General features: G+C 38.5%; 6 protein-coding genes and 3 non-coding genes across 9 annotated transcripts; 8 read left to right on the top strand and 1 right to left on the bottom strand.

Moving 5' to 3' along the window:
• Positions 1 to 18,368: 18,368 nt before the first annotated feature.
• mrps17 (mitochondrial ribosomal protein S17) lies at positions 18,369 to 20,364 on the top strand. Its single transcript, XM_041801687.1, has 3 exons — positions 18,369 to 18,460; positions 18,779 to 18,897; positions 19,395 to 20,364. The coding sequence occupies exons 2-3, from the start codon at positions 18,790 to 18,792 to the stop codon at positions 19,728 to 19,730; spliced, it is 444 nt and encodes a 147-aa protein (XP_041657621.1). The 5' UTR covers positions 18,369 to 18,460; positions 18,779 to 18,789; the 3' UTR covers positions 19,731 to 20,364.
• A 175-nt stretch (positions 20,365 to 20,539) lies between these two features.
• LOC121518967 (protein NipSnap homolog 2-like) lies at positions 20,540 to 29,782 on the top strand. Its single transcript, XM_041801685.1, has 10 exons — positions 20,540 to 20,693; positions 21,851 to 21,978; positions 22,121 to 22,166; positions 22,270 to 22,364; positions 23,523 to 23,593; positions 25,188 to 25,328; positions 25,441 to 25,472; positions 26,062 to 26,156; positions 27,114 to 27,197; positions 28,311 to 29,782. The coding sequence occupies exons 1-10, from the start codon at positions 20,602 to 20,604 to the stop codon at positions 28,373 to 28,375; spliced, it is 849 nt and encodes a 282-aa protein (XP_041657619.1). The 5' UTR covers positions 20,540 to 20,601; the 3' UTR covers positions 28,376 to 29,782.
• A 1,180-nt stretch (positions 29,783 to 30,962) lies between these two features.
• On the top strand, positions 30,963 to 39,943 carry cct6a (chaperonin containing TCP1, subunit 6A (zeta 1)). Its single transcript, XM_041802174.1, has 13 exons — positions 30,963 to 31,198; positions 31,770 to 31,833; positions 33,180 to 33,314; positions 33,478 to 33,651; positions 33,890 to 33,993; positions 34,131 to 34,401; positions 34,669 to 34,751; positions 37,405 to 37,501; positions 37,600 to 37,747; positions 38,403 to 38,536; positions 38,892 to 38,994; positions 39,427 to 39,499; positions 39,588 to 39,943. The coding sequence occupies exons 1-13, from the start codon at positions 31,062 to 31,064 to the stop codon at positions 39,658 to 39,660; spliced, it is 1,596 nt and encodes a 531-aa protein (XP_041658108.1). The 5' UTR covers positions 30,963 to 31,061; the 3' UTR covers positions 39,661 to 39,943.
• On the top strand, positions 34,450 to 34,586 carry LOC121519363. The gene has a single exon (XR_005992704.1). It is a non-coding gene; the product is annotated as a small nucleolar RNA SNORA22 (small nucleolar RNA).
• LOC121519371 lies at positions 35,529 to 35,663 on the top strand. The gene has a single exon (XR_005992711.1). It is a non-coding gene; the product is annotated as a small nucleolar RNA SNORA22 (small nucleolar RNA).
• On the top strand, positions 38,151 to 38,287 carry LOC121519364. Its single transcript, XR_005992705.1, has one exon. It is a non-coding gene; the product is annotated as a small nucleolar RNA SNORA22 (small nucleolar RNA).
• A 3,801-nt stretch (positions 39,944 to 43,744) lies between the features above and the next one.
• sumf2 (sulfatase modifying factor 2) lies at positions 43,745 to 48,507 on the top strand. The gene is made up of 9 exons (XM_041800702.1): positions 43,745 to 43,908; positions 43,991 to 44,141; positions 44,233 to 44,347; positions 45,172 to 45,216; positions 45,316 to 45,466; positions 45,711 to 45,766; positions 46,791 to 46,875; positions 47,069 to 47,210; positions 47,319 to 48,507. Exons 1-9 carry the CDS (start codon positions 43,854 to 43,856, stop codon positions 47,419 to 47,421), a joined length of 903 nt encoding a protein of 300 aa, XP_041656636.1. The 5' UTR covers positions 43,745 to 43,853; the 3' UTR covers positions 47,422 to 48,507.
• Positions 48,508 to 50,434: 1,927 nt separating this feature from the next.
• On the top strand, positions 50,435 to 57,529 carry bicdl2l (bicaudal-D-related protein 2-like). Its single transcript, XM_041801833.1, has 6 exons — positions 50,435 to 51,936; positions 52,522 to 52,641; positions 52,725 to 52,883; positions 53,701 to 53,777; positions 53,904 to 54,024; positions 56,709 to 57,529. Exons 1-6 carry the CDS (start codon positions 51,406 to 51,408, stop codon positions 57,051 to 57,053), a joined length of 1,353 nt encoding a protein of 450 aa, XP_041657767.1. The 5' UTR covers positions 50,435 to 51,405; the 3' UTR covers positions 57,054 to 57,529.
• A 1,069-nt stretch (positions 57,530 to 58,598) lies between these two features.
• On the bottom strand, positions 58,599 to 70,081 carry abhd11 (abhydrolase domain containing 11). The gene is made up of 6 exons (XM_041802184.1): positions 68,565 to 70,081; positions 67,731 to 67,866; positions 65,910 to 66,083; positions 63,199 to 63,369; positions 62,614 to 62,795; positions 58,599 to 60,568 (listed from the first exon to the last, which is right to left on the bottom strand). Exons 1-6 carry the CDS (start codon positions 68,687 to 68,689, stop codon positions 60,433 to 60,435), a joined length of 924 nt encoding a protein of 307 aa, XP_041658118.1. The 5' UTR covers positions 68,690 to 70,081; the 3' UTR covers positions 58,599 to 60,432.
• Between the last annotated feature and the right edge of the window lie 104 nt (positions 70,082 to 70,185).

The raw sequence follows: 70,185 nt of genomic DNA, 5'->3' as shown, positions 1-70,185 counted from the left end.
CAAGGAGGAGACGGATGGAATATCAAGAAGAGGTCAGAGAAGTTCATCATGCTAGAAGGTTAGCAGCCAGCTTTACAGAGAGGAGGTTCAGTTGTGCTGATTATTGGACAATAATGACACAAAATGTGCATAAAAACAGGAAAGTGTTAACCTTGCAAAGCAGATGGACATGCACGTTTCCTTGTTTTTCACTGGCGAATCCATCTTGCAAAGCTCCCATCTGAACCGTTTAGGCCCGGTTGGAAAGTGACAGGACCAATCAGCAATGAGGGGCAGTACTTTTAGGCGCAGCAGAGTCGTGACATAAACAAGCAGCAGTAAGAGCTGGTGCCGTTATGGAGGAAGAGATTAGCGTGGATGCTGCTAAAGCGCCAGTTTTATCAGAACTTGACGACATTTCTTCGTTAAAAGAAGAACAAAGAACAGCAGTGAGTTGTTTTTTTTTTTCAAAAACGACAAAAGTCGTGTACTGACATGTCTAAAGTCGCCATGTTTTGCGTTATTCCTCAGTAGCTGTGCACACACAGCTTGCTAACGGCTACGTCACATGCTTTGTTGCTCTGATTGGCCCATAGAGATGTGACAGAACGTTCACCCAATCATACTCTGAGTTTTTTCAAAGCCTCTGCCTTTTCTCAAACATTTCCTATTGAAGCTTTCCCAGATGGATGTGTGAAACACATCTGGCGTGTCAGGTTAGGAAAGTGTTGGTTCCCTCTATAAAAAGAGAAGTTAAAACAGTACAGTTAAAACAGTCAAGCTCTACAGGTCAAAACACTTGTGTGTCGCACAGCAGCCAAGGTCAAGCTTGACAGCATCTCTTTTGTCCAGGCCTTTTCACTCCTAGCAATACGCCCTGAGACTGCCCGCAGTTTTCAGGCCTTTGGGACATCCACAGTACAACTAGGAGCTTGTGGTAACCCTCTACCTGCCCAGACAGTGCCCTAGGCCATGCTTACTTGCCACATCCACCCCTTACTATGCCCTAATGGTGTGGACCAAGGTCAACAGTTTCAGATTTCGTTAGTTTTTATTTTTATTTCATTTTCACTTGTTGTGTTCAATTTCAGCTTTCTTTTAATAGGTTTTTACTGCTAGTGTTTTTTTTTTTTATTTAGTTTTAGTCAACTGATTTTCGAATTGTAGTTTTAGTTATTTAGTTACTTTTTGTTAACTAAAATAACCTTGATGTAGACTGTCTTCTTTTTTTTCACTGTTTATTTTCCCATGTAATATGCAAAGAAATCCAGACCATGACCATGGTTGTGTTGCTCCTTCTTCCTCGGGTAGCTTATTCACCACTGGACAAATGAGATGCTGTCGAGCTTGATCTCGACTGCTGGATATAATATAAATGTATATTTTCTTACAAACTAAAAAAAGGAAGAATGAGGCCTACATTTAACAGGAGAAGATGCACCACAATAATGAACAGAAGGCAGTTATTAAAAGAGTGTTTAATCTTTAGTGAGCGTTTCTTCAAACATCAGAATTAACAGACATTTAAGGTATAGCACAAAGGGGGATTGATACTAATCAATTCTGGAAGGTGTCAGTCATTAAAAACAAAACAAAATGTAGCTCAAATAAAATCCATTAGGAATAAAGGTACAACTTTCCCACAACACAATATGATAGGAATAGTGACAAAAAAGCTTTTTTACCCCAGTTTTTCTAGAATGAAGTCACTCTGAAATTAAACTTTAGCCTTTCGGATTTAAAATGTCGTCACATATTCATTTTATCCCTATAGATATTCGTCATAACAAGCATATGAATTCTTTAGTTGTGGACAAAACATTTTTTGTGAGATCAGTTTGACCTTTGACCAACACATTCTTATCAGTTCATCCTTGAGTCAGTATGGCTGTTAATGAAAAATGTAATCTCAGTCCCTCTAGGCGTAGAGTTGACAGATGCAGCATAAAGCAGTGCATACACACAGCCTTGACCCATTCTCTGAATCAATGAGGGTTAGTGTGGCATTTACACAATGAACAAATAAATTATTTCTGTTTTTAACTTTTGAAACTATTCAGCATGAAGAGATCTAAGACTGAACCCACATTTATTGTATAAATAAACTGAAATAGTGGTATCTGAGCAGCAGCACTCATTGTCTGCACATGTATCTGTATTTTAGTTGAGTGCTTACCTCAAGTATTTCTTACAGTTTTTAGAGCCAGAGATATTCTTCATTCTTACGTATAACTGTCTGTTTCTTGTAATGGCTGTCACCATGACAGATCTGACAAGACAGCTATGACATGTTTATCTGCTGGATATCAGTCAAAGACTACCGCATCAGTAAGGGGGAGCTGCAGCAGGAAGTTGGTGTTGTGTATCTCACTCATGTTTTGTTTTGCTTACTTGTGATGGACCATGGTTATTCTCTGCCATCAGCTACAATGTAAGCCTGGATGAGTTACTTTAAAAATTTGAGGAAACCGGTTGACCTAAAAAATTTAAGTAATGTGTAATGAAAGCTTGAGTGAATTTAACTTAAGTTTTTAAGTACAACAAACTAAATGCCAAGTTGATTTAACTTTAAATCTCTTGCAAAGTCAATTGCTCCCAGTTGTTTTGGCTATCTATTCTTCTGTAATAACAAATCAACTCTATGTCAGTGGTAATTCAACTCCCATAGTGTTAAATTTAACACCGAAGCTGAGTTTATATAGTTTTCCAATAGTGATACACTGTAGCATGTAAGTGTTTCTTTTCCAAACATTAAGGTGTATTATAATACCATTTTAATTGCTTAAGTGTATTACTCAGGCAATTTAACAAGAAGGCTATTACATAATGGAGACTTACGGTAAGCCATAGACACTTTGCTCACTCATGCAGTCCCTGTTTCTGTGTAAATAGACTAGACTTTGTTGCCACAGACAGGAAGTCACTTACTCAGTGAACAATTTCACTCATGGTGGAAAGTTTAAAAACTTAAAAATCTTCAACAATCCACCAGAAACATGAGCGCAGGACTCCAAGCAATGATTACTGTACAACAGGCATCATCTAAACATAACCAGACACAATTCAAAACATCTCAAACACATATAAACACTCTGCATGAGGGCATCATGGGAAAACTATTCAAATTTTGAAACAAGGGTGAGCAGGGCTTAAATCAATTGACTCTCTGCAGAGTTGATGTGATCAACACTGTCAAACAGCTCCAACACTGAAGACCACAATGCAAAGGAGATGAAGAGGCGTGGTTATGGATAAAACTTAGTATTTTAAGGGCATTTAACTTAAATTTATTCACACATTCAACTATGTCAACAAATTACTAGAATATACTTAGCATTTTATAGTAATGCAATCAAACTTAAATAATTTATGTACATTGTAATTAAATCATTTAATTAGATATAAAGTCCGGGTTTACCGTGTATGTGTTCTGTTGCTCAAGTCCCCCCTGTTACTCCATGCTCCGATCCCCAAAGAGGTGCTGTTCAGCTCTGCCTGTCTCTGCTGCTCACACTGATTTGTCCCATCAAATTAAAGGCAAGAGCCTAAAACATAATCTAAACAGGTAAACATTTTTTAAACTTGTGCATCACCGTCTCCTTGACTTTGAACAGTAACTTGACCCATACTTACCCCTACATGCACTCGTTGTACTAAGGTCGGTGTATCAGGTCCTCTGACTGTAACTGCTGACTCTACAGACTCGGACACTAACCAAGTGGCCTCTAACTGTCAGCTTCTTATCAGCATGATTAATTTCACCTAAATGCCACAGCTATGGTGGACAGGTGGCAGGGCCTTTGGGTTTGTCATATGTGATGTAACACAGTCGCACAGTGTCTCACTGCGTTATATCCACTGAGCTGAGATTAATGCATCACTCATGTACAGCACATGCTTCATTTTGTTTATGCACAACAATCCACTTGGGTTGAGACATTTTAGTTGGCACTGAAACATATGGTTCCAGTGCTATTGCCTTTACTACTGTGAGAAAGATTAATCAGACTTTACTTTAGATATAAACACAATAACAACAGAGCCTTACGTAAATGAGTCAAATGTGAGAACTGTTGCACTAAAGCAGCATTTCTACCAAAAGATCTGGTTCAGTTTGGTATGGCCCACTATTTGTGTTCAACTGACAAAAGTCAGGGAAGTTACCAAAATAACTTAATGATCTGTAGTCCATACTGTACTCTCTTGGACACCTTTCTATTGGAGTACAAAAGGTAACTGTCTGACCCTAAAGAGTGGAGCTAGACTCACTACAATTTGCTTATTGATTAAGGCAATCTTTTTGATAGGGGGACAGGGTTTCTTGTTGTGTGAATGCTTGTATACAATGACTGCTAGTAGGGTGATTAGCTTGAAATTAGCCACAGCAGCACTTTTGTCTGAACTGGACAATGTGTCTTTATTTAAACAAGGGCAGAGAGCAACACTGAAAACTTTCTGTGACAGAAGAGATGTTTTCGCTCTACTTCCAGTCTGTTTTGGCATGGAGTTGCAATCATTACGATGGGCTTGTCTGGTATATCCAGGGCCTGCTGCCACGTGGCTGTTAGCCTGGATGTCGCTGTAACAAATGCGGCAGTTTACTCAGAACCTTTCTTGTTAAAACCAGAGCAGAGAGCCACACTAAAAGCTTGTCTTGGCAGAGAAGATGTTTTTGCGCATCTCCTGCAGTAATGTGTGCCCTCTCCGCATAAAAGAACAGCATAAAGGGAGGATATTTTCTCCTCATCGCTCTGCATAAGGGCTGTGTTTGACTGGATGTATGTCTGTGTGTACGACTTTTAATCCCAGTTCCTCTAGGCGTAAATTGTTTTGTTTTCTTTTGTAGGTGATAAAAAGACATCATTATTAACTGCAGTTTGTTTGTTAAGAAAAAAACTCTTTACATGAGCTTTAACCAAGTATGGTAATTCAGTACAGTCTCAGGCAAATAATTAAAAAAGTGCAGAGTACAAGTAAATCGCAATCAAATCTTTCTCCTGGACATAAACAGACAATCAGGTGACGAATACAGAGAAAATTTTGGCTTATTGTTTTGATATTTGTCAGGAGTTAAGAAAGTCTGTCTTTTATACAGAGCGCCAATGCCCTGAGTTAGCCATTAGAATGATGATGTCATTAAACAAACTGGGTTAAATCTGTGATCACCCGATCAGCTTCGCAGCTTGTCCGATGACATAATGCAGCAATTACATTTATCTCCTTTCAGTCTGATAGTCAGAGTGTAGGACTACATGAGATTGAAAGCATAAACAAAAAACTCAGCTGTCCTTTAAACATGAATGTCTGTACTTTGCAGGACTGTGTTTGTGTGTGTGTGTGTGTGTGTGTGTGCTGCCAGTGCATGCCACAGCTATGACCGCCAAACGTCTGATGTTTGAATCACGTCCAAGATGCAACAGGAGAATTAAATCACTCTGCAGAGAAAGAGAAGGAAAGCTCAAGAGATTGAAGGAGAAAGACATGAGACAGTTTAACTGAGCCGTCATTCAGGCGTTTGGCAGCAGAGTTTTTGAGTTTTGCTTGTGGCACATTCCTACAATACGTCCTCTCCTCCTGACCATACATAGAATAAAGCACAATCAGGCAGCCATGATGTAAATGCTGAGCAGAGACATTCTGGCAGCTGAAACTGTGACCTAAATGCTTTAACTATGAGCCACACTGATGGGTGTTTCTTCGAGGCAAGAGAGAGTGTATAATGAAGTTACTGTAATCTTTTTATAGACTATCTAAGTGGTCTGGTGGGCTTTGCCATTAATCACTGATGCTGACAGACGGCTGGAAACCTTAGTTTGATCCACACTGTTACATATAAATCCTGAGTGTTTGATTCTGATGGGCAACAGTGGTCATGGAGATGCTTTGCTGTTATTGCTTTCATTGCTTGGTTCCCTGGAGACACTTTAGTATTTTTTGACATGGATGGATGGATGGTTTTAAAAACGGGCTCAAATGATCTGCTTGGGTTTTGGAGGGCTCATTTGTAATGAGGTGGATAACAAAAGTCACATTTGCAATCAGCAATAGTCACGGTTTACACAATCTTAGAATTTGGCCAAACTAAAACATCTAAACGATCTAGCTTTTAGCATGTGTTTCCTTTCATACAGGAAAAAAGAGACCATCAGTTGCCAGAATATTTAGTAGGCTAATTGAGGATTATTACATTGGAATTCAAACCAGCTATAAATCCCTCATGAGGGCTTGTTTTTAGTTAGAACTGTTTGTGTTTCAAAATGATGTTAATCTAACTATATTGTCATTTTTGAGGCCTTTTGAAGAGTGATGCATATGAGTCAAACAGAGCAAACAGCTGCCTTGTCTGCAATCCAGTCACTGTGCAGCAGAAAAAATAAACTGTATGAATCAGTGTCGTTAATATATTATATCTAATAAAATATGAATGTAGGATATAATATAGAGCTCAGTAATCTGTATATATCCACTAGACAAAGGCTACGTATACTTCAATTGGTGGTACAGACGAAAAACAGAGCAAAAAGGAGGGTGAATATTGCATCTTTTGATCATTCGACCACAAACAAATGCCTAAAGCTTATAATGTGCCATAGATAATTCAGAGTAAGGCTGCTGGAATGAATTTCAGAGTTTGAATATAAATTGAATATTTAAAAACTTAATATTTGAATGCTGAAGTTTCTATTTGAGCTTGTATTTTTAATATTTTTGCTGTTTATAATCATTCTCAAGTCTCTCCCCTCTCTCCTTGGCCTCTGCTTCACCCATATGTAAGTGTAGGAACCAAATGTTTTGTTACATGACACGTGACATGATGAACAATAAAGTTTTCACACCAAAACACAGAGGCGCCACAATGGCCGCCATTGGAGATGTTTGAGGATGCCAAGGTAGTGCACACACTGGTGGTGATTTGGCAAGTGAGGCTTTGCTACATCAAGAGATGCTGATTTACGGGAGTAAAACTGCAATGCCTACTGATAGTAGCCCACTGTCGGGGTGGAAAAAGGTTCCGGTCCAGGTATCCTCTCCTGTCCCAGCTGGCATGCCATTTCCTGTGCATCCCGGGCACCTCTGTCAAGGTGGACAGGGTTTTCTCCACGGCTGGGATGATGGTGAACAAAAAAACTCTCTTTTCTTGATTCAGAAAACGTGAATCGCCTTGTGTTTTTAGGTAAAAACATGCAGGGACTAGATAGTACCAACATTTTTAAAAAATGTTTTGTTCATTATAAACATGATGTCATCACCGCCGTAAGCGGCGCAATTTAGTTTATTTTTGTTTGACATTTAATTTCTAACCCATTTGTTTGTTTAAAAGTTGACCATCAGTACCAAAATACCTGTTAAAGACCTCTAAAGGGTGCAGGTGGCTGTGTTTGCACTAAAAAAGTACATAAAAATTAACATTAACTACTTTTGCTTTTAGCTCATTATTTTTTCAGTGCAATCTGTAATGTAATATTGGGGGGTCTTCTGGTGGACAAATGTGTAACTACATGGTGATTAAAGCTATTGAACATTATACATCTTTAAAATGTGCATAAATATTTGAACATAATTCAAAATCTGTAAAAAATAATAAATGAAATTCGAATGGGACTGTAGATAAATTTTGACAGCCCTAATTCAGAGTATATTTATCCTACCATAAAGTGTCCAAAACAGAAGCTGTTTGAATTAAAATAAATCAACTCATGGGATGTTAACAGTGCATACAACATACAGTGCATTCAGGAAGTATTATGACCCCTTCACTTTTTTTTTTGCAATTTTGTTATGTTGCGGCCTGATGCTACACCCGAAAAACATTTTTATTGTCATTAATCTACACTCAGTACCCCATCATGACAAAGTAAAGACAGAATTTCAGAAAATGTATAAAAAATCTAAAACTGAAATATTATATTTCAGTAATTATTCTGACCCTTTGCAAAACACTTGAAATTTAGCTCAGGGACCTCCCGTGTCTCTTGATCTTTTCTGAGATGTTTCTACATCTTGATTGGACTCTACCTGTGGTAAATCAAATTGATTGGACATGATTTGGAAAGGCACACACCTCTCTGCAGCAGGCCTCTCAGCTGCCAATGCATATAGAGCAAAAACCAAGTGATGCAGATTTCAGAGACCGGATTGTTGCAAGACACAGATCTGAGGAAGGCTACATAAAAGTTCTGCTGCACTGAAGGGCCCCAAAAGCACAGCAGCCTCCATAATTCTCCAATGGAAGAAGTTTGGCACAACCAGGATTCTTCCAGCCAAACTGAGCAATCGGGGGAGAGGGGTTTTAGCAAGAGAGGTGACCAAGATCACGATGGTCACTGTGACTGAGCTCCAGAGATCCTGTGTGGAGATGGGACAGAGTTCTTGAAGGACAACCATCACTGCAGCCCTCCACTGATCTGGGCTTATGGCAGAGTGGCTGCAGTTGTATATCCCCTGTGCAAAACACATTAAAGCCTGCTTGGAATTTTCAAAAAACTTCATGGGAAAGCCAAGGCCCATAGCAGGGTCTGGTAGGGCCTTAGTTTGGCCAGAGGTGGTCCTGTCTCCCAGTATGCACATGATCTACCGGGTCTCTTTATAATCCTTTGGCACAAACACTGACAGGCAAAAAGATATCCTAAGTAGTTCTTGTTTTTCACATTATAAAATGGTTATATGTAATTTTCTGTTTCATTTTGTCATTTCAGTGTCTTGTTCCTGCATTTTTTTAAATCTATCTTTATTGTCAGATTCTCAGTTTGGACATCCTCTTTCTTTAAAACCAAGACGTGGCAGATACATCATGTAGAAGGTTGCACTATTACACATTTGTAGGTTGAAAAATAATATGGGAGCAATGGCGAGGATGCACCCAAAAGTCATTCAAAACCAAAAACTTTTTGATCATACTGGAATGCTTTCCACCTCTGATGATTCAACAGAATTACTGAGGTTATGATCAAGCACAAGATCAGATATATTTAAGTATTTTATGAATAATTATCTTATAATTTCAATAACAAACACCAGGGACTGATGATGTAAAACCCAATAGTGTGACACTGTACCAGAAAGAGACTTAGTATCTCAGCTGTTTGTGGGCCATTTTTCATGAGGTCTACATTCTGATTTAATACTTTGTCCATATTTTTTCAGGTATCACACTGTTTTTATTACTCATATGGCTATGTGTCCTAGATTGAAAAGAAAAGACAACACACAAAACCAATCAATTGCTCACTCATGAGTTACACATTGTATATATAAACCATATTGCCAGCATGACATCTTATCTTGGGAGATTTGTGATAACATGCCTGCTTCACACACTCTGCCCTCAGCACAAGTCTGACACAGTTTCAGCTGCAGCTATTGACAAGGATATCGCCTTTGTCAAACCACACAGTCTCATTACCAAGCCTGCAGAGAGCCAACTATTTGACACTCCATTTAGAGTGAGTGCGCACTTACAACATGTGCTGTGAAAGGTCAGGGGCCTGGCAGCTAAGACAGGAAAAGATGATGTCACAGCTCGGGGGATATCTCTGAATCCCTCCTGACTTGGATGTTTAATTTACAGCACATTAACCAAAGTATTACCAGACCACTGCCTTTGACCTTATTCAATGTTGGATATATATTTGTGGCTGAACATGTGGTGCTGAGCATGACTCTTGTGCTGATACATACAGGATGATACAACAGATACCGCAGTCACATCTTCCATAAAATGATTCCTCTGCATTTTTGACACTTTCCATCCTAGAGCTATATTCAATGAGTATGTACTGTGGATATAAACCTGCCACTGTTGGCCTGTTTCAGATGTCATTCTCCTCACCTACATGTCACATTTACCCATTCACACATTCATACACAGTGCCTTTAAACCATATCCCTTGAATGTGTTAAAAAATTTGGCATTTTTACATAAAATAAATATAAAAACACCTTTTTAATGTCAAACTGGAAACCAATTTCTACCAAGTAATGTCAGTTAAGTAAAAATATGTAACATAAAGTGACTGCATAGATATTCACACTATACACTGCAATTCTATTCCATTTTGTTGACAAAACTTCTCAAGCTCTGTCAGGTTGTGCAGAGAGTTCAGGGATGAACAGTCTTTTTCAAGTCCAGCCACAAACTCTCTATTGGACTGAGGTCTGGGCTTTAACTCAGCCACTCCAGAATATTCACCATGCCATCTTTAAACCATTTGTGTAGCTTTTGTTGTATGCTTTGGGTCATTGTTTTGCTGGAAAATAAATCTTCTCTCAAGCTGTAGTTCTCTTGCTGACCGAATAAGATTGTCCTCCAGGATTTACCTGTATGTTGCCTCACTTATTTTATCTTCGACCTTTACAAGCCTTCCTGGACCAGCTGCTGAGAAGCATCCCCACAGCATGATGCTGCCACCACCATGCTTCACATTGAGGATAGTGTGTTTGTGGTGATGTGCGGTGTTTGGTGTCCGCCGAACATAGCATTTCATCTGATGGCAGAGAAAACACCATTTCGGTCTCATTCATGCAAAATCTAGTCAACATTTAATCTGAGTTTTCGTCAACAGTGGCTTTCTCTTTACCACTCTCCCATTAAGCTGGGCAACAGAGTCTCTCCCATCTCAGCTGCTGAAGCTTGGATCACCTTCAGAGTAGCCATACCTGTCTTGGTGGCCTCTCTCACTTGTCTCCTTCTTTCACAGTCACTCAGTTTGTGAGGACAGCCTGATCTTGGCAGATTTACACTCATCATATTCCTTCCATTTCGTTTAAGTTTGGAGCCTTGGAAAAAATGTTCTATCCTTCCCCCGACTTATACTTTTCATTTAGTAAACCTTTTCTTTGAATTGCTTTGAGTGTTCTTTTGTTTTCATGGTGTAATGGTAGCCAGGAATATTGATTAACAAGTGACTTGTTAAAAGCCAAATTATACTCACCACGATTGAAACCACCAACTGCCCAAATGAAAACTTAATGAACAGGCATTATGAGTTCATCTTTTCTCATTTTGGAGATATTTTAGCAAACAATTGAAAGAGAGGCAGATGGGATATCTCTTTTCTCAGTATTAGTTCTTTAATAGCTTAATATTCTTCTGCCAAATACCAGATGATTTATAACCCTTCCCCTGAGGACCCAGATCTCCAACAGCTTCACCTCTGTCAGGACACGGACAGAGGCCCATTGCATGACAGCATAAACACAGCAAAGCAAAACCATTTCACATTCAATCAAATGCAAAATATGGAATAAGTCATTACACCAAATGTTATTGGAGGCTGGAGAGCGAGAATGTACAACCACACATTGTAATGCTCAGTATCAAGGTAGTGAAGTGCGGAGGCCAAGAAAAAGACAGGATGTCATGTGTTGTGACAGTGTCACACTCTTAAGGAATGGGACACTCCCACCTCTGACTCACACCCTAACTTGTTTAAAGCAAGTTTATTTATGAATCATACTTTCAGAGCCTTCATCACACCATGCCCATGTATGCTGGATATTTGTATGACAATATTTTCAAATAAAAATCGTATATACTGTTTTTAGAAAAAAGACATACAAAAAGGGAGCATGCAGGGGTTATAATCTGTATCTGGGAATCAGATTCTTATACGTTCTAAAATTAAAAATGCTCTCAAAACTAGATGTGTTTTCAGAGTGCATTGCACTTTCAAGCAGTCAGCAGTGGGCACCGGCCAGGAAGCTAGGCTATACAGCGCTACAGATTGGTACAGTTGCTCCATGAAATTGAGCAAGTTTTAGGTAAACGTGGGCCAAAAAAACCAATACTGGCTCAAATGTATTCTACTTTGAACATTTTTAAGCATTTCATTTTTCACATAGCAAGCCTTTGTTTGGCACTATTTTGCAATGCAAGCTACAGATACATGTTCTTCCGCCTCATATTGCCATCTCCAGGTCAGATGCGTGGACATACACACTTCCTCAGAAACAATAAAAACAAATTAAGCTAAAACAAAACTAAAATTTAGACTACACAGAAGTACAACCTCTGCAGATGGAGACTCAGTGGGCTGAAAGAGAGAGGGGAAAAACTTTAACTGAAACTGGTGCGCAAGTGAGATCCCAAGTTACCTGGTGGTGTAGGTGTGCAAACTGTTAGCCCATGCACACAAACCCAAAGAGCTACTGTTGTCACGAGTTGGACTTCTTCAACACTTCTTCAAGGCTTTCCTAATCAGAGTATAGCAGCTCAAAGATGCCAACAGCCTGCATCACTCCCCAGCCAGAGTTCTCTGTCTTACTGAATGCTGTTTTTTTTACTGACCCTCTTCAACTTTTGGGCAATCATTTGGAGAAACCAACCCCGACCAGAAGAACTGAATAAAAATTTGTCTTCCAGGTAAGTTTACAGCTGTCACTTTCTTCTCCGATGTCTGTCAAATAGCTAAGCCACAGTCAGAGTAATGTGTTTACTTTATGAAAACAATGTGTCAACTGTTGAACTGAAACAACTAGTTTGAGTTTAGTCTGTCATTGTTGTCTCTTGCAAGGTAGACATATCCAAACAGCTGATCGGATTGCTAGTAATGCCGAGGCGGGAGAAAACGTAGCCAAAGCTTACTTTGCAAAGTAGTACCAAACACAGAGGCCTTCTGGGTGAAAAATGCACATCAACATTTTGATATAGCATACAATTGAACCAGTATTGTTTTAGGGACCATTTTCGAGTTAAACTCTCTAAATTATATGAAGTAACTTTATCCGTCTGTAGTTCTCAACAGCCTAGCTTTCTTGCTGGTGCCCACAGTGCGATCTCCTTAAAGGAGCAATACACTGAAATTACTGGAGGCTAATGCCACCACTGTTGCCAAGTATCTCATACAACTCAACTCCAAAAATACTAAAATATCCCTTTAACTTTTAACACAATCATTTATTTATGTGTAAGAAACACAACATTCACTGTCTGGGCCATAGATATTTGATGCCTCTGAAGTTTTGTGAAAAATAAGTCATATTGGTGGACATGCAACTGATTACAGCCAGTGTGCTTTATTTTGTACAAAGTCCAGAATGTGCTGAAATATTTAAGTGAAATGAAAAGCACATGCTAAGCATACATCTCTCTTAAGATGAGTATTTTTGACGTTTCTTTATAGACTAAATGACCAATTTGCAACATGCCACCGCCTGTTGTCAAGACAGATGATGGGTGAATGGGGTTAGATCAACTCTGAGAGAGAAAAAGAAATAAAGAGAACAACGACAAGAGAAAGTTTTTAGAAAGTCAGAGACAGATGGGGCCTTGAGGTTACTCATCTCTGTCTAATCATCACCAGCTCTAAGTTTTGGCTGAAGCCCAGAAGGAGAAGACTTCCATTAACCCTCTGTTCAATCCACCTTGAAAACAAACACATTAGCCAGCCGTTGTATGATTCACTGCACTTGTTGAGGCTGTCGAGGTTTTCCTGTCCATGCCTTGCCCTTCCTCAGTTCATGCTGCCACCTCTTTGCTATCGCACATTAAACTTTTCACCCTCTGTGATGGAAGCAGAGTGAGGCAGACTGCCTGACCTAATTATCTTCACAGCCTGAGTCCCGACATTCAGACTAGTAAAACGTGTTTTTAACAAATTGTTTTGTATAAGCGCATGTCCATGCTCACTATAAATACAAAGCTGCAGATTTTTATAAAAAACCTGTCTACTTTTTAGGACCTTAAGCTTTTCTGCAACAAAAAGAAGAAAAATAGGATCTACAATTGGTCTTAGTGGAAATGGTATAATTCAGAGCTCAGCAATATCTAAATTTGAATGTCAAACCTAATCAAACCATGTTGATGAGCATTCAGGGTCATGTTCCAGGGATTGTATTGTATAAAGTTAGATGTTCAATACATGGCTTATTTCAGATGTTTATACTAGCCAACAAGACTTGGCCCCTGCAGATATTGGAGGACATTAAAAAGTGCTTCTGATTTGAATGTATTAACCACATCTTTAAGTTTCTGTTCTATACTTTGGTGTATAATCAATGCTCTATCATAAGTTTTTAGCGTACTAAACTTTATCACTAGAAAACAAAACCACATGGTATTCTCTGAACATAATCAAACCTACCCAACATTTCCACAGTGTGATCAAATTTTCTTTAAATGACCCAATGCACAGGGCCAGTTCGACTTCAGTGATAGACTTGGTCAAAGTCAAACACAAACACCCTAGCATGATAGTCTAATCTTTAAAACAATGCAATATCTGCAGACTAATAACTCACATAATAAGAACTAGGTCAACACTTTTCTAGCATGTTAATCTGAAAATATAAAATTGGCTGATTAGCAGGTCACTGTGTTATCATAGAAAACATACATGTGTAATCACACAGTCTTTGTGCTATCAGGCCTCTGTCTTATGTCGGGTTTGCCATGGTCTCACATGATACAGGGCTGATAACCCGCAATGTGAGCTTTCTCACGTATGAAAACATTAGCTGCATTTGCAATTATCTCTGGATAAATATTGTAATATGTGCCTTTGATACCATGTGGTCTGCACTTGTAGGCTTACCCAAAGATTTGACAAGAGGTCGCCCTTATAATGAAGCTGTTCCTGTGGTTTTTGACAAAGAGCATTTACATTCTGTAGTCTATGTGTCTTCTGACGGTTGCTTTAGTGACAGCCAAGGTTTCACTACCTCTGTTTTCTATTTAGAGCTGCATAAAGTCAGTTTAGTCTGTTATTATTGTCATACAATCGGTACAACAGGGAAAACATTCAGTACAACGCAATGTGTTTTAGTACTCTTTTTTAAAGGAGACTAAAGTTGGCTAATTCTGTATTTCTGGCTGAGATACTTCAATGGTACACTGCCTTAAATGGGAATCAGAGACCCAGACCTGTGCTTTACTACAACATGGCTCTGATTAGGACCAGATTGGTCTGACTGCAGTTGGTTTGGAGCCATGGCCAAGTGGGACAAGACTGTTAATCTCTTCATATGAGCACTTTTATATGAATCTTCCTCTCTTTTGGTTTCTGACATGTGACTCTGTAGAGATCTCCAAGAGTGCCTATGTTTTGGTCATTTAAGAAGAGTCTGGCATTATGAAACCAATGTTAAGGTAAAGGCACAAAAATTAGTAAATGATTAATAATGCCCTTTCACAAAGTTCTTTAAAGAGGGAGTTTTGAATTTGTAACATTTCATCTGAAGGCCTAACCTTGCAAAGCAGATGGATTTGCCCGTTTCCGTGTTTATCATTGGCAAATCCATCTTGCAAAGCTCACATTTGAACTGTTTGGGCCCGGTTAGAAAGTGACAGGACCAATCAGCATCAAGGGGCAGTACTTTCAGAGTCGTGACATATGCAAGCAGCAAGAAAAGGCTGGTGCAATTATGGCGGAAGACATTAGCATGGATGCTGCTAAAGCGTAGGTTTAATCAGAACTTGACGACATTTCTTTGTTAAAAAAAGACCTGAGAACAACATTGAGTGGTTTTTGGTTACAAAACCACAAAAGTTGTGTACTGACATGTCTACAGTAGCTATGGTTCACATTATGTAGTTCTTTATGGAGTTTAGCCTAGTCAGTAGGGGCGCAGGCACAGCTTGTTAGCGGCTATGTCACGTGTTTTAAAGATGTAAAGATGTGACAGACAGAATGTTCATCCAGTCACCCTCCAAGTTCTTTTTCAAAGGCTCTGCCCTTTCCCAAACGCTGTATATTCAAGGTTTTCCAGATGGATGTGTGAAACACATCCATCTGGTGTGTCAGGTTACTGAAGGCCATGACCTTTCTTAAAGATTATTGGCTGTGTGAAAGAGAACCTAATGTAAAGGTGATAGAAAATAATTATGTAAAATTACATCCATTGATGAGCAGATGTTACTAAAGTGGAGAGTTACAAAAATGAAAATAGTGATAGTGGCAAAGCAAGTATTTAGTATTAAATACATGAACAATTATTTGATGAACTCATAAAGTGATTAATGGTGAATTAATTTGGTGCACATAATCATGTAACTGGAGGATGTACTGAGACTTTTATGATGCCCTTAATTTGCAGCTGACACCATCATTAGATCAAATTTCAGTTCACTTCTTTGTTTTGTATCTAAAACTCACAGCTCTAAGAATAACATGATGAATGCCAGCTGATTATAAATGTAGTGAATAATTATACTCCCCAAACATGAGCATATATATGTCATTGCAATAATAATATCATGCTAACATTAGCATTTCACTCAAAGCACTCCTGTGCTAATATTCCAGTCTCAAAGGTAAAGTACTGATCAATACCGAGATAAAGTGGGGATTTGATTTATTGTGATTTTACTAACAGAAGTGAAAAAATGACTGACAAGAGCCACTGCAAATGTATCAGGATGATATAAGGGGATTCTATGGCAGAAAAAATATACTTTCCCTCAAATTGAATAAATTAGGCCTTTATCGTCCTTAAGGGTATTGTCTCGCACCAAGAGCATAAAAACATAAATGACAAAAGACATCCACATTTATACAGGACAGCAAATAATAACTTTAAACTAAATCTATAAGATACATTACTAAAATGCAAAATTAAATTATATGTGAGGAATGTGAAGCAGCAAGTTCATGTTAAAGTGTTGAGTCCTACATTATCAGAGCTTGTTGAGCAGCTGAATGCTCCTTGCTACAATGTGGTGCCTCTTTTTGTCCTCATTCTTGACACTCAGTGCACTGTGATCGGAGTTCATACTCAGACCAGAGGGGATGCTGTGGGTCTGCTATTATCTTGTTAGATAGATTAAGTCCGTACCTGTCAGTCAGGTATTTAGTGCTACACATGGAGTGCAAGCAGAACTTGACCCTCATTTTCTGACTATGCATATGGAGTTGGCCGTACTTAAACATAAGGTTGTTATGAGCTGAGAGTATTAATTGATAGAATATATATTTCTGATTTGACAGTAGTTATTGAAAAAGCAGAACACCAGCATCCTTTGCAGAAATCTATTTTACTCATATTCTTGCCCTCAGAACAGCGTAATTCAACAACATTTGAATAAGTATTCCTTCTCTTTAATAGCCCACTGACCTTACAAATGTATTGACAGTATAATAAGTTTGGGGTTCTCATGTTAACAATCACCACCTGAAATAATTCTAAGACTTGGTGTCATTTGGAATTAGAAAAAGAACCCAGTGGTGGATGAAGTAAGCAACTTCATTTGAGTACATCCCTCTGGTCAAATATTACTCCAATACAAACAAAAGTTTCTCAGTCAGATTATTTTGTTAATTAAAGTGCTTGAGTAATTTCTTTTAAAGATACATAAGTATTTCAAATACTTTTAAAAATGCATATAAAAAATTTGATACTATGGCAACACATTTTTTTTGTTTATCACTAAAGGCAAACTCCTGCACACTGTCAAACTGCATAGAGATGGTGGCAACAAAAACTGGGTTGAACTGGTGAGGTAAGTCCTCTTCCACTCACTTTTACAAATTTTGCCACTGAACTTGTTAAATTAAGAGGATGCTCTGTTTCTTGGTCAAAAATAGGACTGATTATCATTGGCCTAAATTCCAGTGCTTTTGATACCATAGATCATTAAAATTGTTAGATCTTTTTCAAATTTTAAGAATATATTAAAAAATATGTTGCCAATGATCTCATGCAATAACAACCGCATTTAGGAGTCTGTAATTTTTTTGATAATTAATAGTAAAACCAGCCCAATGTTGGGGCTCTAGAACTTAGAAATGTAGTGGAGTGAAAAGTATGTTTGTCTATCAAATATAGTGAAGTAAACATGATATTTTCCTCCAAAAATAATACTAAAAGAAAGTAAAGATTGCCTACTCAGAAAATGTACTAGACTGTTCAAGTACATTTATTTTGTTCGTGTTCTCCATTGGAAGAAAAACAGGCAGCTTATTGTAAGTAGACTATCACTGAGGCTTTAATAAACAACTCATCACACATGTTATGCTGGATATTTGTCTGTATCTTAACCTTGTGCTTTTCTTCTCATGTGTTGTACAGGCTGACCCCTCAGGTTTATAAGTGATGTTTTCTACTGCCACCTGGTGCCCAGAGTGATTATTTTCTTTTCTTTGACGAGGTGGGAAAGGAAACTAACATGGTTCTGAAAACACAATTCAGCAAGTGAATTGCAGAATACATTAGCCTTGATACATACAAGATGATGCTACTTTCAATAAAAGCTCAGTAAAAGACAGCTAATATGGCTACGACATACACTTAGTTTTATGACTACACAATGACTATTAATGTATATTTAAACATATATATTCTTAAATATTATAAATTTTACACACTCCCGTCCCCCTCAAAAAAATAAAAAATAAAAATGATCACAACAAAATTCCGCTACGTTTCGTACGTTTTGTCCCTCGTTTATACCCGTAGTTTACGTCATCAACGTCAGCCAAGAAGCATGGGAAAGCCCTCGGTCTGAACATTTTTGACCTTCCCTAGTTATTAAGTTCAATCTGTTTTGGTGAGTTAATTTATTTCTACATGACATAAGTGTTAATCTGCGTTAATGTTTAATATAGGCCACATAGCTGTATTCAATGTACGTTTAAATGAACGCTGCTATGAAGCTAAAGCCAACGTTGCCTGTACAGAGGCTAACTATCTAACGCTGATCTCTTCATTCTCTCTTTTAGAAACTTATTATCCATGAATAATATAAAGAGAATTGTCCTGACAACTTTTATCGTAATTTTTCATTTGCAAAATAGCATAAGACTCTGAAAATCTTGTGTCTGTTAATTTACCCCTTTTTCTTGAATCTTCTGTGCTAACTTCACAGGACTGTTCAGGATGTCGGTCCATGCGAAATGGATCATTGGCAGAGTAATAGGGACCAAGATGCAAAAAACAGCTAAAGTAAGAGTCACGAGGCTGGTCCTGGACCCCTACCTGCTCAAGGTGAACATTTAAAAATGTTCCTAAGGGCTCTAAGAGCTCGCAGATGCCCCGGGTTTTTACTCAGAAATCATCTTCAGAGTGATTTGTTATCATGTCTATTAAATTTCCGAATGGAAACACAGGAATTATCGACTGAATTTCATGGCTTTATAAAAAGTGAGATTGTTAACTCTGGTACTTTGATGATACTTGATTTTTTAAAATCTTGATGACACTAAATATTTGTGAAGTGATTTTAAATCATATGTTGCCGGTAGTATTTCAAAAAAAGAGAAGGAATGCTGTGATTGTTTTTACACATAATATCTGTTTGTATGTGGTAACTTGTGGTGTTAATTTGATGTTCATTTTTATAACAATTTAGATAAGTTGTTAAATGACAATTCACCCTTTTGTTCGTAGTCAGTCATAATTGTAAATTGCTGAGATTCAGTTTAATATAACCAAAAGATTTGAAATCAGCTTCTGTTTAAACTCACATTTATTTTTCTCTGCAGTACTACAACAAGAGGAAAACCTACTTTGTCCATGATGCTTTGCAACAATGCACTGTTGGGGATATAGTCCTTCTCAAGGCTCTACTGGAGGCCAGGTCCAAACACGTGAAGCATGAACTGGTAGAAATTGTGCATAAGGTTGGTCAGGTGGTTGACCCCCTGACGGGAAAGAGGGTTGCAGGAACTGAGTTTGTGGAGCAGCTGACTGACCTACCGCTGAACCTGGAGGAAGACGCTACATTGCTAGAGAAAATACAAGAGCTAAACATTTCTGCTGTGCCAAGTGGTGCTGATACACCACCAGCACAAACTTCATCTACTTCATCAACTTCATGATGGAAAACAATATTTTTGTATATTGAGTAATGTTGGCTGAAAAGTTTCTTTGCAGTTATGTCTTTACTGTTGCTCCATGTGTTTGTATAAATATGATTATAGAGAGCAACTGATTATTATACGGTTTTATTTGAACAACCATAAACAATATGTGATCTCGTTGTTTTGATGCAAAGGCATATTTCTAAAGTATTAACATTAAAGAGTAAATTAGAAACATGCATCTGTGTGCCTGTTTACTTTTGACCCAAGATTTGATTGAAAAAAATAAAAATTGTAACATTAAAAACTACTCATAAACAAGTATGTTCATACAAATGAATTTTCAAAAACAAATCTGTGTTTCGCATTGCTCTGCTGAATATGTTAAGTAGTTTGCTATAACTAAAACTAAACTTTAAACTTGAAATGATTTTTGTATTTTTTTTTTTTTACTTTGCTTTTATTGTTTGTTAAACATTGAGTAGAACAAGGGCCGTTTTTGGGCAGTCTTCAATTTTGACGCCAAGTAACTTAAATCAAGAAGTGATATGTTGCTTTTAAAGAAAAATAATATAAACTGTGTAGCCCCTCTAAAATCAGTGGTGTTGTTTTAAGACTAAATTGAATAATAAATTAAGATGTCAGCTCCTCATTCTACAGCAGGTTAAAAGTTAATGTTGCCGAATAATCTTTCTGTAAATTTGAATTGCTGTATCTGGATAGTCGGTTTCTGAGGTGTAAAATAATTAACATAATACGGTGGTTCTGGTGCATAAGGTTAACACGGGGTTACGTTAGAGTAAGTAACGTCAGCTCCACCGGGAACACCTCGGTCTGCTACACCATCCGTGTTTAACAACCTCCTACTGACAGCAGCGTTCAGGGAAAGATGGCGACCATAGTCCTTCACCGAGTGGGTATAGGCCTGAAACACATGAGAAATGGGCTTAATGCGAACGGACAGATCACACTAGTAGTAAGGTAAGGGTTTCATGAGTTCAACATGCTTGTGTGGATATAGATGTGCTGCTTCAGTGAATGGTCAGCTCATGCGTAGTTACCGGCAATGACAAAGTCCGCCGGTATGCTATGTGGCTAAGCTAAAGTTAACGCTAACGTGAGGACGTTATGTGCGTACAGACGGTACAGACATCCGTGCAACGTAGCTAGCATTAGCACCCCAACTCTAAACTTGCTAACTTTTTGCTAATGCTAAATACCAACCTCACCTAATGGGAGGTTGTGTTGAGACTTCTGTTACACTTACTCTTGTGCAGTGCATAGTTTTGCGCATACAATAGTAGTTTTACCGTGCATAACTATCTACAAAAAGAAAATAAGTTTCTCTAACTTGTAAACTGAATTCAACTTCAAGGTCAAAATGCAGTATTTCTCTGAATGCAGGGCTCGTTGTGATCAGTGAAGGACCCAGTTTCTTACTGCAGCAGGTGTCTGTCCTACAGAAAGTTATGGTTCCACTGAGGGACTGTGATTTAGGTATCATGGAAATAAACTGACATCTCAGAAAAGAGTCAATCTTGTGTTTTAATCAGCTGATAAACAGATACTGATTCTTGATAAGACAGCAATACAGCTGCTTAGAGAAGATAGTTTGTTGACACTTTTAATGAAGTTTAAACGGGAAAACAAAATACTTCTCATGCAGAAAGGCTGCTTTCAAGTTCATGTGAACTAATCCTCTGGTTATGTGCAGTATGTACAGCAGCTTATAGGATTCACTGCTGCTGGACTGTCTGTGCATTGCATGAGCTGGTTTGTCTTAAGGATTTGTACAAAGTTGCTTGTTAAACTCAGTTCCTAATAGCACAGGTATATTAGCTGAACCACGAGTTTTAACAAGTAGAGCTAACAAGATATACATTTGTAACTTTCACCTGTGCCCCAACATTGTCACGTTGTATTACGGAGAAGTCTGACAAAATCCAAACAAATTTTTTTGTAAAATATTAATAATTGTGTTAAAAACTTTTACCAGAGCAGATACAGTGACATGTTGGGGTACTGCACTGGGAGAGACATGATTTGAGACTTGTAGATCAAGGGGACATGATGGTCCAATTTTGTATCCGTGTTGCAGTAAAAGCTTGTATCTAACATTTTGCTTTGTTTCATGGCAGGAGCCTCTCAGGCTTCCGTGAAGACAGCTGGTTCAAATCTCTCTTTGTTCGAAAGGTTGACCCCAGAAAAGACGCTCACTCTCATCTGCTCGCCAAAAAAGAAGACAACAATCTCTACAAAATACAGTGTATATACTGTTTGCATCTTTCTGTGAAAGTTATGGTGGATCCTTGCCACATATTATCAAGATTGCATGTGCTTTGTACATCTTTATGACATTTTTTAAAAACTTTTTTGGTTTGAAATGTCTATGTTTTGTTTCTTTGCAGTTCACAATGTCAAGCCTGAGTGCCTTGATGATTACAATGCACTCTGGTAAGTAATCTTGGTTGTCTAAATGACTGGTTTTGTATATATTTCAAATATCAATCCACTTTTTTGCAGTTCTCTTAGACTGTATGCATGTGTGTTCCCTCAGTGAGGATGTGTTGCCTTCTATTCACACTGACCCTGAATACCCCTGTGAGCTTGTGGGAACCTGGAACACCTGGTATGGAGAGCAGGATCAGGCAGGTGTGGGAATCTGTTATGCTTTGTTTCATAAGTGTTTCTGTACAAATGTGTATGTGACAATTCATACATCACTAGCAGCATTTGACAAAAGGATCTGTAGGATTGTACTGAATATATCATGGCTATGAACTGTACAGTATTTACTCTAAACATTTGTCTGTTTTGTCTGGCATTTTACACAGTCAAATCAATCAGTAGGTTAAAACAACAACCAGCTGATGAGTTTATTATCATTTGTAAAAAAAAGTTTATTTATGCCTTGCAAGATAGTTTAGGCAAAAGAAGGGATCTGACTCTGATTAGCTTTGCTCTCAATGTACAGGAATTAAATATTAAATATGAAACACATGAAAAATTATTTAAAAAATCAAATATGCACAAACTCTAAGTAGGCAATATTATTTAGACAATATATTTAGAAGTCTGTGTGTGTTAATGGTACAGTTGCAAAGAGTGCATGGGTGCTGAATAAACATGATCTAAAAGTATAAGATTTGTTACGATGTAGCAGTTTAACATGAGGCAGAAAAGATAGTTTTCATTAAATATGTTCAGTGTGCATATGAGGTGAGGCATTGTACCACGGTGAGTTTTCCTACAGTATTTAAGTTAAAGGATAGTCTAGGGTATTTTTTTTTTTTTGCCTTGACTATATTCAGCTTCTATTATTGCAGGGCAGTGAAACTGGCAACTTAAGGGTTGCATACTCTGAGCAAATTAGTTTTCATTTCATTGTGTTAAGCCCAGAAAAGAAGGGGTTTTCATAATTCACAAAAGATTATTTTTGATGATTCTTCAGGTTTAATGCCTGTCACAGTAATCTGATAATTCTTTATGAGAAATAGCAGAATGAATTTTTTCTCCTGATTGGCAGAGCCTTTCAATGGTTTTAGCTCTAAATGAAATATCAGTGTTGTGCAGCAGCCAAAGTTTTAATTAAGCATAAATCATTTGGAGTCTGACATTTTATAAGATGCTGTTTTACTAATAAGATCATATAATTTCAGAAAATGACAAGAGATTCATAGCTCAAAGCCTGAATACTTACTTGTCAGCTCATGTCACAGATGATCCAGAAAGATGCATCATAAAACAGACAAAGAACACCTGACAGAAGCATCTGCATAAATATGGGCTCTTCTGCTTCTTCTATTCTAGTTCATCTGTGGAGATATCGTGGAGGATACCCAGCTCTCACTGAAGTCATGAACAAGCTCAGACAGAATAAGGTAAGTGATGCTTAAGTAAGTTCCATTTCATGTCACATAGTAAGAACTGAGTAAGCAGTGGTCCCTTAAAGGTGCAGTGTGTAAAACTGGGACTATCAATATCTAGCAGTCAATTCTGGAGTGTGATGCTCATTTCTCTGGTGATAACTGTGGGAACCAATGAAGTTTAAAAATCAATGCATGCTTAACTGTTATTTGGTTCCTTCTATGGTGCCATAGAAACAGGCAAAATGCAAAAATCCAAGATGGCAGCGTCCTTGGAGGGGACCCTCCCTAAGTATGAATAAAAGGCTTATTCTAAGTTAATTTAAAACATAAATTTAAAAAATATGTTATCAGATGTCAACACTAATTTAGATCAATCTACTTATAAATGTTACCTTTCATTTTAACCAAGTTTTTTGCTAAATGCTGCTAGGCTAAATATTACACACTGCACCTTTAAAAATTGATATAGTTAGCATTTTTTCATGTAAATGTTTCACCACAATTAACTTTGATTTTTTGTTTTTTTGATGGAAATGTAACTTTGGTGCATTTCATGCTCGATACTCTTGTGCTTAAACAGCCTGACCAGATTAGGGCTGCAACGATTCGTCGACATAATCGTTTGCGTCGACTATAAAAATTTGTCGATGCGGAAATTCAAGTGTCGACGCGTCGTATTATTGTTTTTTGTATTGGTAAAATCTAGTACCGGCCGGTAAGGACTCATCTGTACTTGCAGTTCACTACAGGAAGTGGTGGGGGCAGTATCGCTCCCACTGTTTACATTATTCACAGAAACTAAGAAGAAGAAATTAAGCATGGCGGAAAGCACGGAGAACATACTAAAAGCCGACCCAAAGCTTCGAAAGTTTGGGAACATTTTACAGAAAACAAATTGGCGAAACAAGTCAACTGCAAACTGTCTCAAGTCAAACTCTCGTACCATGGCAGCACTACGGCAAGGCACGAACACCTGAAAACGTAAACACACTGTAGCTGCTGCGCCTTCAAATACCGCGAGTGGGCAAGTTTGCAAGTTGCATGAGTATCTTTTAGATCTTTTACATTTAGTTACTGAGCCCTTTGTGCTTCAGGCACGAGGATTAATTCCAGTATCCTACTTATAACGTTGGTGCCGTGCGTTAATCAGTCGGAAAACCACCTTTAATATTTGTTAGGCTAACGTTTTTTTCAGTAACGCTATTTTGTGTGCAGTTTACTTTAGTTATCAGTTCAATGCTTTTATATTAGAGGAAAAACAAACCTTGAAGATGTAGCAACTTGACATATGTCAATTTGCTAAACCGTTAAGTTTTCACAGGTGTGCATGCATAAGGAGGCAAGGTAAACCGGGAATCCAAAATAGTATGCCAAATAGCCACGATTAGTCGACGAACCGTAAAAATAATCACCTGATTAGTCGACATAAAAAATAATCATTTGTTGCAGCCCTAGACCAGATCGGATCCTGATCTGTGTAGCAGATATAGCTGACTTTACTTTCTTATACTAGCCTGGCAACAGACAAGATATGTAGTGTTTTTCCAAATTTAATAGGAGTGTCTTGTACTGAGAAATGTCTTGCTCTTCTTTGTCATTGGTGCAGACGTTTATGGACTACAGGAATGAGAGGGGAAAGATGCTGCTTTCTCGCAGGAACCAGCTGCTGCTGGAGTTCAGTTTCTGGAATGAACCCGTCCCTCGTCCAGGACCCAACATCTATGAGCTTCGATCATACCAACTTAGGGTAACTCAGTCGATTACAACTTGAATAGCTTGCTCTTTTTATGCATGAATATGTTTCTCTCTGTTGCTGTGGTTTTACTCATCGTCTCCCCTTCCTCATATTCGGATTTCAGCCAGGGACAATGATCGAGTGGGGAAATTACTGGTAAGCATGAATTTCTAACCCAGCTCCCTTTCTGTCTTAATTTATTTTTAAATGTAGTATTAGACAGTCATCTTATTGGATCCATTTGAGTAAGATGCTTATAAGCTGTCTTCATATTTTGTGATAACACCAAAGTTATTATAATGCACCGTTAATAATTTCTTCACCTCTATTTTACTCTGTTGGTTTGCAGACTGTAGCAGGTGAATATGATTTAACGGTACTTTTTGGCTATATTAATCTTTGCATGACTCTAAAGCATGACGAGATTTATTAAATACAATTTATCAATCTCAAGGCTGACTCTAATTGCCCTTTTAAATGCTATGAATGTACCCATCTAATGAAACAGAAAGGCACCAATGTTTAAAAATAAACATAGATGATACAATACTATGACTGTGTTTAATTTTCAACATCAATATTTTCTGTTTTAAATTTAGAGAAATTATGGGGGTATCAGTTCCAATTTAATTTGAACTTTAAAACCTACAGATTTATGTTGGTGGTTATGGTTCAAACCTATGATAAAAAGCTTTTATTTATTTATTTATTCATTTTGGGTAACATATTTCTTTATGTTTTGCAGGGCGCGTGCTATTGAAATCCGCCAGCAGAACCAGGAGGCAGTGGGAGGCTTTTTCTCACAGATTGGAAGTCTGTACACAGTTCACCATTTATGGGGTAAGCAGTGTTTCTGGGGTTTGACAACTTTGAAGCATTAATGTATTATAGAGTAGCATACATTGGGTTGGGCAGTATCCAATTTTCTATCCTGTTAAACATTTCCACAATTTCCTGCAGTATATGGTGTTACTGCCAGGTGTTAAAAAACACAACACTTCACAAGAAGCAGGACAGAACCACCACTTGCTGGCGTACATGTGCACATCAGGACAGTGGATCAGATAAAGTTTTGTCCCTTCCCTTTCTCTTTTTCTCTCTGCATAAAAGCCCACATATGCTCTCTTTTCTCCCCTTGTTAATATGAAAAATAACCCCCAACCATTTTTAGACTGGATCTAGGAATGTGATGCAATGTTTTCTATGGTTTTAAACAGATAAAGATCAGCTGTAAATATTACTAATTTTTGCAGCAACACATAGAGCAAAGGCATAGGAAAGGGAATATGTACCTGAGTCCTGGTTTGTTGTTTGACACAGTAGCCTAACATAACCAGCAGGAGTTCTGTTATCACTTTCAAAGCATCTTGCCACACTGGGAGCTTGATCCCTCGACCAGTGTGAGTTTGGAGCCTCTGTATATGGATGCCTGCTCTACTAACAAGTCTTAAATCTGCATCTGAAACAAACACACACTAAAGACATTTATTGTAAACCTTTGCTCATTCCACAGCACGGTCTTAAACAGTACCACCCCTGTTATTAAATACCGTGGGATATATGATATTACTGTATTACTGCCCATTTCTAATGTTACAAACAATAGTAAAATTGCTGTAGATTTATGTATGTGGGACATTAGCAGTAAATATCTGTTCTACAAATATTTACAATATTTATTTGTCAGAATTCAATGCTTTTCTTAGAAGACGGTGTGTGGCTAAATTTATTTTGATACGAACAGAACACAGCCAACAGTTTAACCAAAAATATATAATTGTATGTCTTTGATTTCAGCTTATAAAGATCTTCAGTCCAGAGAAAACATCAGAAATGCGGCGTGGCAGCGTGAAGGCTGGGACGAGGTTGTTTATTATACTGGTAAGCATCTCCCCTCCTCTTACTATTTTTATAGTGCTGGACAATTATATCAAACATCCACTCTTAGTAGTTTAATGGTTATTATTTGACCTGAAAAAGTCAGGATGTAACCTGCTTTTGGAGTTTAAAGCTTTTTCTTGCTTCAGTTGAGAGGAAGTGATTTAAGAAGACTGCATCTCCTATTAATGTTACTATTTCTGACACAGTACATGATTAAGTTGGAAGCTCTCCATTTTGTAACCCATCCAACAAGAATAATGTCTCTTTAGAGTGACAGAACACTGTATGGGCTTCTGGTGCAGCCTATGTTTATTAAAAAAAAAAAAAAGGACATTCAGTTGAGATTTTTTTCCTCATTGTTAAGTCTATTGTTTCCTGATTGTCCTAGGAGGTCTGACTTGAAACTGGTTAAATGAGGATGGAATTGGATTCTAATGATGACATCCAAGAGCAGATTGTTACCTGCCTTTGGACACATATGTTTGTTTATTGTGGTAAATTAAAGCTAAATTGGCACCAAGTGACCACAGATGGGATCCAGGATTGTATTATAGCTGTGACCTCATATCTCTGTAGCCTTTCATCATTTACTGCATACAGCTACAGCCATCTGAAACAGAGAGCTTCAGCAAAAACTAAAAATATTTTTACTTGTTTACAAGTTCTGTCATATTACATATTACCCAACACTTCTTATTTAACTTGACTTTTACCCATTGTGACTCTGATTTCCTATGTTCATTTTCCTTTGTTTTAGTACTGCAGAAATCATGTTCTAGTCAGGATTTAGGACACAACTTGAACAACTTTGAACTTACATGTAGCTTTAACAGTAAACAGAGGAATAATTTATGCCCGTTTTTTCTAGAAGATAAATGAAAAGGGGTTTCATGTTTGAGTTCAATACTTAAAATCCATAAAATAAACATGAATGAATCGATTAAATATGGATCACTTTAGGTTATATGTTTAGGATTAAAATTATTCTAAGGATGGAAACGGACATGGATTGTTGGTCAAACTAGCTTCCATACATGTTTCAGTGCTTTCATGTCTTTTCCTATGAAACTGAATCCTCACAGTAACCTGACTTGTTTCCTCTCTGTCCTACAGTCCCTCTCATTCAGCACATGGAATCTAGAGTAATGATTCCCATGAAGACTTCACCCTTGAAGTAACCAGTGACAAACAGCAGGGGGAACCTCTCAGCAACCCTTGCAAACATCACTGATCTGCAGAGAGCATAACCAGCCGTTGGAGTGTGCACTACCGGGGTTATCTGCGTAACATCGGCACGTTTCAGTTTTTTTCCTTTCTTTTTTTCTTTACTTCCGTTTTCTGTGTGGGGTTAGAATGTCTTACTTCAGCAGATAATCATCAAACTGTATCTGTTACTGCAGTTACTGTGTTACTGATCCATTAATGCGACTTATGTAGACAAAATATAACTGGACATGCTCCTCCCTGTCTCTGTCATGTGAAAGATCTGATTTTAAATGGCTTGCCTTTTTTTTTAAAGATGATATTAAACTGTCATCAGTTTTTGTTCAGATGTGAGAAGAGATGCAACTCTAACATTTGGCAGCTGTAGTGCTGGTCACAGGGGCTGAAAATGTCGTCATAAAATATGCTGCAGAAGAAAACTGACAAAAGCCCTGAAAAAAAAACAAAACAAAAGCCCTCTTTGCACTATCATTAATAAGAAGTCAACAAATGCATCTCCCTTCAGTTTCTCACAACAAAAAAATATGATTACAGAGCAGTTAGCCTTTATTATGAGTTTGATTTGAGTTAGCAGGTGTTTGTTTGTTTTAGAAAGAGGAGCATGCAGTTTACAAATCAGTGTTGTTTTTTAAGTGACAGATATATGGGGACTGTTTTGCAGGTCTAAATTCGGACCTTAGCTTTGTGTCTGGTAAAGGTCACCGGGTATTCACTCCTCCAGAAAATGTCATTTTACGATTGTATGGCTCTAATCACAGCCAACTGATAACGATGTGTAACCCCTGGCTTTATCAAGGGGAGGAATAAAATTATTTTAAACAATAATGTATTGAAGAGGCACAAAAATGTAGGTTAACAACCAGTGAAATGTTAGAACCTACTTAATTGTTGATGAATAGAATATTATTCTGAAGTTGAACTTGCGCTAATTATCCTTGTTTGTGTCTCCTTTTTAAATGTACCATACCTCCAGATTTCTTCTAACTTCAGCATCCTGGGTACACTGTGATGGAAATTATTTTGACTTCAGCACAACTAATCAGTATCTGCGTACTACTGTATGCAGACTAGTGTGGCCTATCTCTTTTTCAAGTAATCAGTTGCAACCGGTGATTGTGCTGCTTGACATTAATGGGTTTTTAAAGGTCAGATTGTAGATATACACAGTAGGCTTACTTACCAAACAAAAAAAATGTGGTGGTCAGTCCTATATCTGTAAAGTAAGTGTGGTATCCTAACCTGTATTGGTCAACAAATTGACAGGAGAGGATTAATATCACAATGTGGTAAATGCAAATTGCAGTGCTTTGATAAAATTAGTTGTACATATTGAATTAAACTTCTGATGTAAATGAAAAAAAGTCTTGAATTTCTTTCATTTTGTGTCTTCTTGGAACGATAACATTTCATGGACCGACGGAGTTCCTGGTGCTGCTTCTACACTGCTCATTTTTCCATCCAAGAGACAAGATAACCAAACATGCCGGTTTATTGGGGGGATAAGGGTGTACAAAAGTGCTCACTGAATTTTGTTCAGGAAACAAAAACTGAAGCTTAAACTCCGCCAAGTGCCATCCTAACAACATTTTATTTATAACATAACATGAGGTGTGTACTTGGAGCTCTATATCCATATCCAGACCGTCTCTGAGGTGACATAACTTGGCCAATCGGCGCGTCATCTAGGGTGTGACTAGTGCTGCCTTCAGTGGTTGTTGGAAATCTTATAATTCAGGAAGAACCAGCAATGCCAAAGTTTACGAGCACACCAGACCTCGTATCTGGTGTTTTAAACGCCACACTCAGTGCAACAGTGACAAAAAATATAGGATAATCAAGTTTTCTCAACATAGATCAAGAGCTACCATTGCCAATATCAGCGTTTTAATACAAGTCGGAATTTTAAAAGCTGTTGTAAGTGACATAGAAAACAACATGATTGTAACATTTTCAATCAAGACTGAAATTTGGGTAGACTTCAAGAGTACTTTGCCTCGCTAGAACAGTGGGAGCATCACACATCTTTGCCCCTTAACTCTTAATAGAAATTACTCTAGTGTTGTCAGTCGATTAAAATAATTAACCAAATTAGTAATCAATTAATTAATTCAAGAATTTGACAACATTTTTAAATACTGAAAGATGTATTAATAATAATAGTAAACAATCAGAAAGGACACGTTCTTTAATGGTATCAAAACTTTCAACCAGCTTTTGAAACAGGAAGAGGCCAAGGGCAGATTGTCCACTTAGTCAGTCTAGGTTTGGTGTAAATCTGTAGAATATGGATTTTATCCAGAAAATTATGAAAATGTAGAGCACATAGAATTTTTACGTGGGCCAATCGAAGCTACTTTAGTATCAAATAAAAATGCATTTGGTAAATACACAGGTAAACAAGAAAACTAAGTGCAGATAATTTCCTTTCTCGTCTATTGTTAAAAATGCTTGTTTTACGAGTTCAAATCTTTACAAACCAGATTGTCCGAGCCTACATTGGTAGCATAAAGGCAGCACGAGACCACGTGTGGACCTTTCTGGAAACCGACCCTCCTTTCGAGAGCGCTCGAGCCCTGGCAGTGCGGAGTCCCTGCCGGTGTTACTTTTTTACTTTTACATCGCTGGTTGTTCTGCTTCGCGATGGCTGCCGTGAAAGCTCTGAACCCGAAAGCAGAGGTGGCCAGGGCCCAGGCTGCCCTGGCGGTTAATATCAGTGCCGCCCGGGGACTCCAGGATGTGTTGAGAAGTAACCTGGGACCGAAGGGGACCATGAAAATGTGAGTTCAGCCCGGAACCCTTTGTGCAGCACGCGTGCTAAGCTAACGTTGCTAACGAGCTAGCATGAGCAGCAATTCACGTGAAGACTGTGCACAGGGGATATTATAGTCACTCTGTCGCCACACCAGAGTATATTTTCACCGATAGGAAAGCTGCATCTGTCTACTTCTTGTAAATGTCCATCACAAAGTACTTAATTAAATTTGGGCCTCCAGTTGCTGGAAACGGATTTTCCCGGTGCACGTTGTCCTGCCCAGTCATCGTCACGACCCGTTTTGACAACAGCAAGCTAATGTTAGCATGCTAGCAGATTATGGCTAATGGCTTATAGTTACGGTTCAACTCAGAACGATGCTGTCAGCTTATCTTAAAATCTCCTGGAGCGATGAGGGACAAACCTTTCTTCACCTGGCAGTTGAGGCAGATGGCAACAATAAGTGAAATAATCATTATATTAACTACAGTTAATCATGATACCTCATTTCTGAGCGGGTCCTTTCATTGTAGAAGACTTCATACATCGGCAGCCAGGATTTTAACATGAACTCCATTGCTTGTCTGTGTCTGCAGGCTGGTGTCTGGTGCAGGAGACATCAAGCTGACCAAAGATGGCAACGTCTTGTTACATGAGATGGTAAGAAAGTGCTGAGCTTTGAAACTTAGTATTGTCATGTCCTCTTTATTGTCGTCTTCTGTCACTGACATCACTGTCCTCTTTGCTCCTTCATTATTTTCTCCAGTGGTGGAGTGGCCCCACCCTCCTAATGTGTGGATACCTATTAACCCTGTATGAATATTGTGAAAACTATCAGTAAAAAAGAGCTTGATTCAGTATTACAGTTTTGAAAAAGTATTGTCTGCTCCTATAAGTGCAAAGGCAGACAGCTTCCATAGGGTGTCTGAAAATTTTTGCTGCAGATGTGGTCTTTTTTTTATTTTAATGACATGTCAACTCTTTCTCTCAGAAAATAGCTGTTTATTCTGCTTGTATTTGGAGTTTATGTAATTTGGGGGGGGGGGGTTAAAAGGCAAGTTACCATTTCTAAATATTTTGCCCGGTGTCTTGCTAACATTTGAAACACATTATGCCATTAAACTTGAGTGCTGGCTACTGAAGTCCATGGACCCATGAATGTCTGGTGCAGCAACAAGTCAGTACTTCTGTCATACACATCAAATTATACTGCCTACATACTGAACGAGAGCTGCAAGGGTGCCAACTTTTATTTTCATGCAATTTCTGCACTTGCTTTTGTGTGTATGGAGGGGAAAAAAAACAATTTACACACCTTGAGTTTTAGCTAAACTCAGGCATATGCCACATGGCTTCTCTTTTCAAATATGTAAAAATGAATATCCTTGTAAGACAGAAGCGGACATTTAAAAAAGGCATTTTATAGACCAGGGTTTCTCAACCTGTTTTCTGTCAGGTCACCCTTTAAAATAATAAAAAAAAAAATCTCAAGCCACCTCAGTCAAAATGTATTGATTTAATAAACAAAATATTCTACATTCCTATTGCTGTTGGGGGATTCATGTAGTGATAGAATTAATGAGATAATCCCCTGAAGCCAGGAGTACACGTTTGCATATTTCCTCGATTTAGCCACGATTTTTGAGTGGCTCGACTCACTTGGAAGTCGTACCGACTTTCAGTCGGATTGTATTTGTTTGTTATGCTGTGTACAGGGGGATGTGACGATCGACCGTGCACCAACTATGGCCTGACAAGTTGCTCCTGACCGGTCGGATGGATTTCTGACATGATTGATATTTTGATTGGATGACTAGACACGCTATTATAGACCATACAATAAAAACAACCTTGATAGAACTGTCTGTAGTTGCATTGGTCTAAGTTTTCTACCCTTGCAGTCCATTTTCAATACTTCAAAGCAATATTGTGCAATCACCATGATGAATTGCTTTCATGATACAATAAATCTTTTTTTTTTTGTTGTTGTTTTTTTTTTTTTGCAGCAAATTCAGCACCCAACAGCCTCACTCATTGCTAAAGTTGCTACGGCACAAGATGACATCACTGGAGATGGGACCACCTCTAATGTCCTCATCATTGGTGAACTGCTGAAGCAGGCTGACCTCTATGTGTCAGAGGTAAAAAAGAAAGATAACTTTAATTTAAAGCTCTACAATCACAGACGAGTATTTAGGTCAGCTTTGTTTGTTATATTTATTTAGTGTTTCCCCCCATTATTTGGATATTGATATGCTCAGAAATCATGCTCATACCCAGAATCCGCTTTATCCTTTGCTTCAGGGTCTTCATCCAAGAATCATCGCTGAAGGTTTTGAAGCAGCAAAAGATAAAGCCTTGGCTGCTCTGGAGGATGTGAAGGTGACCCGTGAAATGGACAGAGAAACCCTCATCAATGTAGCACGCACCTCACTGAGGACCAAGGTCCATGCAGAGCTTGCAGACCTGCTCACAGAGGTGAGGGAGCAAAGTGGAGTAAATAAAGTAGAGAGGATCTGTGACTGATCACAGAGGGACTGTTTTTTTTTGGTTATTTTCACTCTCAGTAAACTTAATCCTCAGTTTTAATGTAAATGGTGAGAAATGTTCCTGTCACAAATGTAATTGCTCTATAATGAGGATCATTACCTGTAAACTAAGAATTCTTTTCTGTCACAATTTCCTCAATGGTGTGTAATGATGTGTTTGTCTTCAGGCTGTGGTTGATGCTGTGCTTGCCATCACTAAACCCAATGAACCCATTGACCTGTACATGGTAGAAATCATGGAGATGAAACACAAGACTGACTGCGATACACAGTAAGTCTTCAAATATAAAAATAAAAACCTAGATGGAGGGACAAGAGACAGCTCATGCCTATAAAAGTAGTGTTTCAATTATGTGAAGTATTTCAGGACTAATAATAGTTTCTGTGTTTTCTTTTTGTCTTCTTCAGACTGATCAGAGGTTTGGTATTGGACCACGGTGCTCGTCACCCAGACATGAAGAAGAGGGTGGAGGATGCCTTTGTGCTGACGTGCAACGTGTCTTTGGAGTACGAAAAGACCGAAGTAAACTCTGGCTTCTTCTACAAGAGTGCCGAGGAGAGGGAAAAGCTTGTGGCTGCAGAAAGGAAGTTCATCGAGGAACGTGTTCAGAAGATCATCGCCCTGAAGAACAAAGTCTGTCCCAATGGAGAGAAGGGTTTTGTCGTCATTAACCAGAAGGTATGCTTCAGCTAATTTGTTGAAAATAATGGAATTTGATCCTGTTGAGTGCACAGTGAACACCCATGGATGCTGACGTAGCTCTCCCTGGTCTCTTTCATCTGTGCTAAAGTAAATCTGATCTGTACCTCTGCATTTGGAGAGTATCATCCTCCCCTACATGTATTCAGCGGATCAGAATAATGTTTACATGGGTAAAAGGGACAAGTTTTATTTCTTAATTCTGTTTTTGATCAATAAAATGCTTGTTTTCTCTTTATTGTGTAGGGTATTGACCCATTCTCCTTGGATGCCCTTGCCAAAGAAGGCATTGTGGCCTTGCGCAGGGCAAAGAGGAGGAACATGGAGAGGTAAGAAAGAAACATTTCCTCTCTACGATGCCAGAGTCCTTTTTCCGTAAAATGGGAAAAATATAAGTTGGTTATTTGAATATGCATTTATGTTAAATTAAAATTTAGAGCATTCCTTACAAGAGTTGAAAAAGAACAAGGCTGGTTGGTTGCCATGTATGATGTTGTCAAAATAAAATGAAAATGAATTACAGTTGGTTCATTATTAGAAAAAAATACTAAGTAAAGGCAGCCAAAAGGAAGAAGACTGTAGGGTAGCAAAGTGATAGCTAATAAAGAGGTATGTTTCAATTGTCAACTTACAGTTGTCCCACAGAAGGATGTCTGTCACTTGAATTTCATCTGCTTCCTTTAAAGGGAGCTTATCAGTCTGAACAGTCACAACAAAAGCCAACAGACCAGTGTGTCCAAGTGTCTAATGAATAAACCATAATTGCCAAGGATATGTTCAAGGATATATTCTGCAAAACCAAAATTTCTCCTCTAATAATCCTTTTAGGCTTCTTTCTTTTAAACTTGTGACAACCACTTTACACAGGGAACACCCAGGGAGGCTGACATGGTGCTACAATTGTCTGTTCTACAGTCACTGTGTTCTTCTTTCCCTCTGCTTTAGGAGAGATTTAGTCTTTGCTATATGTTTTTAGTTGATAAGAAGATGTTTAAACATTGTCTTTGTTTTCCACTTATTGTTCTTATACTGTCAAGTTTATTTGTGTATTTTCTTCTTTTCCTCCGTCTTTTAGTTGGTATTGTGCTTGTCACTAGTTCTGCTGTTTGCACAGTGAACACCCAGAGGTGTTAATGTGGCTCCCTCTGGTCTCATACCTGTGCTAAAGTGACTCTGGTCTTTTCCTCTGCATTAGAAGAGTTTTTGTCTCTTCTACGTGTATTCAGCTGATCAGAACAAACTCCCCTGACTTCTTTTTGGCTGACTGCTGAGGTCAGCGCCACATGTGGGCCTCCATGTATCTGAATCTCTGACTGACTGAGTGATCCTACTTTCAGAGTCATACCATTACAGAGTTGGGTTTGCTTGTACTGAAGGCCGTTGGTAATGGTTGCCTCCACTGTGGTAAATGGAGCCATACACACAGTTACGCTGTGGGCGGGGTTTAGTTGTACTGACAGCCCTCTAATTGCTGCCTCTACTGCTGTAAATACTCAGATATAGCTTTAGCATTACTTCCTTTTTACTAGAACTGGACCACGTCTCTGTATGAAGTAAAGAATTAAAACAACCTGTACTCTTTTCATGTTATGAAAGATGTTTTCGCTCTTCTGCCGACCTGCTTCAGCATGAGTATGTGATGGTTATGGGGAAATGGTTAGCTGTTGCAAGTGGTTGTCTACAAGGCAAGTGGAGTGATTAGCTCTGACTAGCCTCGGTTTTGTCTGAACTGGACAAAGTCTTTTAAACAAAGCAGCAGCTTTCCATGACAGAATAGATGTTTTCACTCTACTCCCACTCTGATCATTGCGGTCTGCTTGTCCGGTATATTCAGGGGCTGCTGTCGCATTAGCTGTTGGCTTGGGTGTCGCTGCAGGAAAGCTGCTGTTTCCTCGGAACTGGGCCATATTTCTTTTTAAAACCAGAGCAGAGAGCCACACCAAAAGCTTGTCTTGGCAGAGAAAATGTTTTTGCGTGTCTCCTGTAGTGATGTGTCCCCTCTCCGCACTAAAGAGCACAGAATAAATGCAGGATATTTTCTCCTCCTGCACTGTGTTTGACTTGATGTGTGTGTAGAGATTTCAGTCTATGACTTTTAACCAATCAGAAGTGATAAAAGAAAAGCAGGAGGGGTTGGGGAGATGGCATTGCTCAGGACTCTCTCCACTCAGAGAGAGAGAGGAGAAATGTGGCTATTTAAATCAAGTAAGCAGTTACAATAAATTGCTTATAAATATTTTTCCTGGTGCCAGGTTGTGTAACATAGCTTTATGGTTTATTTATTGTCCCCATGCTCCATTTTATGTAAAATTTTTGAGATACTGATAATTTAAGGATTTCGTTAAACAGTTTTTGGTAAAAAACAAACAAACATGCTGTTATGTCAGTCATGGGATAGGAATCAGGAAATCAGAAGTTAACTTAATGTTATTAGGCTCTCAAAAGTATGTTTTTAACTCAAGAAATTTTTATTGATGTTTTTTTATTATTATGTAACAAAAGTGCAGTGCTGGATGATGATTACAACAAAGTTACCAGGTTTTAGTGTACATAGCTAACAACTATGTCTCAGCTAAACATAAACATAACAAACGTGGATAAGGATATTGAGTAAACAAAAAATACAAGGTATAAAGAGAAGCAAAGGTTAATGTGTGCTGCTTTTCAGCAGTTATTCACAGCTCTCTGCCAGTGACCCCCAACAAACTAATCAAAGGATTTGACTCAGAAGTATTTTTGATCAACCTTTAACCCTGATTACCCATCTTACATTAGTAGAAGATGTCCTCTGTTGAAGGAGCAGAGGTGCACCTGCTTCATTAACCTGAATGATTCAGCACACTTGATTCTGTTACATCAGGAGAGCAGCACGTACTGACAGCTTCTTCTGTCCACAGATGCTGTAATTCCAGGGGCTTTACATTTCAACCTACATGTTAAGGTTTTCTTAATAATTCATACAGTGTGTTATTGTCTCTGCAGGCTCACCCTTGCTTGTGGTGGCATTGCCATGAATTCAGTTGATGACCTTACACCGGAGTGCTTGGGAAACGCTGGGTTGGTTTATGAACACACACTGGTGAGTAAACGTATCTCAAATACACTGCTAGCATACTGTTATGAATGTTTTAGATATCGATGCAGACTTGTAAAATTTTGGGTGGCTCTTTCTTGCAGGGAGAGGAGAAGTACACATTTATTGAGAAGTGTGGAAATCCCCGCTCCGTTACCCTGCTGGTGAAAGGACCCAACAAACACACCCTCACACAGATCAAAGACGCTGTAAGAGATGGTTTGAGGGCAGTCAAGAACGCTATTGAAGATGGTGAGAATCAAAGAACAAGAAATGTTTTAACAACTTACTTTGTTCCTTGAATTTTTAATCACTTAAGAGAAAAATTTAGCAAAGTAATTCTGTTCAGTTATATATACCTACCTGGGTGTAGTTCATCATGTTTTAATTTTTATTCTCGGTTCTTAGTTTAAATTAACTCTAGGCTAAGCAGTGATATTAAAAACCAGTATTACTTTTTCTCATACTGCATTTGGCTTAAAAATATGTTTGATAATATTATGATTCTGATTATTATTTGATTATGTTTCACATTTAGCAGAGTGTTTTAACATCTCAGACTTGGCAACTTTGATCATTTCAGACATGAAATTGTGTTTTCTAAATTCTATGTTTTGGTTGCAACTGTTCCTTTTTAAATATTTAGTTTTGCTGTGTGCACAGTGAACACCCAGAGATGTTAATGTGGCTCCCTCTGGTCTCTCATGCCTGTGCTAAAGTGACTCTGGTCTTTTCCTCTGCACTAGAAGAGTTTTTGTCTCTTCTACGTGTATTCAGCTGATCAGAACAAACTCCCCTGACTTCTTTTTAAGTCAGGATTGGAAAAAATGAATACATTTCTTTTTGTCTGAGCATTGGCAAGTATTTTAAGTTTCTGAGTGTCTCCTTTTAATCCTTGTCTCCTCAGGTTGTGTTGTGCCAGGTGCAGGTGCATTTGAAGTGGCTGTGGCAGACACTCTGGTAAAACATAAGCCAAATGTGAAAGGCAGAGCCCAGCTGGGAGTCCAGGCATTTGCAGATGCTCTTCTAGTCATCCCTAAGGTGAGAGCTTTTTACTTGACCCCTTAAATGTTGTTTTATTTCCATTTCTTTGTGATGTTTTATAATTGATGGTTTAATTGTGACCTGCCAAGGGACTGCAGATGTAAATTAGCTTTAAACCAACTCTGGTACAATGCATCAAATGGAAACATTTATGGTTTTTATTGTACATGGTCCCTTTATAAATAAACAAATAAATGGCATCATGTTTGTATGAAAATCATGTTTCTTTGTTTTACTACTACTCACATCAACTTTATTATGAGACTTGAAATACTGTAAATCTACCTTGTTCTTGTCAGCAGCATTCATACTGTTTTACTACTTTGATTTTAATTTGCATTTGTTTTGTCAGGTTTTGGCCCAGAATTCAGGCTATGACCCACAGGAGACCCTGTTGAAGCTGCAGACAGAGTACAAAGAGTCTGGTCAGCTAGTTGGAGTGGATCTTAGCACAGGTCAGAACCATAACACATACTTCAGATCACTCAAAGCAATTCATTTTAATGCATTTAAGATACATCTTTGGTTGCTGATTTTTAAGTCTCATGGCAGTATGATTATTAACTCAGAAATATTGCTTACCAATTTTTGGCTTGAATCTGAATGAATTTAAATAGGTCTGAGCTATTTTTTACTTACTGAGCATCAATTGCATGCTTGCTATAATCCAGATAACCGCCATAACACAGAAGTGTCTGAAAATACAGATTGTGTAGGGTTCAAATTTTTGTAGAAATAGACCTTTCCTGCAGTAGCCTTATTTCATATCCTTATACTAGTGAAGAGTCCTTAAATTGTTGTATTTCACATTACTGAGTTGTGCTTGCATTATCCCATTTGGCTTCTAGCACAACCTCTTTTCTTCATTGAATCTTCATGTTTTTCAGGAGAACCAATGGTGGCAGGAGAAGCAGGTGTATGGGATAATTACAGTGTTAAGAAGCAGCTGCTTCATTCATGGTGAGCTTATGCATACGTCATCTGTACATTAATTTAATAATTAAATTATCAAGGATTGTCCTCTCTAACCTCGTTTTTCCCTTCATAGCACGGTGATTGCCAGCAACATCTTGTTGGTGGATGAGATCATGCGAGCTGGAATGTCATCTCTAAAAGGATAAATGTTAACTGAAGGAGCTGCAGCTGTTATCATAATCACAGGGATAATGACAGTTGAGTAAACTTGTTGCCCCTCTTTGAACTTTGAAGCACCCCAGTCTGATGGACAGCCTGCTGTAGACATCACAGCGTCTGTCAGAAACCATTGTTTTGCTAGTCATGGTTTTTCATGGATTTGTCAATGTCTCCCTCTGATTGGTTTATTTATGAGATTTTGTTAAAAGCACTGACCTCAATCACTCAGTTTTGTTTCTACCCATTAAAGATTGTTTTCGGCTCTTGAAAGATTTTGTCTTGTTTTTTTTTAAGTGATCTACATTCAATAAATAATACACTAATTAACCTGGAGGAACACTAAAACACATTAAAAATAAAACTACCAGCCATGCCTGGACTGTAATATCAATAAATGGTTAACACACAACCAATGGTTCAATTAATGAGGACAAAGTTATTACCCCCCTTACAGTGAAGCTTCCACATAGCTGTGTTTTAGTGTTGGGACAGAGTTCTTTGGGTTATACCTCTCTCCCTTCTTACTCCAAACATAAGCAACAACTCTATGGCCGAAGAGCTCTAGTTTGGTCTCATCTGACCAACGCTTTCAGTGTGTATAATCTTTCTCAAGGTTTTCCTTAATGTGAATTTACCATAACATCAAAACTTAAAAATATTAGTTTAAAATGATAACTCTCTGAAGATCAAGATTTAGAAGTCTTGCCAAAAATTCAGTGACTACTGTGGGCTTTTTGGTGCTACAGATCTCTTGAGGCTTGGGTGCAGCTGTGAGGCTGACAATCCCAGCTTTGAGATATATATATATATATTTTTGTTTAATGATTGTTTTTTAAAGATATCTGGGATTTGTCCGCCTTTATTAGTAGAGGAGGACTGTGGATAGAATCAGAAACAGGGATAAGAGAGCTGGGGAGAGATGCAGTAGAGTGCCACAGGCCAGTCCGACCGTGTACATGGGGCACGCCTTAAGCCACTAAGCCATCCATGCCCTGCTCTGATTTGTTTGTTTGTTTTTGTCTTAATAGCAGCAACAGCAGAAAAAACAACTATCACACCCAGGTAGGTTGTTGCAAATAGACAGAGTGTGACCAGGCTCTCAATGGCACTGTCGAATCTAAGTGATATCAATGAATTGCTCCAATTCTGCAGTGCTGAAGTCATCAGCTTGTGTTGCTAAGCCTTGCCTTATTGTGCCCCCTTTGGGAACCACTGATGTAGGCATTAAAATTCTCTAGTTTTATTTGACTCTTACTTGACATCCATATGATATTAAAAGTAGATTAAAGGGATTGGAGGAAGATGAACCAGGTTGCTTATGTTCTGACTGATGACTTGTTGATCTGTGATTCTGGATTGGTTTACCTGTGTTTTGTGGTTTTTATTTTTCATGTCTGCAACTCTGTTAATTGTTGAGCTGCCTGTCTTGGCCAGGACACTGTTGTAAATGAGACTCTTAATCTCAATGAGGCTTTCCTGGTTAAATAAATAATAAATAATTATAGCAGTTGAAGTTGTGAAGCTCTGTAGAAGTCCCTGTAAAGTGATGTCCAAACTTTGTGTCTTAACACAGTGGATATGTTAGAATAAGGTTGCTGTAAACATGTCAATACACTGAGATCAATGTGTGACTGAAGTTTGGATGTAGACTGTAATATTAAATAGACTTTAATATTAAGTAGTCAACAAAAAACTCCCAGTTCATAAAAAATAGTTTATTTTAGCCTTTTCCTATTGATGTGATACTATGACTGTCACTATGAATATGTTTCAAAATCCTAGATTAATTGTGGCGTGGGGGCAGATTTTTTGAAATCTTAAGGGGGGTTATTCAGCCCATAAGCCACGCCCAGCTACAAAATCAATAAAAGTCTCTCTTTTTACAAAAGGGATTTTTTTCCTGCCTAGTCTCACAACTCTAAAAGCATTTTAAGCCCCTGAAGAGTACAACTTCCTGTTTTATGGTCGCATCACATCGCCATGACAGCTGAGTCAGAGGCAGATTGTTAAGATTGAAAGAGAAACACAAATTGAATTTAAAAGATGTGGGATAGATTCATTTTTATAAGATTTGTGAATAAGCAAAAACACTACTTAATGCTGCCAGTTGGAGGCACTATGTTTTGGGTAAAAATGTTCTTGGGCCATTTGTTCAGGCACACATTTCCAGTAAGCATACAAAATCTGTTTCGGACACAGTGAGGTGAGTTTATAAGAGCTGGAGTTGTTCTGATGGGACAGCAATGCCCAAGTTATCCCTTACAGCATGGCCACTCCCCCACCCTTCAGTGAAAAAGCACAGACATTGAATGCTGGCATGTTTTTATGTTCTGACATGTGCTCAAATCAAGCTTGCTAGCTCTGGGGCTGTTTAGCCAAAGTAAGCTTCCATGACAGCAAAATCCTATGTTTCACTGACCCAGGACCTGTCCCTCTGCAGTCACTCCCAGTCTATTCACTTTCTGTGTTTTCTCTTGTCTTGGTCAGTTCGTTTGTGGATCCCCAGCTTGAGAATATCTGTACTTTGTCTTCTGTACCTCTTGTCTTTTAGGTCTCTGGTTTTGTATTTGTTAAGTTGTTATTTTTGTATTTTCATTCATTTAGCAATTTTTGTATAAGGGCCATTGCTTTTGGGTCCTTTTTTTGTTTCATTTTTGTTACTGATAAATGAAAGAATGAACTGACCAATAATGGACCCAGCAGGCACACTCCTCAGTGATGAGCTTTGATTTCAGTTGAATTTTTAGTTCCGTTCTATGGACTGGAAGGACCCAGAGATTCTTGTCCAGTGTACAAGAGATTCCAGTTTCCAGTGTCCCAGAAACTCAAGTCTCCTGTGACCCAGAGCCTCAGCCCTGCTCTGCTGCTGGTTACCCTGGTTCCATGTCGGAGGCCATCCCAACTGCAGCTTCTGGTTCCATGTGGAGGCTGTCCAAACCACAGCTCCTGGCTCCCTATCTGGTCCCCCTGTTCCTGGCTCCCCATCAGAGGTCCTGACCCAGACCCCTGTTCCTGGCTCTCTCGTCGGAGGTCCTGACCCACACCTCTGTTCATGACTGGCCCCCTGGCTTCCCACCTGAACCCTTGTGCTCCTCTTGGCTTCCCCCTGGCCACCCACCTGTAGCCTTGTACACCTCTGGGATGCCACTTGGCCATCCACCTGACCCCCTGTGCCTGTCTGGGATGCCCCCTGGCAGCCCTTCTGAATGAGTCCCTCCTCCAGCCCCCCCCAGAAGCTATTTTGTACTCAAGTTTTTTTTTTTTTTTTTTTTTTTTCCCGGATGTCTGGGAGCCAGAGGGGTGGAGGTGCTGTCTTGATCCATGAGTGATTTTGTGTTTGGTTGATTTTTTCCTGTTCTGTTTTGATTATTTGCTCCACTCCTAGTGTTTCTTGCATGTTTCTGTGTTAGCTTCAACTCTGTGTATCCTATTCAGGGCCAAGGGGGGCTGGGGCACATCCCAGCTGTTATTCTGTGAGAGGCGGGGGGGCATTTTACAGTGGAGACTTGAAGGGTTGGGTTTAATACAGCCAGGCCTTTAGGTCCTCGAGGGTCCAACGGTCTTGGGGGAATGCTGCCAGTCAAGGACGCAGGAAATCAACGCACTCTGGGAAAAGAAGATGAAAATATATCTATAACACGATCTGGATTCTAGAGTTCTTGCTCGTGCCTGAAGTGGTGGCCTCAAATGCAGTCCAGACAGAGTCACACACATTTTGATCTTGTATTTAACTACAAGCAGGCTTTTCTTGAGCTCTAGTCTCACAATGTTGTCACATTTTGTCAAGGTTGCAAAGATGTATACATTTTCTTTTCTTAACATTAAAATAATTCCGTACTCTTCTACATGATATTCTCATTGTGTAAATGTGTTGTTTATCCGAAATTTGCTTGGGTAATATTTAGACATATTTTATTTGTAAAGATATGTTTTGACTTCGCATTGCGGTGAAACTTGCTAACAGGTAAAAAGAAAGAAAGGGTCAACGCTGGTTAAAAAGTTTTCAACAAAGTGGAACCTCAATGGTACGGATCCTATTTATGAACGAACTAATATCCGGTGCGACGTTGAAATGCCTCCGACATGTCGGGACGTCACCAGTGAATAGGGCATGAGATGCTATGTTGGAAGTAAACTTGGATGAGCTGTGTATTAAATATCAGAAAGGGAATGTTGAAAGATGGCTATAAAACTGGTATCCTGGATCTTTGCTGCGTTTTTACTGGAAGTGGCGGGTAAGACCTTATGCCTTTTAACTTTCTGATAACATATAAATCACACTGAGTCGAGATTACCGGGTTTGTTTCTGCCAAAAAGACTTAGCAGATGAGATGGTGACTATACCTGGAGGAAAGATGATAATGGGAACCAGTGCATCTGATGGGAGAGATGGAGAGTCCCCCACCAGGGAAGCTGAACTTCAGGATTTTAGAATAGACAGGTACCCTGTCACAAACGCAGATTTCAGGTAATAAACACACCCTGATATGAAGCATTTCCCCCTTATAAGTCAAACTAAATGCTGTGTTTTAACCCTTCATGGCTCTCATTCATTACAGAGAATTTGTGAGAGCACAGAAGTACAAAACTGAAGCGGAGACGTTTGGTTGGAGTTTTGTGTTTCAAGATTTTGTGTCAGAAGAGCTGAAGAGCAAAGTCACTCAGAGGATTGAGGTGTTTCTATTCTCAAATTTTATCGGTTTGGAAATTTTTAGTGCAATGGATCTATATTAGTTTGACACAAGTTCATTTTTAGGTTAATTGAAAATTGAAAGAATAACATGACATTGATGAAAATTTAAACAGTTATCACTGCAAGAAGCATGTAAGCTATCAGCAGTTTTTCTAATTAGTCACAGCTACTGAAAAGGAAAATTTGCAGCTGTTTGTTAGTTTTTGATCAGAGGTAGAATTAGCAGCAAAGTATGACACATTATTGCAATATATGAAGCTATTTAGATTTTTAATTCCTAATTGTATACAGGTGGATATAAAAATAGAATATCATTTAAAAGTTAATTTTTTATTGCTATGATTCAGTTCAAAAGTGAAATGTCCATACCTTCAGAATTAATCTAATACAAGGTGAAATATTATGGCTTACAGCTCACAAAAAAATTCCACGATCTCAAAATAATAGAATATAGTGAAAAAGTAAAATTTCTTGTCCATTTTTTCTTTCACTCAAGTTCAGTTTTTCATGATATTCTAAAGTTTTGAGATCCACCTGTACATTGCTCTGAATTGGGCGTAAGTGATTTTATACATGCTATTTTAATTATGTTTTTCTTATCCTTATACTCCTGCAATTTTACCTTATTACATTTTATGTGCATGGCTTTTACTTTAATTACAGTTTTCTTCATTGCAACTAATTGATCATTAAAAAGTTAATTGATGCACAGGTTCAATAAGTGTCCTAGCTTTATTGACAACAGCATGTACCTGTAAGGCTGTGTTGTGAATGACTTTCTCTCTTCCTTGTGTTTTCCCTCCAGTCTGCTCCTTGGTGGTTGCCAATAGAGCGAGTGTTTTGGAGACAGGTGATGTCAAGACTTTACCTTGACTCTTTTTTTGTAGTTCTTTTTTATGTGCATTCCTTCATTGCCATCAAACTTCTTGTTTGACCCACTGCTGTTTAGCCAGCAGGACCAGGTTCAGGCATTCGGGAACGCCTGGACTACCCGGTGGTTCAGGTGAGCTTGACTGATGCTCAGACTTTCTGCAAGTGGAAGGGAAAGAGACTGCCCACTGAGGAGGAGTGGGAGTGGGCTGCACGTGGAGGACTACAAGGTACCAAGTGTAAACTCTTAAAACAGAATATATGCTGTATGTTGCTACACTGTAAGAGAGTTTCATGATATTTTGAAAACTTACTAACTAAAATCAATAAAACAGAGTTAGACCTGTGTTTAAATGTATATTCTTATACTTTACTCAGAAGGAAAGGGGGAAATGGTTTATATGAGCTCCGTTTAATAACTGACGTTTAGTTTTTTGATTTCATATCAGCTCTTTCCTGTCAATTCTGTTCCAGGTCGGACTTATCCATGGGGAAACAAGTTCCAGGCCAACCGATCCAACCTGTGGCAGGTTAGTCTGCTACAGTGCTGTAACATTTCTCTGTACAATAACCCTTAAATTTACTTTGTGACACATTTTTGCAGATAATTATTTTTCATAAATATGAAAATGCACTGTGGCACATTCGCGTTGGAATAGAAAAGGACCTTCCCCAAACTGTTGCCAAGCATAGTACTGTCCAAAATGTCTTGATATGCTGAAGCTTTAAGATTGCTCTTCACTGGGGATAAGGGGCCTAACCCAAACCCTGAAAAACAGCTCCATACCATTATCCCTCCACTAACAAACTTCACAGTTTGCACATTGCAGTCAGACAGGTAACGTTCTCCTGGCACCTGCCAAACCAAGATGAACTCATCTAACTGCCTGATGACACCTCAACAGAGAAAAGTGACTCATCACTCTACATAACACATTTCCCCTGCTCCACAGTCCAGTGCTGGTGTGCTTTACGCTGCCTCATATAATGCTTGGCATTGGACTTGGTGATGTGAGGCTTGCATGCAGCTTCGAGGCTAGGAAACCCACTGAACAGTGTTTGTGCTTACTTTAAATCCAGTGGAACTTCAGAACTCTTCAGCTATAGAATCAGCAGAGCATTGGCGACTTTTACACACAGCCTCAGCTGTAGTTAATGTCGCTCTGTGATTTTATGTGGTCTTCCGCTTCATGGCTGATTTGCTGTCGTTCCTAAAGACTTCCATTTTCTAATATCACTTACAGTTCACTGTGGAATATCAAGCTGGGATGACATTTCATGAAATTTCTTATTGCAAAGGTGGCATCCAACACAGTGCCACGTTTAAAGTCACTGAGCTCTACAGGACGAACCATTTTGTGTCACAAATGTTTGCAAATGGAGCTTGAATGACTAGGTGCTTGATTTTATACACCTGTGGCAAGGGTGTATAGAATGAATAAAAATAAGAGGCAGTGTTAACCTGTAATGTACGTTTTCAAAAGAAGAGACATTTGTAATGTGGAAAAACAGGCTTTGTAGTAATTATCTGGTTTATGTTTTTGTTTGTTAAAGGGATCATTTCCTGATAGAGACACCGCTGAGGATGGATACCATGGCATTTCTCCAGTCTCAGCATTTCCTCCTCAGAACAGTTATGGTAATTGTATTTTTGTTAAAACAATAAGCGGTAACCATATGATGTTCTACATAGTAACATTTTTTATTCAGATGAAAGCAGAAAAAATATTTACTGAATTATTTACTGTTAAAACCTAAGAGAGTCTGAGGTAGTTTGTCTAAGGTCCAAGTTAAAACATGCAAGATATTCTAAACATTGACTTGTCTTGTAGGACTTCATGACATGATGGGAAACACATGGGAATGGACATCCACTCCCTTTAGAGCTGCACAGCCAATGTACGTGCTGCGTGGCGCCTCCTGGATCGACACGGTGGATGGTTCAGCCAATCACAAGGCACGAATAACAACAAGGTGGGTTATTACAGAAAAAAGAATCAAAAACAGTGCTTACAGTCTGGGGGCCAAAAGAAATCATGTCTAATCATCACTGATTAATGCTATTGATTCTTTGTCCTTCAGAATGGGAAACACTCCTGACTCTGCCTCGGATAACCTGGGATTCAGGTGTGCTGCCAGCGATGGACAGAAACAAGGGAAGAAGAAAGTTAAAACAGAACTGTAGAAAATAGGAAATCAAGTTGAAGTCAGCTGGAGGACAGTGTTGTTCTTTGAATGGAAAGTTGTTCAGCTAAGTTCAAACAACTTGATAATCCCTCTGGGCCCAATTAGTTACCTGTTCTGATGATTTTAAGGACATAGAGGAGGAAAAACAAGAAGGCAAGTGGCAAAATAATGCTTAACTTTTATATTAGAAATGATGGTGACAGAAAGATGAGTGTATAAATAAATTATATCCCTCCTGTGGAGAGCTAATGATGATGATTTTTGATAAAATTAAATACAAAATTGAATGATAAATTAAAGTCTCACCTTTATAATTCTTTATGATGCAAGTAGTTGAGATGTCTTATTGTCTTAGGTAATGGAGGAAATAGGACACTGACTGTCAGCATTGGTATTCCTTCTTCTTCTCAGAAGGCTCCATCTTTTGTTTCTGTGCTTTTATGTGACTGGAGAGTAAATTGGTTCACCGATTTTGTTACAGCCTCCTTTAATCCTGCCTTTGTATTTTTGTTTACTCTCATTGGCCGGCCCAGTGGTTGTATGAGCTGCCCTCTTTAACACTGCAGATTAGAAGTTTGTTCCAAATTTTAGCTCATGTTAAGTATTAAGTAACAGTATTAAGCCAAGCCCTGTTTCAATTCTTAAGAGTGATCAAGTGTTCTCTACCCAACCACACAGTTTAAAGGTGTTATGCAATGGAAGAAATGTGAATTTATATTTTTCATCTGTTTACAAAAGGTGAAACCAGATCTCGAAGTTTTGTTGTAACATACAATTGGAGTCAGTGTTGCGGTTTTTCCGTATTGGTATTATAATATTTTACTTCCCAGACTATCATACCTTATTTTATGCCTGGAGCTCATACTTAGTAACGCTTTAAGAAAGGGGTGGGAAAAGAGATATAATATGCATATTTATAGTAAACTGGGATGAAAGAGAACAAAAGACCTTTAAATTTTCTGGGATATGTTATTTAAAAACCTCACTGGTTAAGAAACAGCTCTCTTTCCCATTTCAGACTCTATCCACTGGCCTCCTCTATATAATGAAGGCACAAAATGCCCCCCCTCGAATATTTTAACCTTTTATTGACTTTATGAAACAGTCATGGTCAATATAATAAGGAATAACAACCTCTTAAATGACCAAGTGAAAACAGATACAAAGTAATATCAATTAAAAGGAAATATTTAAGGTAAAATAAGTTACAACATAAATATTCACCTGTTTTAAAGTGACTGACCAAATTTAACAGAGGTCTAGTCAATTGAAGCTAGTAGTCTCATGGTGAAATGGGGATCATCTGAGACCTGTGAATGTGTCTCAAGTGATTGTAGTAAAAAGAAACCTTTGTCTGGAAGGTCCAGTCACTGGGTTATCAGTATTCCTGGCTACCATTACACCATGGAGATGAAAAAACACTCCAAACAACTCAGAGAAAAGGTTATTGAAAATTTAAGTCAGGGGATGGATACAAAAAAATGTCCCAAGGTCATGAACATCCTCTGGAGTTCAGTTAAATCCACCATGAAGGAAATATGGTACATGTGTATATCTGCCTTGATCAGGCCTTCCTCACAAACTGAGTGGCCGTACAAGAAGGAGACTAGTAAGAGAGGTCACCATAACACCTATGACTACTCTGAAGGGGTTACAAGCTTCAGCAGCTCAGATGGAAGAGACTGCAAAAAACAACTGTTCTTCACCAGTCAAAGCTTTATGAGAGAATGGAGATGAGAAATCCGCTGTTGAAGAACACGTATATTAAATCTCAACAAGAGTTCATCAAAAGTTATGTGGGAGACTTCATATTCAAGTGGAGGAAAGGTCTTTGTGGTAAAGAGACCAAAATTTTGCTTTTTGGCCACCAGAAAAAAGCTATGTTTGGTGGACAGCAAACACACCATGCCCACAGTGAAGCACAGTGGTGGCAGCATCATGCTGTGGGGATGCTTCTCTGCAACTGGCCCTGGAAGATTTTTAAACATAGAGGGTAAAATTAATTCAGCAAAATGTAGGAAAATCCTGGAGGACAATCCTATTCAGTCTGCCCGAGAAATATAGCTTGGGGGATTTATTTGATGCATGACAGTGACCTGAAGCATACAGCGAAAGCTACACAGACATGATTTAAAGAGAACAAGGTGAATGTTCTGGAGTAGCCAAGTCAAAGCTGAGACCTCAATCCAATAGGGAATTTGTGGCTGGACTTGAAGAGAGCTGTTCCCACCTGATCTTTGTGTAACCTGATAGAGCTTGAGCAGTTGAGCAAAGAAGAGCCTAAATGAGACCTATCCACATAGACTCAGTGCTGTGATTGGAACCAAAGATTTACCCACAAAACACTGGCTTGAAGGGGTGAATATTTATGCAGTAACTTATTTTAGATATCACAATTTTTTTATAAGCAACATTACTTATCTGTTTTTACTTTGATATTTGATTTTTTTTTGTTAAAAAAAAGCAAAATTATATTTAGCAAGTATGATATATTAAACAAATAACAGGGTTAGGGAGTGAGGGGAGTGAATACTTTTTACAGGTACGACTTGTGATATTCAAAAGAATATGATTGAATTGTTTTTGAACATGAACCAGTTCTTTGGTAATGTTTTCATGCAGAAGTGTGCAACATTTTCTTTTGTCTCTGACTTTTAGACAAAAACAGTATTGAAGCAATGACATTAATACTAGAATAAACATCTTCTCTCACCACATACAAACCTCTCAAAAGGAAAAAGTCAAAGGTGAAAGTCATCTTGGAGCTGGAATTTGAGACTAAATTACTTGTTGCACTATGTTTGTTACACTTCACAGGGAAACTGTAAGCACACTTTACAGATACTGGCACAGATGAGATGTCCTCTGATGATCTATTACCTATTTAAAATTTAATTTATTGGAGACGGCCATAAATAAAAGATGATAAACAGTTTTACGGCCTGGACTGGGTCCACCTGTCCTAACCCACAGTGACCTACTTTTCTGTAAAAAATGTTGAGTGGCGTCTACAAGAGAGGCACTGATAAGGAAACATACATGTCTGTAAAGCTCACACAACATTACAGTGGAAAAACTTCCTCATTTCTCTATTCCAGCAAAAATAACTCAAGTTTTCAGTTAGCACGCAAAGTTGGGGAAATTAGAATACACGTTTTTCTTTCCATGGCAAAGTAAAACGTGACGTGACTGTTTGAACCGTATGAGGCCTTTAGAAAGATGTGAAACCAAACCATAAGTGGCAGTAAACTCAGGTGAATTTGTTGTTTTGTTCCATGGCTACAGCCTTGAATTTAGCACACACTTGTCTGAAACTTAATTCACCTCACTGTATAAGAAAAACATGTTTTGAATAAGAAGGGTTTATCACTAACTCATTTCTGCTCATATGTGGAGCTCTGCGACAAAAAATAACACCCTTTTTCCTAAACCACAAAGAAAGACTACTAATGTGTTTTCCCCTAAAGCAGTCAGACTTCATAAATGAATCAGTGACTAAATGGGTGAATGTGGTTTTGACCTCATAGGAGCAAAGAGAAAATATTTAAGTCAGATTATTAAGACACAGTTTTCCTTCATTGTATAACACGCTCTCTCTTGAGTTGCATGATAATAAGAGGTTTATATCAAGTATCATATGTCAAGCCTTGATAATCTGTCTCCATTACAGGATCAAAAACCCTCCTCTCTTTGTTCCCCTGCAGCTGTGGTATGTTTACACGTCATGTTTGTGTAGCAATAGAAAGAAGGAAGAAAAAACCGAGACGGGCCACATGAAGCCACAACCTCCTGTGACATCACATCACATCATGTCGTGTTGCTGTGAAGACGCATGTTTCAGGAAAAACCAGTTAGGAGACATTCTCATGCTGCCTCCTCCTTGTCTTCCAGTCTTCCTCTTGCTCATTTAATGTTTGTATAGAGCACGACAATATCGCCAGCTGACTTTTGAGGTTCTACTTTGACCAGTCCTGAGCTGATCATGAACTTCTCTCAATCCTTCTCAGCGCTCAATGAGCAGCTGAGACCTCGGATCACCACCAGCCATCAGCTTTACTCCTCCCTGACCAGAGTGGAGGACAGACAGTGGGGTTCTCTAAAGGTCCAACCCACATATTACCGACCTACGATTCTGCCAACAGAACCAGCAACCTCTGTGACTTTAGCAGAACAAGAACCTGAAGAGGCTGCAGATCAGGAGGATGTCGCCTCTGAAGGAGATTGTGCCGATGTGAGTCTCTGCAATAACTCATGCCTAATCACTGGTTTGAATTTGAGAGATATGTGTGAAGAGGAGCTGCTTGAGAAGGACAGCAACACTTCACCAACTGAGGAGAAGGACATTCCAGGTGAGCTGACCTCAGAGGAGACCGGAGAGCCCACAGAGTCTGTATCCAGTGAGGGTGGGAGCAGCTCCCTCCAGAGAAGCTACTTAGATGGGACTTTACCAGACCTCATCAGGAGTGGAAGGCCACTTGGCAGGCGCAGGACACTGGGACCAGTCTCAGACACGGTAGGATTTTACTTTTTTTTTTTGTTTGTATAAGTGGGAGAGAGATTGTTGGGTAGTAATCTACTCCAGACTGGCTTGTCAAACAACAAGACCTGTTAAACAGGGAGGAGACTGTCCCAACTGTCACTATGGCATACCCAAAACATGTATGAACACACAATTCAAGCAAGTAGGAAAAAGACAGAATATAATTTACAGTAATTAAGGATAGTATTAATAAGTTTGACGTGAGTGAGCAGAAAAGCTTTCCTTGGGACAATTTTCTCTGAGTTGTAGGAAAATGTTGTGTTATGAAATTCCCTTCATCAGTTATGCTTATGCGTATGAGTCTGATGTTGTGAATACATCCGTAGATTCATATTTCCTTGTCTGGATGTTTTGTAATACACCTCATCCGGTATGACTGGATCTCTTGTCTACAATTCACCCAGGAATCCAGATTAGCAGTTTCTGTTTACATTCTGTTAAAATGTCATGAGCTTGTACTTTTAGCATGCAGGACTGCAATTACTGTGTCTGAACACTTAAAAAAAACTGCTGACATGCATTGTTAAAATGCTCTTTTGTCATATTTCTTGGTTGCAGCTGAAAGAAGTGCGCAGAGAGGTGGAGCTGTCCAGGAGAAGAAGCATTAAACTGAAGGCTCAGGTGGACAAACTGCAGGAGAACCGAGATGGACGGGGATGGAGCCAGCACAGAGAGAGGGTAAGAGTTACATATGGCACCAGAACAAAGTTCCCATATATGCAAGAATAGTATGAAGTATTCCCCTTTGATTCCTCTTATAGGTCACAGAAGAGGTTCTGTCTGTTCTGCGGCTGCTGCACCCACTGACGGAACAAGAGTCCAGCCTACCTGAACCCTCTGATGGGGAGAACCGGTTGGACCATGCCCTGGTCCAGCTGCAAAATGTGGCTCGCAAACTGGCAATCAGCCACACCAAAGAGGTACAGGCTACACTTGCATTCGAATAAAGCTTAGTATCCCTCATTAACATCTTTAAAACCTTTAATTTGGGTGAGCTTATTGAATATGTCTTTTTAAGATTATTTTTGGGGGCCAGAGAGAGACAGGAAATATGGGGCTAGAAAATGGGGGAGATTTGCACCAAACCTGTGCAGAGATTGGGAATCAATCCTGTGATCAGTGCACCAGAGACTACATCCTCAGCACATGGGTGCCTGCTTTACCCACTGAGCCAAACCAGTGCCCTTATTGGACATGTTTGCCAGAAAATTGTTTGCTTTGAAATAGAAAAGAAATGGAGCAAAAACAATGTACACAAGAAATAATATGTTATAATTGACATTGTTTCTGCCTGGCAACTTTTACTTGGTACAAGTAGTCTGCCCTATTATTAGAAGTGTTCCCTAGACATAAAGGACTAAATATAGATGGCAATGCAGCATGCAGTTTGTATAGTCAACAAAGTATTGGAATGGAGGACTCCTTAGAATAGAACAAGCCCTTAGGCTTTTACTCAGAAAGCTATGCACACATGACAAGCACCCGTGTCCTCCTGCTGACGCATTTCTCAATCGTTCATTAAAAAGATTGTGAATACCTCTGCCCAGGAGTCAAAGCACAGCTATGTGACCAGACAAGAACAAATGACAGTACCTGTGATGTGCATCTCTGTGGTATTTGCAACAAGATAGGCCAGGATCGGTGTTAAAAGATAAGAGTGAGAATTGTGAGTTTCACTTAAAAAATAACCAGAGTTTGGAGAAAATTTAACCCTTCTCTTTTTTTGGTCTTTCAAAGTCCAACCCCGGAAAAGGATCAGAGGACAGTACTATTCTGCAGCAGGCTCTACGGGACAGAGATGAGGCCATAGAGAAGTAAGTACACAGTCACAATCACCACCTATGAATAAGCAGTGAATCAGGATTGATGGAGGAAAAGAGAAGCTTAAAGATGAAGTTCTATTATGAGTTATGTGTCATTCTTTCTGTTCTGCTGTGCAGGAAGAAGGCCATGGAGGAAGAGCTGCTGCGGAGTAAATCAGAGATGATGTTGCTGAACAACCAGGTGCTGGAAGCTGTACAGAAACGTTTGGAGATGTCACTGGAGCTCGAGGCCTGGAAGGTAAATCAGACGAGTTTAATTTTCAATACAGAAACAAAAAGTGGAGCAATTTCCAAGGAAAGGGCGTTGACTATGAACAAATAAATGTTTGACACGTAAATGAGAATACGGAGCCAAAAAGCATGCCTAAGCAAGCCAAGAGTGGGGAATGTGAATATGTATGTCAATAAAGTAGGCCAAGATTAACACCCAATGTTAATTAAAAGATCACACATGATCATTGTGAAGTACTCAAATACAATTAAAATGTTCAGGGGTTACATTCTGCACGAGCCAGGCTTCAGGGTGATACTGCCAGCTGCTGTTCTGCAACAGTGTCCTGACCTCATTCATTATGTGTTCTGATGAGCACCTGGATCTCTGCAGACTAAACAGAAACTACAGTGCAGATAGACTGAACAATTACACCAAAACTTCAAGCATATCATTTATAGATCTGTTGTCAAGAGTTTACAGTCATCCAAAAACAAAATTTCTGTCATTATTTTTTAAGCAATTTTTTTTTTTACAACAAAAGCCCAGCATGGACAAACAAAATACTGCCATTACAAACAGCCCTTTTTTGTCTTTTGCATGGCCACTGCAGTTTCTCCCTAACACTTAAAGAGAATTAGGTTGCAACATGTGAGCTCCCCTAATGAAGCATAGAGGATGCTAAAATATTCATTCTGCATATAAATTAACTTCTTGGTAATACAGTGCCTACAAAAAGTATTCACCCCCTTGGCTGTTTTACCCTTTTATTAGTTTTATAAATCAATCATGGTCAACATAATTTGGCTTTCTTGACAAGAAATAACAAAAATCCCTTCAATTTCAAAGTAAAAACAGATTTCTACAAAGTAAACGAAAATATTTAATGTAAAATAAGTGATTGCATGAATATTCACGCCCTTCAAGTCAGTATTTATAGGTGCACTTTTTGGCTGCAATCACAGCACTGAGTCTGTGTGGATAGGTCTCAATCAGGCCTGCACATCTAGACACTGCAATTTTACTCCATTCTTCTTTGCAAAATTGATCAAGCTGTCAGGTTACACAGGGACAGGGTTTAAACAGCACTTTTTATGTCCAGCCACAAATGCTCTTATCAGATTGAGGTCTGGGCTTTGACTAGGCCACTCTGGAACATTCACCTTGTTTTCTTTAAACCATTTCTCTGTAGCTTTCGCTGCTTACTTCAGGTCATTTTCTTGCTGTAAAATATATCCACTCCCAAGCCGTAGTTCTCTTGCAGACTGAAAAAGATTTTCCTCCAGGATTTTCCTATATTTTGCTGCATTCATTTTACCCTCTACCTTTACAAGCCTTTCAGGGCCGGCTGCTGAGAAGCATCCCCACAGCATGATGCTGGCACCACTGTGCTTCACAGTGGGAATGGTTTGGTGTCCGTCAAATAAAGTATTTTGTCTGATGGCAAAAAAGCACCATTTTGGTCTCACCAGAACAAAGAACTTTCTTCCACTTGACCATGGAGTCTCACACATGCCTTTTGGTGAACTCTAGTCAATATTTAATGAGTTTTCTTCCACCTTCCCATAAAGCTTTGACTGGTGAAGAATCCAGCCAACAATTTTGCATATCTGAGGTGCTCACTCTTTTCCTTCTTGCATGGTCATTCAGTTTGGGAGGACACCTGATCTAGGCAGATTTACACATGTGCCATATTGCTTCCATTTCTTGATAATGGATTTAACTGAACTTCAAGGGATGTACAGGGCCTTGGAATTTTTTTGTATCCATTCCCTGACTGAGTTGATTGGAGTGTTCTTTTGTCTGCATGGTGTAATGGTAGCCAGGAATAATGATTAACCATTGAAATGGCCTTCCAGACACAGGTGTCTTTAGATTACAATCACTTGAGACACAATCACTGCACTCAGGTGATCCTCATTTCACAAATTGTAAGACTTCAATTGACTAGACCTCTGTTGAATGAGGTCAGCCACTTAAAAGGGGATGGATATTTATGCAGTCACTTATTTTACCTCACATATTTTTGTTTGATTAATGTTACTTTGTAGAAATCATTTTTGTCAAAAATGCAAAATTATGACAATGATTGATTTATAAAATCTACGAAAAGGTTAGACATCCAAGGGGGTGAATGCTTTTTATAGGCACTGTATGTACCAAATTAGGGTAGGGGTCATTGTTGGATTCAAGGCTAAAATATACAGTACAGTGCAAATGTTTAGTTAGTAATTCATAGTTAAAATGGTTCATTTTTTATCAACAAAATGCATGAGCAGAAGAAGTAAATGAACACATGAAAAATCTAAATCAAATCTATATTTGGTGTGACCACTCTTGGTCTTCAAGTCACTGTGAATTCTTCCTCAATTAAATTTGTAGGTTAAAATGCAATCATTAATTGAAACTGAAACAGCTGTGAAGGAGAGTTTAAACTGAGCAAAGAACAGCTGTGAGCCAGTGTACCTTGAAGAATCTAACATTTATCATATTGGAAGCATTCTTGTTTAGCAGCATTTGATTACATCTGCCTGAAATGTTTGCACATTACTGTATATTCTAGTTGGTCTAAACATCCTTACTCTCCTTGCTCTCCCAAAAGTCCCAGAAATCACATCTCTGCCATGTTTCCTGTCACTCATCCCTGTTTACAGATTTGTCACTGTCAGTATTTCTGGTGCTCTGACAGCCTTTTTTTTTGCTTTACCCAGGAGGACGTTCAGCTGATGCTTCACCAGCAGCTGCAAATTCAGCAGCAAGCAGAGCAGGCTCAGAAGAAGCCCTCCCGACTGGGTATCCTGAGGAGAAATAACAAACCGCCCATTCAGCGGCCCTCCAACTTTCCTTTGGCTGTATCTGCTCCTTCCACAACCAACTCCAACCAAATCTTTGTCTCCAAATCTGCTACTTCTACTCCAAGCACATCTCCTTCCCAACGCAACTGGAGGGACAAGCTGAGGAGGGGAAAAAGTAGCCGTCAAGGGGACCAAGATGCAGTTGGGCTAGATTCAGATAGTGGCAAAGGTGACGACTTTGAGGTAGTTTCACTTGATTGAAATAATTGTCTCGCAATTAGTGTGCTTTTTTGACACATAAAGCCATCTGACAATTTAAAGTTCCCTTCCACTTAAAAATGCCTGTTGCTTATTGTAACTAGGTTGGAGTTAAAGAATTTTGTACCAAATGGCATTTTTAATTTAGTCACAATTGCAGCACGTGCACACAGAGAGCAGACTTTTGTGTGTGTTTATAAATGTATATTACAGCCACTGCATGAACAAGATTCACAAAGTCACACCTTTTTGATTTCTTTTCAGGGAGAAGCAGACATGATTTTAAGCATTTTTAACAAGCTTTTATTTGGAAAAAACCTACCAGTCATAAAAAAACGTATTACAAGCAGATTATTGTTAGTCTTAGTGTTATGTACTGTGGGGTATTTGTAGAGTTCTGTTTGCTATTTGTCCTTATCACTTACCCATGATTATAACTGTGATAATGAACGAGCCACATCACTTTATTTTGTTGAACTTGAATACCTTTCTTTTGTTTCCTGTACATTTGTGTCTTGCTGTTAATAAATTAATTCTATTGCAAAAGTTGCCTAAAAATGCTTGCTGATTCAGACTGCAGCAGGGATGCAAAGTACCTAATTGCATTTAATCAAATGATTGTAATTAAGTAGTTTTTTGGGTACTTGCACTTTTTTTAATACATTTTAAAATCGGTACTTTTACTCCTACTTACGTAGGTTTTAATCAGAGTAAATGCACTTTTACTTGAGTACAATACTCTTGTACTTTTTCCACCTGTTGACTACACTGTAGCACACAGTGAGAATGAATCCACATCACATCCAAAAACATCTGTTATGCACAGCAAAAACTGGAGTGTTGACAACTCAGGGTTAAACATTCTGGAGTTGATTTTAACCCCCAAAATCTAATTTTATTTGACAGTTTTGATCCAGCTGTGTTAGTTCAACTCTCTACAAAGTCAGCTGATCAAAGCTTGCCCACTGTGGTTTCAAACCTGGGGGGATGTGTGGGTGGAGTTCCCATCATGCCCTTGCAGAATGTTTCGATATCTTTTATATGTGTTTAGTTGTGTTTGGATGTTAATGTGATCTCTGCTGGCATTCATTTTGTCTTGTTTTTGATGTGAGACATATACACACCATAAGTGAAGTTATCCACTGAGTTAGAGTTACAGTCTTTGACTTTAGGTGCTCCTAAATGATGTATAGTGCATATTCTTCATCAGTTTTTATTGCCTTGGAACGAGTTTGACTCTCTGCTTTGTTCTTGCCAGGGGAGACTCACGTTGCCACACATTTTCAGGAGGTACTGCACCGCTCTCATATTGTAAAATATTTAACACAAGGAAAGGTTATATTTTCTCTACTCTGTACTTCAACTTTAAAATAGATACTTTTTACTTTTAATTGAGAAGATTTATAGACCAGAACTTTTACTTTTGTAAATTTTAACCAGAGTAGGTGTACTTGAGTACAATAGAAATGTAGTTTTTCCACCTCTGGACTGCCATAAAGGTCGTGAGAGGCCTTCGATACCTACACATTTCAAGATTCAAACAAAATATTCAAGGATATTTGCATTTTTATTTTAGAATTTTAGTGTGTACATTTTCAGCAATATATAATCCACTTCTATATTCATCTTGCACACATTTAAAATGTATATATGGCAATATCTAGAATGAGTCCCATCATTGTGGCAACATATTAAACAGACTCAGACATACATAGCACTAAAGATTTTATATCTGATGATGAGAGAGAAGGCATGCTCATATTGACATTATACAATCCTGAACACATGATTACAGTCTTCAAAAAGCTTTTCAGTGTTAATAGATTCTCTTTTCTATATTGTAGACATTGGTTCTGAAATATTCAGCCCACTGCAGCACTAAAGAAGCTGAAGCAGAGCCTGCATTCAAATGTCAGTGGTAAATAATCCTCTCATTCATATTGTGCAACAAGACAAATCTGTCCTGAGGTTGAGGAGGATGAGATGATTCTTCTCCACCAACTGGAGCTTCAAAGAATAAAACAGACATTTTCACCAAACTTAACTCAAAGCCGTTTAGACTTCTGCATTCACATAAAACTAACATGAAATACTGATTGTAGTAAACGTCAAGTGCCATGAGGGGATATACCCATACTGGTTAGAGCCCCTTGTCAGAAAATTCACACAGAACTGGCAACCCAGCTGCCAATCTGCAGTCTGCTTATTAAAACTGTTGAATAAAACTTTTTCCATCAAGTTTTACAGAACTGGAAAAAGAGCCTTACACTAAGGAGGCACATACAAATTCACAACACCCTGCTTATTCATACGGATGGCAGTTTCACTACTGGACTGTACTTTTAAACCCATGAGAACAGAAATGGTATTAACACAGTTACTATACCAACAAAACTTTCTGCAGCATATATTTGTGTCATACACATATGGCGCCTTAGTTTTAAATATAGGTTAGATACAGATAATAAACAGTTTTGATCAAACACTGATCGCCTACAAAGACAACACCATTACTAAGGCTTGTAGCCAGACAGACAATAATAGTACACATGTATAACAATTAGCATATCCAAGTGTAACCTGAGATATTCAGGGAACAATCTGCGTTTTGAGCAAAATGAGAGCTAGCATTCTCTCTGACCTCGAGTTCTGACCTGTAAAGACTTGTTGCTTAAATGCAGCAGATACAGAGAAAAGGGGATGTGAGGAGCAATGTTCTAGACCAAAATACTGAATATATCACCACTGTCAAAACTGAATTAATTTTCTTCAACAAACCATCTGTACACATAAAGCCCATGTAACTGCCTCTATACAGAGCCTGAATGACCCAGCACACAATACCAAACACCTTAATTTAAGAACTGATTTTTGCTTTGCATATTCCTCCGTCCTCTTAGTCAATAGCTTTAATGTATTTATTTCATTCCAGCGCTGTCAAAACTTAAACATCTGAACTGCTTCTGGTCCACTCCGCCAACCCAAGCTTTCACTTGGCCTAAAACCTCAATGTAATGATATTAGCATAAATCTGCACTGTGCAAATGAGTTTCTTTGGATTAGTATCATATATACGTAACCACCTTTATGTTAGACTGAGAATTAAAATAAAATAAATAAAAGTACATCTAGAAATCAGCCAACCTCATTACAATATCTGTCTGGCAGTGAAAACAAAGCTTGTTCTCGTTACGCTACACACACTTTGTTTCAAGGTAAATACTGACTGCTGTAAAAGGGCGAGTTTGGTCCAGTGTTGACACCATGAATGACTCCACTCGCAGTTGCTGAAGCTGCTGAATTGTCCCTTTTATTTCCAGTGAGAGGCCGCTCAGAGATGCTGAGCACAGGAAAAAGTTTTGTGACGTAGGGCAGGATGCAGCTAAGACTGAAGGAAGGTGATGATGGAGCTGATGAAATCTAAGGGTTTATCTGCATGGATCCAGTGGCTGGCATCTGGAATGTACTGGATGTCAGCCAGAGGGAACAACCTCTGGATTTCTGGGTAATCTTCAGAGCTGGATCAGGGTAAAAGAGCAGGAGAATAGGAGGTGAGAATATCAGACAAAGAAAGGGTTGTGTGTGTTCAACAAACATGGAAGGATTACAAAAAAAAACAAACAAACAAACAAGAAACAAAAACTGAAATGTTAGATTTGAGATCAGATTTAAGATATTTTTCTACACAATTTAAAAAAAATGGGAATTTATTTTAATTCATATTTGCATCTTTTTCAAAATATTATTGTTTCCTATAATAAAGTAACAAAAGGCTAAATACATATAAATAAAACTATTGCTGTGTCTGTGGGGTTTTTGTTTTATTTTAATACAAGTATTTTTTAAACACTTCTGTACATTTCCATTTGTATTTTTAAATGTTTGAAGTGCTGTATATTTTCATTTGCAATTTTTATTACATTCATTTATATTATTTTTCATTTGTTTACCCCCTCCCCCAGTGCTAGTGTGTGATTCTGCTAGTTTTCTGTTGAAATGAATTACAATAGTTGTCTGCAATCAATAATTACCCCATTTTTTGTCTTTAGACCTACATATATGTAGCTACAGCCATTTACTTCTTGGTCATCTGTGCCTTCCATCTTTCTGAGATACTAACATCTATAGACTAGTACAATGTGCTGTTTCCTAGAGCTCTTTGTGCCCAAAAGAAGTAAAAGTCAAATCTTCAGGAGTTCAAGAAAAGTGTTTCTCTCTCTCCCCGTTTAGATGATGAGAGATTCATTTTGCAGGATGAAAATTAGCATTATTTCCAGTACTGACACATTTGAAACAAATATCACACTTACAAAACAGTGGCGTTGACAAATCTTGTTAAATTGTTGAAAATATAAGTATTTGGAGCAGCTTTTTTGTATTTGGTACTGTATTTCATATTACTAATAATAATTAGTATTGATTTTCTGATTATTGCAAGCGGCTTTATGATTCTAACATTTTTTTGCTGGTTACTAGTTCAGCTTAGCCATTTTTCATATGATTCGCTGTATTTTTGTTGTTTTGGTTTGTAATTGTCTAACATGTACCTTAGGTTTCATTAGCAATGGACTGGTGGAGGACCCACATACACCTAGGCGGGCCTATCTTTTTTTTTTTCCTTTTTAACTCTTGCAAGAGAGGCATGATGTCTCTATGCTGGTGATAGGTATGGATGGAGGATTTGGGGTTGTCTATCCATTTGTGCCATTCTTTTAAACACGATTTCTTAAGAATATTTGAGGGATTTTCTTGAAACTTTGCACAAATGTCCACTTGAACTCAGGGATAAACTGAATACATTTTGGAGGTCAAAGGTCAAGGCCACTGGGTCACATGCTCACCCCTTACTTATGAACAAAAATGAGCAAATTCTTTTTTTTTAAAAGGTTGTTTTTTCCCTCCCAATTCTGTTTTTTGTTATCTTGTTAAAAGAAAGACTTTAAGAACAGGAAAACATGTGACCCAACAGGAAAGGTAAACATATCAAATAAGAAGCCTAAATTATTTGAAATTGTTAATTTCTACATACAGTTATAGAAAACCCCCTCTCCACCTAAAATAAAAACCATGAATTGAATTTTTTCATGTTTTTTTCTTTCATTTTTGTGATTGAAACAAGAAAAACTGACCATGACTGACCTGTGTTTTCATTTTTAGTTAAAAACAAAAAAAAAACACAAAAAAACTGAATAAGTCTCTCCAGATTTCTGAAGCTTGTTTTCACCAGAAAATGGAAGAGCCTAAAAGTAAGCTACCCCTTCTTCACCAAGCACTGCAATTGTAAATCTCGTGTATAAAACCACCAGGTAGTACGTGGCTCCAGTTTTTTTGTTTGTTTTTTGTTTCATGCTTATTTTTGGAAAATAAATCCATGAAAAACACAGAACTCTCACATGGAAAAAGGACTTCTTTTGCCTTTGAATGTGTTTTTTGTCAACAATTTTCTTGAAAATGGAAAAATAAATACTTTAATCAGTGCTATGATACCTGGCATATTCAGAGATTGAAGTAATCCACAGATTGGGCTCTATGAAAATATAGTCTGTGTTTGTGGTCTTTTTACCTTATATACGCAGAACTTGCTCCTCCTAAAAACAGTGTAGGCCCCTCAAAGGTGGAGTCAAAGCTAGGGAAGCTCATGATATTATCAAGGTGTGCAGAGATGGCCTCCAAGTTGACCCTCCAGGCATAATGCCCGTTCTGCTCCACCAGGTTAGTCAGCAGAAACTGGCGCACCGAGCGCTCCTGAGGGAGAGAAGAGCAGTTCAATACCAATACTGTTAGGAACACACTTAACAGACACATTTAGAAATTAAATAGGCAGCTTTTTCTGCATAAAACGTAAAAAAAACCAAAACAAAACAAAAGAAACAAAACAAAACAAAAAAAACACCTGAAACCACATGTAAGCTACTAGCTGGTAGAGACTGTATCATTTTAATGTGTATCAGCTGCACACGTTTAAAGGCAACCACTTACTAACAAGTGCATTTTATCAGCGCTGTTAAGTACTAAAATATCAGTAAGAACTTGTTTTCTTTGGTTGCCAGGTTACAAAAAATGGTGACAGCTAGTTCAGTATGAGAGTAGGTACACTGACATCATTGCATTTTAAATTGAAAAGTTTAGACCAAAAACCTGTCCTGACCTTGACCAAACTGCGGAGCTGATCCTCAGCCATCCGCCTGGCGGTGGAACGTGGGATGTCACTGGAGATCTTCACCTCCTGCATGGCCTGGATGTAATAGTGGAAGTTGGTGCGTGAGGTGGTCTGTGCTGGACTGATGTCAACCACCACCAACCTCTCTACTAAACTAGGCTGCAAACGAGAGAGTAAGAGTTTTAACCAATATCAAACAAAAAGGACAGCAAGGTGTTGCAGAAGACCAGAGGAGTATTATTAAGTTCAAAGTACATAAAAGCAAGCAGACAGAAAGGTGACTTCATGCTCAGCAGGTTTACAGTTTTTTTTTTTGGGGGGGGGGGGGGGAGACAACAACACAAACACTAAAAAAATCTGGGTATAAATAATATACAAATTATATACAGTGCTTAACAAATTTATTAGACCACCTGTGACAAAAACGAGAAAACATAAATATTTTAGAAATCTTTCAAAAACTTGTTTAAAACTAAAAATGTTATTATTTATTTGGCAAATAACAAACTGAAACAACTAAATAGTCCTTTTTCACACATAATAACCAAAAAACTTCATATTTTGTATGGCCTCCTTTGGCCTTGATAACAGCTTGCATTCTTGCTGGCATTGTTTTTATGTACTTTTTGACAGTCTCTTTTGTTATTGAGTTCCAAATAGTTTCTAGCTGTTCCCACAGACTTGCTTTAGATGAAACTTTTGTGCCATCAATCTTTAAATCTACTCAATCCCAAATTTGTTCAATAGGATTCAAATCTGGACTTTGACTTGGCCAGTCCATCAGTTCCAGCACTCCAGATTGCTTTTTCTTGGTCAAATAGTCTCTGCACAGCTTTGAAGTATGCTTGGGGTTCTTGTCTTGTTGGCATATGAACCCACCACCAATCAGATTCAGTCCAGAAGGGATTCCATGATGCACTAAGATGTTGTGGTATATGTTCTTGTTCATGATACTGTCGATTTTCACTAATTTGCCCACGCCGTATCCACAAATGGGACCCCATACCATAATGTAATCTCCACCGTGTTTCACTGTGGGTGCAATGCATCTGGCATCAAAACGTTCTCCAGGTTTTCTGCAGACATAAACAACCATGCTGACCGAAAAGTTCAAACTTGGACTTGTCTGTCCAGAGTACCTTCTTCCAGTCATCAACAGTCCAGTGTTTGTGCTCCCTGGCAAATCTGAGGCATTTCTGGATGTTTGCAGACCTCAATAATGGCTTCTTAGCAGCTATTCTTCCCTTTAAGTCTTGTTCCGTCAGTTGTCTGCTTATGGTCATTCTGGAGACTTTCTCAGACTCTGATCTAGAAGCATTCATCTCTGCCTGAAGATCAGCAGTGGTCTTCCTTCTGTCTCTAGTACTTAAAATCTTGAAGTGTCTGACATCTGCTTCAGTTAACTTTCATTTCCTGCCTCTTCCTTGGCACATTTTATAAGTACCAGTCTCAGCAATTAAAATATATTTGACCACACTGTGAGAACCTTTATGTCTTTGCGTATTTGTCTCAGAGACCATCCAGCATCATGAAGTGCTTTAACGTGGACTCTTTCATTTTCAGTGAGCTCTCGACATTTTACCATTTTGAACAGGAATGAGGAATTTCAAACTGAATTCACCTTTTTATACCCAAATTTAAGCCGGCTCACTGGGCTTCTCTGAGAAGTCAAATTAATCAGGCATAACATTCCACCACTAAAACTATTTTTTCTTTGCAGGAATGCAAATAAATAACTATAACTTGACATATTAATCAAGAAATACTAATGTGCATTACTATTTTTTTTCAGTTTTTTGTAAATCAGTAAATTTGAAAAATTCATGGATAACAATAATAATTACATTTTAGCATTAAAAATATCATTTCGGTTAAAGAGCTTCTACATATTGGTGTATTAACCATTGCAGAAACATAAAAAATGATTTTGGTACTTACCAATGCTGTTAATTTAGGGCAGCTGTGGCATAAATCTTACTTTGGGTGGTGGTCTAATACATTTTTTAAGCACTATACATATACATGTATATATATATATATATATATATATATATATATATATATAAATAGCTGGGTCTGGTTTCCTCTCACAACTGCCTATCTAAAACAGGTAATTTATGCATGCATGTATGTATGAATGGCAGGGTCGAAAATTAACTTTTTTGCCTACATACCACATCAGAAGTAACTTTAGGACTGTATAATACCAATATTAAGTGTAAAGTTTACCTATGCTGTCAAAAAGGCCTCCCCACATGCAAATAAACAAGCTGCACTAGAGATCCCTCTCTCATGATACTGAGTCAAAGCATCCCAGCACACATGTGAACCAGGCTCTGACATGGTAAGGAGGTGGCAGGGCTCTGGTGCGTCAGTAAGCGTGTGGGCTTTTTAGCTCATGCTCAAGTCAGAAGGAACAAGCAGAAAACTAGGACCCAGAAATTACATACATTCCTGTAAAAAAGATAAATAACATAAAGCTATTTAGTTTATCTAATAAAGGGACAAGGTATAGACCTGCTCTATAGGGAAGGTATCCTTAAATGACTTCTGTTGTGATCTGGTGTTTCATAGAAAATACAATTCAATAAAATTAACTCGACCTTCAAAGGGGGTGGGGGGTGCCATTGGGGGGTGGGGCGCCCCCCTAATATAATGGTAGGGGAAACACTGCAGTTTCAGTTCTGTCAAGTGCTTACCTGTGTCAGGGCAGTTGTCATTGCCGTTTTCCCACCCATACTGTGGCCGATTAGGACACATTTCTCGATGCGCAACTGGGCGAGGAGGTGTTTCAGGTCATCAGCCATCGCCTCATAGGTAAGCTCCGGGCTGTGTGGACTGTTTCCATGGTTACGGGCATCTACAGTCAGCACCTAACTAGACAAAGGACAATTAGGACTCTTGGAATGGGGGGCAGAGTGAAGTAAAAAGACTAGAGCCCAACCAACCGATTGGTGTGCCGATTTAATCGGACGATTATAGCCTATCAAAAATAACTGTTTATCTACCAAAAGTTAGCCGATAGACGCCAATGTTTTATCGCTGATGAAGAGCAAGGAATAAGACTTAGTTTTACTTAAACATGATGTCTGTGTTCCATTATTTATCCAGGAGAGGGCACGCTCCATATTTTCCTCCCTGCAGCAGAGAGAGTAGAGCTCAGAGCAGCTTGGCTGAGCATCAGATTTGTTTAAGAGAATGGTTTGATTCAATGTTAAGTTTAGAACTAGTTTGTAAAATACATAACTCCAAAAGTTCCCTGTATCATTTCAACCCACTTGTCATGAGTCATGACATGCCTTGTCGTATCCAACACGCTTATCTGTTTTGTTAGCTAGCTAAAGTTAGGATAAGCTAGCTCAACATTAGTAAATTCTAAACTTAATCCAAGTCAGTAATGACACAATGAGCGCAATAGTTCAATATCTTACAGTAATATTACGCTCACTCATCTAGAGGACATCACAGCGAAACGTTTCAAACGTTGCTTTACCAGTGACTTTTAATACGGTGTGTATCCACTTTCTTATAATAATAGGCACAGATAATAATAAATCCATCATTTGTAAAAACACTCAGACCTTCATCAGACACATGCTATGTCATACACACCAACAACAACATCTCTACCATGAATTCTACTTCAATAAATGCATGTTTTTTTAAATGTTAATGACACTGCCAGAGAGATAATTTATTCTTCTTTACTTAGATTATGGTGGATGTTGCTGTTGTTGTAAAAGGTGTTCCTAATATTTTGACCCTCTGGTCCATGTGAGTAGGGCTGGCAAAATATTGCAGACTCTTCAATATGATGCTCCTCACACCAACACCCAGTACCATCTCAACAAGAAGCATACAGAAGAATTATCAGCTTTCTGATGGTCTAGTTATTTATATTATTTATTAATAATAAAAAAGTATGCAAAAATGTAACCAGCCAATTTACTGGTTATTAGAATTTTTTATTCCCTAATATCAGTGTCAGCCCCCAAAAATCCATATCAGCTGGGCTCTAAAAAAGACTTTTGTATGTACTTGACCTTTTTTGTATCCCAGGCCAGTGACAGGTCAAAAGATAAATTATGTGCATGAGGTGATACGTTTCTTCAAGTCCACAAAGGGGTGAAACATCTCATCAGTATTAAATACAACAGTAGAGACTGCTGCAAAGTTTGATCAAATCATTGACCAGCACAGTGATTACGTGTTCTTTCTTTACCTGCTTTTTTAAGAGCTTGGGCTCAGAAAAAAACCCCAACAACATGAGGGTGAATCTTTGAAATCTCTAATATATATTTTGAGCTTTACCCCTGAATTTAATAGGATGCGGACAAAGTAGGAATTCAGGAGTTAAGACTGGGGAGTGACATGTGGGAAAGGAGTCATCGATCAAAATTGGACTTGGCTTGTCTACTCCTCTGTACATGAGGCAGGACCTAACAGGACCATTAGTGCCACCATAAGGTGAAATGTAGCTGTAATAGCCAAAAGGTGGGATGTCTTCACCACTGCATTACCTTTCTGCCTGTGCGCTGGACCAAAGACTTTGCTATCGAATGGAAGTTTGATTTGCTGCCGAAAAGGCCGTGGAGAAACACCAGGGGAGTGCTCTCTCCCTTCCCATCGAAGACATCGTATGTCAAGCTGACTGGGCTGAAGAAAAAGGAAATAACACATGAATTAGTTATAATCTTCCTGGTTATAACCCCTAGGCTGGATAATTAATATAATTCTTCTAAGTTTTTATAGAAAGTTACACCATTTGTATGGAACCATCTTATTCAAACAGGATTTGATTGAATATGATTTAGATGAAGAGAAGACATTCAGTTTAGTTTGTTTGCTTGAGAATACGTTAACATTTCATTTTGATTTTTAATGCATGCCTTCGTTGCATGTTAAGGAGACATCACATAAGGACATGATATTATTGCATTACAGTGCACCTTCCTGAAGGTAGGATTAATTACAGGGGTTTTGTATTAAAAGGCACAACTGATTGGCTTACTGTAAGACTGGCTCTTTATCGTGGATATGGTATTGTACAGCTCACATCAAATAAAAATCAACAACACACGTTTGATTAAGCTACATAATAAAATATAATACATTACATTTTAGTCCAAATCTGTCCAATTATAAAAACTCACCAGCAGATTAACCCTCTTGCTAAGTAGACGGCTGAATGTCATTTAACTAAGCTAATGGTAAAAAATATACACATGGCCTTAGCATGAGGTTTAGCAGAGGAACAGTTGGTTATCATATCCCCTCTGATCATATCCCCTCGCACCACGCTACAGCTCAGCCTAACAGAGGGCATCAGTTAGCCGGTAAGCTAGCAGGGTTACCTGGATGAACTGGCTGTCCGGACCAAGGGAGCCACCCCGCACACATCCTGAAGTCCGGGAAATAAACGACAGGACAGCCGGCCGCTCAGAAATCCTCTCTGGATCAGGCGACACAAAGAACTCATGGCAGCATGTGTTCCGTTACCGAGGGGTTCACAAACAGCATGAGCGTTTGAAAACGGCAACAAGGACGTCAGAGACTAGTAGAGTACAAGCACAGCACCCCGAAAGAGGTCGCTACTGAACGGAGCTTCATTCTATCAACAGCTGATGGTGCGACATGACGTAAGACGCATATGTGTTTGAACCGTATTATCCCTGGGTAAAGTCTCTCAGGCACTGTGGTAATGTTACAACTGGATCGATAGACGAACGAAAACAAACACATTTGTGATCATGGCTAGCGCTATCATTTTTTGTTAGATAGTTACTTATTAATCCCGAGGAAAATTCAAGTAGCATCTTTCAAAACAAATGAAAATTAACATCTTTCCTCTTGTATGTCAAACATGATCAGCTAAAACAGAAAAACGTGCAAAGGCTATAAACCATAGGGAAGGTATCCTGAAATGACTTCTGTTGTGTTGTAACGTTAAAGTTAAAGTTAAATAAATAAATAAAATTAAAACTTTCATGAATAAAAATGGAACGTACATAGAATTTTGACTACAAAAACTACAACTACAAATTACACGTCGTAAAATTAAAACATTGCTCTATGAAGGCAGTGTAAGATTAAGAAATAAAACCTTACAGTTAAAAACAATGGGTTACAAAGTGCTTTGACAAATTTGCGAAGGCAAATACTAGAACAAAGAATAGGATAGGAGCACAACATGCGAAAATGTAGACCCCAACAGCAGAAGAACCCAAGAAAAATAGATCCAGCCAAATTAACCCCAACACCAAGAACTATAAATTGGGGTAATTGCTGTCAATCCAGCATTGTGAAAGCAGGAGTTTTCTAGAAAAATGACATTATTTTAATTTCTGGACATATGTGTGCCCATTTATATTAAGACTCCAGTTATGTTAAGGGAAAACTAGCTAGATTCAATTGACAGTTATTTTAATGAAAATTGTGTTTGATAACTAGGCCTATAGGATTTCTCTTGGAATAAAATATGACTGGCCATTTTCCTCATCAAGTGTTTGTGAGAAGATTTCCAGTGTTGACTCAAAATGATGCTCAATGCATGCCCTTCGTCTAGACCAGTGGTTCCCAACTGTTTAAGCCCCCCCTTCATATATCTGAGAAAAGCCTTGCCCCCCAGGACCCACACAGAAAAGTGACATATTGATGTCAAAAATACAAATAAATTTAAATTGTTTTCATCATTAAGACAACAGCCCAAACCACAATTGTTATTAGCAAAAGACCTGGGTATGAACCATTTGTATAGGTTTTCAATGATTTCAGGTAGTTTGAGTGAACCAAACTGTAACAACCTCAGGGTAGACAGGCCATCACACCCCCCATGAAATCTCTGGCACCCCCTCAAGGGGTTCCCAGACCCCAGGCTGGGAACCAATGGTCTAGACCAGTGGTTTTCAAACTGTGAGGTGGGCCTCCCATGGGGGGCACCACAGGACTTCAGGGGGGGAGCGGACCCATAAACCA

This window comes from Cheilinus undulatus, linkage group 12 (genome assembly GCF_018320785.1).
Source record: "Cheilinus undulatus linkage group 12, ASM1832078v1, whole genome shotgun sequence".
In the NCBI taxonomy this organism is placed as follows: Eukaryota; Metazoa; Chordata; class Actinopteri; order Labriformes; family Labridae; genus Cheilinus; species Cheilinus undulatus.
The sequence above is the reverse complement of the archived record's forward strand: the minus strand, read 5'-3'. Positions and strand labels throughout refer to the sequence as shown.

Excerpts from the sequence above, each read along its gene's own strand:
- mrps17 (XM_041801687.1), top strand. The coding sequence starts at position 18,790 with ATGTCGGTCCATGCGAAATGGATCATTGGCAGAGTAATAGGGACCAAG. Across the intron at positions 18,898-19,394 it reads TGGACCCCTACCTGCTCAAG|TACTACAACAAGAGGAAAAC; the intron begins GTGAACATTTAA and ends TTTTCTCTGCAG.
- LOC121518967 (XM_041801685.1), top strand. The coding sequence starts at position 20,602 with ATGGCGACCATAGTCCTTCACCGAGTGGGTATAGGCCTGAAACACATG. Across the intron at positions 20,694-21,850 it reads CAGATCACACTAGTAGTAAG|GAGCCTCTCAGGCTTCCGTG; the intron begins GTAAGGGTTTCA and ends GTTTCATGGCAG. Across the intron at positions 27,198-28,310 it reads CGAGGTTGTTTATTATACTG|TCCCTCTCATTCAGCACATG; the intron begins GTAAGCATCTCC and ends TCTGTCCTACAG.
- cct6a (XM_041802174.1), top strand. The coding sequence starts at position 31,062 with ATGGCTGCCGTGAAAGCTCTGAACCCGAAAGCAGAGGTGGCCAGGGCC. Across the intron at positions 34,402-34,668 it reads TTGTCGTCATTAACCAGAAG|GGTATTGACCCATTCTCCTT; the intron begins GTATGCTTCAGC and ends TTTATTGTGTAG. Across the intron at positions 37,502-37,599 it reads TGGTTTATGAACACACACTG|GGAGAGGAGAAGTACACATT; the intron begins GTGAGTAAACGT and ends TCTTTCTTGCAG.
- sumf2 (XM_041800702.1), top strand. The coding sequence starts at position 43,854 with ATGGCTATAAAACTGGTATCCTGGATCTTTGCTGCGTTTTTACTGGAA. Across the intron at positions 43,909-43,990 it reads GTTTTTACTGGAAGTGGCGG|ACTTAGCAGATGAGATGGTG; the intron begins GTAAGACCTTAT and ends TCTGCCAAAAAG. Across the intron at positions 46,876-47,068 it reads TCCTCCTCAGAACAGTTATG|GACTTCATGACATGATGGGA; the intron begins GTAATTGTATTT and ends CTTGTCTTGTAG.
- bicdl2l (XM_041801833.1), top strand. The coding sequence starts at position 51,406 with ATGAACTTCTCTCAATCCTTCTCAGCGCTCAATGAGCAGCTGAGACCT. Across the intron at positions 51,937-52,521 it reads TGGGACCAGTCTCAGACACG|CTGAAAGAAGTGCGCAGAGA; the intron begins GTAGGATTTTAC and ends TCTTGGTTGCAG. Across the intron at positions 54,025-56,708 it reads TGGAGCTCGAGGCCTGGAAG|GAGGACGTTCAGCTGATGCT; the intron begins GTAAATCAGACG and ends TGCTTTACCCAG.
- abhd11 (XM_041802184.1), bottom strand. The coding sequence starts at position 68,689 with ATGAGTTCTTTGTGTCGCCTGATCCAGAGAGGATTTCTGAGCGGCCGG. Across the intron at positions 66,084-67,730 it reads TCCAGCGCACAGGCAGAAAG|GTGCTGACTGTAGATGCCCG; the intron begins GTAATGCAGTGG and ends TTGTCTAGTTAG. Across the intron at positions 62,796-63,198 it reads AGCTCCGCAGTTTGGTCAAG|GAGCGCTCGGTGCGCCAGTT; the intron begins GTCAGGACAGGT and ends TCTCTCCCTCAG.